Source organism: Strigops habroptila, chromosome 5 (genome assembly GCF_004027225.2).
Source record: "Strigops habroptila isolate Jane chromosome 5, bStrHab1.2.pri, whole genome shotgun sequence".
Lineage (NCBI taxonomy): Eukaryota > Metazoa > Chordata > Aves > Psittaciformes > Psittacidae > Strigops > Strigops habroptila.
This window is the reverse complement of record NC_044281.2, coordinates 5,298,786-5,364,475: the sequence shown is the minus strand read 5'-3', so window position 1 is coordinate 5,364,475 and position 65,690 is coordinate 5,298,786. Positions and strand designations below refer to the sequence as shown.

The 65,690-nt window shown below is 48.2% G+C and overlaps 1 protein-coding gene across 3 annotated transcripts; it reads left to right on the top strand.

Annotated features, from left to right (window-relative positions):
- Positions 1-5,690: 5,690 nt before the first annotated feature.
- Positions 5,691-35,880, top strand: ASB1 (ankyrin repeat and SOCS box containing 1). 3 transcript variants are annotated; one of them, XM_030485569.1, is made up of 9 exons: positions 5,691-6,121; positions 9,857-10,025; positions 13,280-15,719; positions 16,927-17,036; positions 20,088-20,380; positions 22,859-23,005; positions 25,163-25,465; positions 29,657-30,042; positions 31,823-32,256. In XM_030485569.1, exons 5-9 carry the CDS (start codon positions 20,373-20,375, stop codon positions 31,954-31,956), a joined length of 978 nt encoding a protein of 325 aa, XP_030341429.1. In that variant the 5' UTR covers positions 5,691-6,121; positions 9,857-10,025; positions 13,280-15,719; positions 16,927-17,036; positions 20,088-20,372; the 3' UTR covers positions 31,957-32,256. The 3 variants fall into 3 exon arrangements, with proteins under 3 accessions (XP_030341429.1, XP_030341428.1, XP_030341427.1); XM_030485568.1 differs by lacking the exons at positions 5,691-6,121; positions 9,857-10,025; positions 13,280-15,719; positions 16,927-17,036; positions 20,088-20,380 and adding an exon at positions 22,647-22,732 and having other exon boundaries at positions 22,864-23,005; positions 31,823-35,880; XM_030485567.1 differs by lacking the exons at positions 5,691-6,121; positions 9,857-10,025; positions 13,280-15,719; ... (1 more) ...; positions 20,088-20,380; positions 31,823-32,256 and adding exons at positions 22,647-22,732; positions 31,159-31,816 and having other exon boundaries at positions 22,864-23,005.
- The last annotated feature ends 29,810 nt before the right edge of the window (positions 35,881-65,690 follow it).

Here is a 65,690-nt window from a genome sequence, read left to right as displayed (position 1 = left end):
TTTGGAGTGCAGTGCACATTAGAGTCCAGCTTTACTCCTAAATCTGCAAAGCATATTAGTGTAGACACAACTGAATGATGCTATGCTGAGCACAGAAGGCTTTAGTCCAACGCAAGGCTCTTCTCAAGGTGCTTAATGTGGGAGCACGTCTCGTCCTCCCCTGTTGTTTGGATCGGGTATGAAGTGCTAGTGGCCTTTTTTGGTTTTCCTTCTTTGATTGGCATATGTGTGGGGTTTTCTTTTAACTTCTTCATTGCTTTTTATGGGATCTGGACCTTTGAAGAACCTACCATAGAGATCATCACCAAAGAGGGTGAGTATTTGCTATGTGAAATACAGACATTTTAAAGGACGGGATGCTTTGCTGCATGGGGTTTTGGGATGGGGGTGGAAATGAAGTAGGGGATTTGTGAAGGAATAGGAGACATTTTCTGATCTGTTCTTGGCAGCACATAGAATCACAGAGTCACAGACTGGTTTGGGTTGGAAAGGACATTAAAGCTCATCCAGTTCCAACCTCCTGCCACAGGCAGGGACACCTTCCACTAGAGCAGGTTGCTCCAAGCCCCATCCAACCAACATGACACGATGCTCTTTGCATTTTAATTGCCATTTGAATTGTATTATTTCACTATCTGAACTTAAATGGTGAAGCACTATTCTGGGTAGGCTCCAGGGAGGCAGGACTCCTCCTGTGAGCCAGCCCTGCGTTGTCACCCTCTCCTACCATCCATTGCGTTGCAGCCAAGGTTGGAGCCTGTCCACTCCATCCATGAAGGAAAAGGGGTTCAGGATGTCCACCAGAATCCCCAGAGCCCAGAACTGATGGTGAAAGCCTATGTGGTCAATATATAACTTCAGAGCAGTCCGAACACTCTCTTCCTTCACCTTTTACTTGCATCAAAACCTATGGGGTTTGGTGGGATTGCTTAGATGGTGTTAGACCCCGTGAGCCCCTGGTCCCTTGGTGCTAGAAGCCACCCTTTAAAAGCACAGAGAGATTTGTTACCAGTCCCCAGCCTTTGTCACCCATCCCCTGCCCCTTCTGCATGCACAGCCAGGACCAGCATAGTGCTGCTGGAGCACAGGGCTGGCAGGAAAGCAGTCAGAGGAGACCAGCAGCAGGGTGTTTCAGGGATGTTAAGTGATTTCAGCTCTGCCCTGGGTTAAACAGGATGTAAATGATGACTTTTCCTTTCCCTCAGCTACTCCATTTCATGAAGTTCCTTTCACCAGACCCCCCTCTCCTCATCTTCTCATTGCTGATGGGTGCTGTGTGGTGACATGGCCCATGTATTAATCTATCCTTGTGTTAGAAGTGACCATGCCCTGAGTTGGGGTGGAAAGCCTAGGGCTCAGATCAGCCTGGGGCTTGGAGGCACTCATTTGCTTCCTGGGAGACCTTAGGGATGACTTGCATCTTTATGCACCCAATTTCTTATGCTTTCTGCATCTAATATCACTTTAAACAAAAATCAGGTGGTGTCAGGGTTTAATAAGACATCTGATGTCTCCTACAGTCATAGCTGGTGCTCTATCCAGGATTGCTTTGGTGGAACAAAGGTAGTGCCTTGGAGCTTGGGCTTGGTTTCATTTTAAAGGTTGAGGATGCTGCACCAAAAGAACCCCCAAATAAACAACTGTGGTTCCTGAAGGGGGAAAGAAAGTGGGTAGAGAAAAATGCCTGCACGTGTTGTGTCTCTCACACGATGCTTTGCCCATGCCTTGGGCTTGTGTTTCAGCTTGTGGGTGGTTCATTAGCAAGGGGAACGCTGCTGGTGTGGTGGTTTGGGGTTTAGAACTCTTACATTGTCAGGCCTCCTGGCGCTAATGGGGCCTGACAGGTCTGGGAAGCAGGACTTGGATTTCACGACGTGCCTGACATTCCTCTCTGTGCAGGTTGGGAAGTGGCCGCCGGCCCCTCTGGGTCAGGGCTGGGGGAGAGTTCTCAGCTGAAAAGGCAGAGCTGGTGGCAGGATGCACTTGAGACCCCACTTGCAGCACTGTGTGCAGTTCTGGTGTCCATAAGAAGGACATGGAGCTGTTGGAGCAAGTCCAGAGGAGGCCACGAGGATGAGCAGGGGCTGGAGCAGCTCCTGTATGGAGACAGGCTGAGAACATTGGGGCTGTTCAGCGTGGAGAAGAGAAGCTGCGTGGTGACCTCAGAGCAGTCTCTTGCCTATTAGGTTACTTCCCATGAGTGCCTAGTGGAATGTAAAGGGGAAAATACCGACTGCTTTCAAATGCTTTTGAATTCCAAAGCTCTAGATATGTTTTTGTGTCAGTAGAGAAAACCTGGCATTTGTAAGCCAGCCAGTGCTATGTGATGTAGGGGAAGCTGCCCACTGAAAGCTCATGGGAACTGGGCTCTCAGAAACAGGGGTGTTCCAGCACTGGGACCTGTGTATCTTAAATGGTTGGACCCTTTCTCAGCTGAATGTGCACTCTTCCCTCTCCCCAGAGTCTGAATGCACACATGGAGGTGAGTCAGTCTAGTACATGTGATATGTCTAGTACAGAGTCAGGAGCTGCCAACTGCAAAGTGATCTTCAGGTGGAGATCCCACCCCAGGCATGTCCTGCAGTGCCCTGGGTAGCTGCCTGCAGCACCCAGGCCTCTTCCAAAACGCTTCCTGCCGTGTTTTGTGTGAAAAAGTACTAAGAAGTAACATTTCCGTTTTCCAGGGCGGAATTTAATTAGGAGAAATTAAAAGGTGTAGTTTATAGTTTAATTTAATGTGATGAAACAAGGCTCAGCTCCCTTCCCCTCCTGCCCAAATCCCAACCTGAGATGACGGCCTCCAATTGCAGCTGACAGCCACGGAAGGGAAATGCTTACCAAGAAGAAAAGGGAGAGAAATTCCACTCCAGATTTATGACTTGTGAAGCAGAGGTTGCCTGGGTTTAGCCTCATTTTATGTTGTGCTGGGTCCCACAGACTTGACTTTGTTGTGTGCCCAGGAATGGGCCGAAAACTGATGGGTTTGGCTGCTTTTGCACGTCACTTGTGTGTTCAGGTGCTATTTTGGGCCATGGAGGCTCTTGGTTGTATGGACGTGGCAAAGTGTGTGTTTAGACCGTGCTGCGCTTGTCCCGGTGAGGTGGGGGTTTTCCAGGCATGTTTTTGGCTAGTGACAGGGATTGGGAACATCAGGCATCAAAGACAGCAAGCATTGAATTCTTTTAACTTTCTTAATATAACCTGGATGAGAACAAGTTTGGAAAGCACAGTTATTTATTAACTAACACTATTGGGAATAGATTTCTATTGCTGTGTATTTCATACCCCAAAGTTCAAAGAGGTTAATGCAAATGCTCAGATTGTGGTTCAAATAGAAGGAATTCACTGAAAATATGACTTTGACATTATAATGTTGGTGCCATGGGTTAGTGATGGCCATTACCTTGGGGTAATGGTTGGACTTGATGATCTTAAAGGTCTTTTCCAACCCAGTTGATTCTATGGTTTTCCCCCCCTGCCATGAACAAACCTGTTGGGTGGCAAGTTCTGGTACGCAGGAGAAACACTCTGCTTGGTGGGCCCTGCTCCAGCCCTTCTCTGTCATTAGATAGAGATCATTTAGGCTTTCTATAGCAAACATCTGCTGTTCAGGGGAAGAACAGAGATGTGGCTTCTTCCTTCAGGACCTCTCAGCTTTGTGGTGCAGCTTTCCATCCCCTGCCACCCCTAAGAGACTTAATGGCCCTGGGTAGCAGCACAGTTGTGCTGGTTATCTTTGCTCAGAAGCAAGAGGTGGGGATGGGAGCCCTGCTATGAGGTGGCACAGGGAATCCTTCTCCTGTCATCCTGGTCATGCCTTGTTTCTGCACCAGGAGTAAGCTGATCACCAGAGCTGGGACCAGGTTGGAGCTTTGCCTCCTCCATTTGGGAAGCAATGTGGCAGGATCTAAATGGGTTGGCCGGAAGGAACATGAGGCCAGATCAAGTGACCCAGTGATCCTGGAGAGCCTCTAATCCTACTGGAGTATCTACACTTGGTGGAAAATGTGCACCAGTGGCACCCAGGACACATGGGAAGAAGGTGCCTGGGCATTGCCTGGTCTGGGACTTCCCCCAAAGTGCAGCACTAGGAAAGGGACATGCAGTGAAGTGCAGATGCCACCTTTGAACGTGCATCCAGTCCTAGAAGACAGGTACTAAGCCTGCTGCATTATTATAGTCTCACTCTGCCCTGCACTGGATGAAGTGGAGAAGGCAAAGGTGATGTGGAAATGCCATCTTCAGCCTTACAGGGGGAAGCAGCACCTGAACACATCTGGTGACAGCCTTCTCCTTGAAGCCAGGGAGAAAATGGACACGTTGTGCACGACTCTCCTGCTCCAAGGAAAAGGAATGCCTTTTTCCCAGCTTTTGAAGAACTGGACATCTATTTTAATGAAGGATGGGCCTGAGGACCTTGCTGAGCATCACCCTCCTGCAGGATGAGCGGCTGCAGAGGCTCCTGCTCTCTCCTTCCTCCCAGGAGGATGCTGGGGAGGCAAAGACCAATAAGGCTACCCTGAGGGACCTGTGTGCCTGTCTTTCCTGCATGGTCTGTTAAAGGTTAGTAGCATATTCATCTGTTATAATACAACCCAAAACCTGAGGCAAAGAGAAGGAATTTGCTGTTCCTGTGAAGAACAGCAGGTACAGTCTGCATGGCCAGGGTATACCAGGACCTGTCTTTTCTCTGTCTCCTGCCAAACCACATTTAGAGAGGTCTCGTGCTGCAATGCTATGGAAAGGAACAGCCCTTGCTTTCCATTCCAACTGCTTTTGTTTGAACAGGTAAGCATGGATGTGAATTCCTCCCTCCTGAAAAGGCCAGAAGAGCCTGTTCCAGGTGACCAGGATACAAACTGAAAAGGGCTTCTATGGATTTAATGGAAAAGGCATATTTTAACAGAGCTCTTTTTGTTCCAGAAGGCTGACTTGGGCTGCAAGGAAATGGATGGGAAGTGGTACAGGCAAGAGGCATGGATGAGCTGCACAGCATCTCCGAATTCTTGGGCAGCAGCCTAGCCACAGGGGCTGTTTTCTGGCTCACAGCTTTCCATGGGATGAGGTTGGTGGCAAGTGGTGCTTAGTTTCTTCTCCGCTTTCAGGTTTCTCTGCCTTTTGGAACAGCATCTGCTGATGCTGGAGACCAAGTGCTGGCTGTGCTTGGGAGGAGCTGGGAATACTCAGTGTATTGCAGATCTGCCTGGGAAGGAGAAGCTGTTTGGATAAGGAGCAGTTGCTCTGAGCAGGAGGTTCCAACCTGCTCTGGCTTTAACCTCCAGAGAGAGAAAGGAAGTTTTTGTGGCCAATTCAAATAATCCCGGCGGTACTTCCAGTGCACATTCCACAGCTGGAAACTGGAGTCAACCCGAGGTAGGTCCTGGGTCAGCATCAGTGCATGGAGCATAGGGAAGGATGGGGAAGAACCAGGAGTGACACTGATTGTGAATGAGCAGCCAGAACACATTGATGCCGGGCTCAGCCTCATCACAACCATTTGCACAGTGCTTTTGTTTACTGGAGAGGTGGAACTGCAAAGAGAAAGAGTCCAAGATGCTCCTCTCCACAATTCCCAAGTTACTCCATTGACCATCTGTGGTGGGTTGACCCTGGCCAGGTGCCCACCAAAGCCACTCCATCACTCCCCTCCGCAACTGGAGAGGAGAGAATATAATGGGCTGCAGGGGGATATCTGGTCCACATGGACCTCCATGGGCTGCAGGGGAGTTGTGCATTGTCTTTGCAGAGATATGGGAGAAGGATGGGACAGGAGAGGGAAAAATGTCTCCCTTTTACCCAGTTAAGATCTGGAATCCCTTTGCAGCTAATGTGCAGCTCGTCTGTCTCTCACCATGACTCTTGCTGTATTATATTTAGCTGTAAAACCCAACTGTGCTTGGATTTCTCTCTGCAGCTCTTGGAGGAGGGATTTTCTTCCTGTCCTCTGTTCAGCATCCTTTCCAGATCTCACCCTGTTGTGCTCATCTCTTGCAGGCCAGTCTTTTCACTGAGAGTTACACTTGGAGCGGGGAAGGAGAAGAGGACTGCAAGGCCAGATAGGATTGTTTAGGTTGGACAAAGATGCTTAGCCCTTCCTGGGGTGTGTAGCTTGATGTAGCAGGTAGGTTTATTTGTTCTCATCACATTAAGACTTTTATTCATGCTTCTTGGGCAGCTCAGCTGAGGAGCACCTTGAGCTTTGGAGCCAGGAGGAATTCATGGGCCACTGTCGTGGTTTAGCCCTGTGCCCACCAGGTAGCCTAAGAGGAAGGAAGGGCGTTCTCCTCCAGTTTTAATGTTCTCTGGCTCTCAGCTTTTCATTCCTGGCCACACAAGGTGGCCAACCAAGAAAGGTCTGGTTTGGTGTTTAACTGTGTTAGACAGAGGGCTGTAACCTCAGAGCCCACGTTAACTTGTCTTTTGCAGCCAAAGTGGAGGGTGAGAGACCAGGGTGTCTCACAGCTACATACTGTTCTATTGTGCTGTGGTTTAGACCTGCTGGTGGGAGCAACCAGAAGCTGTGTGGGAATGGGTGTTAAATGTGTTCCTGTGTTCAAATGTCACTTTCTCAAGTATCATGTGCTGTATTTGCATGGGGCTTGTGGGCTCTCAGTGTGCAACCACAGAGAGCAGCTGGAGCACAGGACCTCCCGAAGGCATCCAGATGCTTTCAATGCCTTGGGTGACATGGTCTAGTGTGAGGTGTCCCTGCCTGGGGCAGGGGGTTGGAGCTGTGTGAGTTTTAAGGTCCCTTCCAACCCAAACCAGTCTGTGGTTCTATGATTCTATGATGCACTTGCAAGCTTGACTGGAAGCCCATTTTGGTAGAAAAGCTCCCACTGGCTCCAGCAGAGGCTGGGTCACAGCTTGACAATGGGCTTTTGTGATGGAGAACCCACCTTCATAGCACCATTGCTGCTGGATGCACTGTAGGCTAATGGAGCTGCATCAGCCATGTACTACCCACTGCCTGACAGCAAGGGAAGGAGAGGCACCTCGCTTTCAAGTCAAGTCTTTGGGGTGGACCAGGGGTTTCAGCCCATGGCTGGGCTCCAGTTGTCTTCCAAAGGCTCCCAAGCATCCTTTGAGCTCCACAACAAGAAGTGTGGTCAGGGATTATTGTGAACAGGGGAACTTTCTTGCCTGAAGCCACACACAGAAATGTGGGATGGATTTGGACCAACTTTTATTTTTCCTTTTGGAATTTCATTTAAAGAAGAATTAAAATAGTGCCTTGGGCAAGAGCCGGAGCCTGGAAAATCTGATCCCAAAAGGTGGATGTGTTGTGGAACGGTGAGCGTGTGAAAACAGCTGCTTAAACTGAAATCGTTTCACAGATTGAAGTACAGAGGGTGCTCCCAAAAACCTGTTCTAAAACCCGGAGTGAACTCTTCTTGAAAGGCAGAGGTAGGAGACGAGGCCATCAGCAAGTCACCTGAACCACTCCCAAAGCCACAGGTGGCTGCAGAACCCAGAATGAAGCCAAGCACGATGAGAAGAGGCTTTTGGAAAAGTCAGCAAGGAAGACAAGCTCAGACCTGGGCTTTGCTATTAAACTCCATCTCGCAAACTACACCCTCGTGACTGGTAACTGGCTGGGACAATCTGACTTGCAGCACCTGATCCAAAACCTGCTTGAGTCAATGGCAAGCACTCTGTGAGCATCTCCAAGTGTTGGATCAGGGCCCTGAACGTGCAGCCAGAGAGAAAACCATGGTAAGGACTGTGCTGCAGCACGTTGTGCAGTGGAGGAAGGGCTGGTGTGAGGTGAGAGCCAGAACTGCGCTGCCCTGCGCCATGAAAACCAGTGGATGCGCTGCTGAAGGTGGGAATGGGGTCCTGGGGAGAAGGAAGTGATGGCGAGTTGGAGGTCTGCAGCTGGGAGACATCAGGAGGCTTTACAGCTGCTGTCGGTGTCATTACAGCTGAAGGGGCTAATTACAGCAAGGCTTTGATGCACAAGGTGCTGCATTGATCTCATCGTGGGCAGCACAGAAAAGGGGGAGCAGTGCTCTTCAGCTGCCTGGATGGTTTCCAGTAAGCACAACGTGTGGCTGTCATTGTCCTCTTTGTGATGGACTGTGCTCTGCTGGAGCCCAAGGCCTCAAAAGCACATCTTTTAGGTGGATTAAGTTAAAACAAGTAAGAAATTAGATTTTCTTGTTCAATGATCTGTGAGTGAAAGCCTATTTTTAGTGCATGAACGTGCCTACACGTGTGTGCGTGTGCTCTAAAGGATGTTTGACTCCATTTGCTATACTGGCAGGCTATTTTCTTTACAGGTTCATATTGCTTTCCTGTGCACTCAGGAGATCAAAAGCTACCTCATGTTCAGCCCCATCCCACTGAGGTCCTCTCAGAGGACCACTGAAGACAGCAATGGGGGGCAGTGGTGCTTCAGCTCGATGCCTCCTTCCCAGCTTCATTCTTAATGGGCACTGGTGAGCTTTTAGGCTCTGCGGGTCACTAGGAACGAGCTGATTTCTGTTGTGTTACTACAAGGTGTGATTATGAAGTGTTAGGATATACGGGCTGCAGAGTTTTACAGCTGGGTCTTAAAGGGCTCATAACAAGAAAAGAAAGGGGGGGGCTTAAACTGGAAGCCAGGAGCACAGTCAAGTTAAGGAGTACAATGGCAATGCTAATTAAAACCCCTTAGAGACAAGGGGGGAAGGAAATGACCTAACTCCCAGTGCTGTCAGGGGAGAGGCAAGCCAGAGGCTGGAGAGGCTCCCTTGGGTGATGGGAGATAAAGCCTTAACATCTCCTCCCTCCCTTACCTCAGAGCAGGTGGGTGTCCTTGCCTTGTCAGGAGAGCCAGGCTTGGCATACAAGCCATGGAGAACTTAACAGAATCACAGCCTGGTTTGGGTTGAAGGGACCTTAAAGCTCATCCAGTACCAACCCCCTGCCACGGGCAGGGACACCTTCTCCTAGAGCAGGTTGCTCCAAGCCCCTGTGTCCAACCTGGCCTTGAACACTGCCAGGGATGGGGCAGCCACAGCTTCTCTGGGCACTTCATCCTCAGCATTTCCATTATTTCCTGTCACATTAGACGCTAAAGCTTTTCACCATCTATAGAGGAAGTTGCTTAAAAGTGTTCCTCTGTACCTCTTGTGTCCTGAGAGCATGGGTGCAGGCGCTGTGTTCTCCACTTTGGTAAAGAAGAGTGTGTTGGCATCTTCCTTGGAAGTCCAGTGACCGAGAGATGTGGGCTCCATGATGGCCTTCAAGGGCTTCCTCCATCCTGGGCGTAGGTAGTATCTGGGCTGTAAAGTACAGTTTGCTTAGTCAAGCAACAGTGGAAAGAGGGCTTGAGATTCAGGTGCTTCTTCACCCCTTGCCAGAGCACTGTCTCTGCTCCATAGCTGCAGATGTGAGCTTGAAAGGAGCCTTCCTCCAGCACCAACAGTCTCCACCGTGCCCCTGGGCAGGACTCCTTTGGGATAGTCTCCAGCTGTCACTCCTTCCCTGCTCTACAGGGATCTACTGGAGACAAGCTTTCTTATATGATCAGGTCTTTCTCCTTCTGTGTTATTGGCCTCCAGCACTTTGCCTATTTCCTGAGTGTCTTTGGCAGTGTGAAATGCCACAGCACATTTTGTGGCATCAAAATCTTTACCCAAGGTAAGGAATGGACCTTACAGACTCAGTTGTGGTAGTGCTAATGCATTGTCTTCAGTGAACAGGGAAAATATTCTGTCATCACAATAAGTAACTAAGCAGGACAGGGTTTTATAGCTGGCAAAGCTGATCCACCATTCTTTCCTCATGGGAAAGCTAAGTTCTCTGCATTTGATTTTCTTTTTTCTCTATGTTTAAAATGACTCAACTCCTTTCCTCTGTGTTCTGGAAGGATTTTCAACGCGGTGAAACCACAGAGCAGCAAGAGCTGAGTAAGTCCACAGAGAACTGATCACACCTACTTGCAAGAGCCCATGCTATGTTTCCTTCTGGTTCAATGGTGGAGAGGAAAAGGAAGGAAGAGGACATTTGTGACAAGGGACCTGGCAGCACAGCACCAGGTGAGGCTGATCTGAATGCAGTGCCCAATTAGCCCAAGGCAATTGGGACCAAAGATGCAGCATCTTGAAGATACTGTCTTCTCTTAGGTAGCTGAAGGACTATCCTTTATTAGGATCAGAAACTTCCAGCTATGGAGGTTTTCCTTCCAAAACTATGCACAAACCCAGGCTCTTTCCAGCTGAGCATTCTTCTGGAGCCAAGATTCTGGGAAGGACAAGCAGCTCTTCCCTTGTTTAACCTGAGCCTATCTGTATGCTGCCTGCCCCTGTCCCACATCCTAATGCATCTCCTTTGCTGCAGCACTGGGATGTGGGTGCCCACCACAGCCCTTGTTTTAAGCCTCCTAGAAAAAAACCAAGTGCAGAACTTGCATGTGAAGGTTGGAAAGGGTCATGCTTGTTCTGTGCTAGAAACTTCTCACAGGCAAGGGGCCACTCTGGAGTGTCCAGTTCCTTGTCATGACCTAGAGAAAAGCTGCTTTTGCCTTCCTTTGGCTTTCTTAGAAGCTGGGCCTTGATTTCCTCAGGTGAGGAAAGGTGCTCTCCTCTTCATGGTGACATGGTGCAAATCCTCACACTAGCACCCAGTGGATGTAGGACAGAGAAAGGCTTTCCAGTGCTGGTACATCACGGAATCTTTTCACCAGGGTGCTGGGGTATGTCTGCTCTTCCATGATGAGGCATAAGGCAAAATCTAAGCAGGATGAGCTAAGTGCTTCAGAGTAAGTTATTAGGGAAGAAAAAGCTGGTTTTCAGGTTCCAGCAGTTGGGAGCCAACAGCTTTTCCATCACCTTGGCTAATTCCAAACTCCCTAATATCAGGATGGATCTAAAGGTGAAAGGAGAGGTGCAAGCCCAGAAATGAGGAGTTTAAGGGTGACGAAGTGGCCATGGGCTGGAGTTTCCAGCTGTCTTTGTTGATTCCTAGGAGAAAGAAGTATATGCTCAAGGCTGAGCAAAGCCCCTCCTGGAGGATACATTTCCTGGGAACTCTCACTTTGATGGCTGTGAAATCCATAAAGTTGTTCTTCTTGTATCTGGGAAACTGCAGTTGAGCTCCTGTGGGGCTGGTCCTTGCTTAAATAAATGACAGTAAAAATAACTCCCAAATGCAACACCAACATGGGCACGTAAATCAAAGCCTGGAGTGCCCATTAAGGGTAAGTGTCTCCTTCTGCAGGAGCTGCCTGTGGAAGTGCCATCCTGCAAGTGAAATCCAACTGAGAGGGAGGAGGTAATGTCCCATCAAGATAGGACTCACAAATCCATCAGCAGCTTCATTTCAGAAGAGATACAAGGCTTTAACAGGGCTGTCAGCAGCATTCTTCAGGTCACACTGCTGCATAAAAGAGAGTGTTAGAACCTGGGACTTAAACTAAACAGATTTCCTATAGGAAACACACACAAAATTACATTGCTTCTAAAGTTACTTTTATAGACATTTTCCCTGAGAAATATTTCTCCCTGGAAAAATAAATTCACAGGATGTAATTAAAACAGTTCTATGTGTACACTGGACTGGCCCCCTTTAAGTGCTTCACCAAATGCACCACTAAATAAAGGAATGAAAGCCAGCTTTGTTTAAATCTATTAATAACAATATGTATTAATTACAAAATGAGACATTGTCCTGCCTGGTTTATGGTTATGAAAATAGCCTTTAATAAGGCTGAGACTGGAGTACTCAGCTTTGCAGTTGTCTGCACTGTTAAAAGGGCTTTCAAAATCTACCCTCATCTACTTCTTTTACTTGTCAAAGCCTGGCTCGATAAAGGCAATGGGGATCAGATTCCACACCCCATGGATTCTGGCAATAACCAGGTGCTGATGACTGTAATCTTTTCTGCTTTTCTTGCCATTTAGCTTTTGGTTAAACAAAAAGAGGCAACTGCATTGTGTTAGTTTAACTTCCCCACTTTGGGGAACAAAGCCTGAAGAGATTTGTATTGATCTATTTCTGCATTAAGTGCTCCCAAATCTGCTCGGGTAATTAGGGATAATGATTCCTAATCATTATCCCTAATCATTATTCCTAATCATTATCTCCATACCCACACGGCCCAGTCCAACCACTTGTGGCAAATCTACTCACCCAGCTTTCCCAAGTGCCAAGGCTACAACACCCCTTTTCCGCCTGGGAAGGGATCCCTTAGGGTGTGGAGGTGTTGCAGCCTAATGCCAAGCAGGGGATAGGTGTCTCTTCATGTGCTTCCCTGCTTCTGGAGAAGCCTTGGAAAGCATCAGAAGGGAAGGCAGCCTGTTCATGAGGCCCTCAGTGCCATGGGTTAGTGGTGGCCTTGCCAGTGCTGGGGAATGGTTGGACTTGGTGATCTTAAAGGTCTTTTCCAACCTGGTCAATTCTATGGTTGATTCTATTTGTAGCCCAGCTAAAATAATCTTGAGAGGCTATTCTGTGTTTCCTTCCCACTTCTCACACCAGCTCTGTGTAATGAGATACTCCTGACCTGAGGAAGGGATGCTGGTGTTACTAAACATGGGCTGAGGTAGCCTGACACGCTAGAGATGCTTCTCTTGCGATGTTGCCTGTCAGCCCCTTGCAGATTCAGTGCAGAGGGTCACAGCTCTGCCATTTCCAAGGTCCAAGGGAAGTGTTTGCTGGGCTCTAGTGGATGAACATCCCTGTCTGCCCTTCTTCCCTGTACCCTCCTTACACAGGCCATCTCTCACATTGGAGTTTATTACAGCCGGTTGTGTACCTTTTGGCTTTAGTTTGATTAGTTCATTTCACCTTTTATTCTTTCTCAGAAGGGACACAAGCAAAAAGCAAAAATTACACCTTTATACCAGTATTAACATAGCTACAGAATGGGTTTGATTGCTATATTGCTGTCCTGACCTCAGAGCAGCTTCAAGTGTCTGAAAGGGGCTACAGGGATGCTGGAGAGGGACTCTTCATCAGGGACTATAGCGGTAGGGCCAGGGATGATGGGTTTAAACTGAAACAGGGGAAGTTCAGCTTAGGTATAAGGAAGAGGCTCTTCCCTGTGAGGGTGCTGAGGCGCTGGCACAGGGTGTCCAGAGAAGCTGTGGCTGCCCCATCCCTGGCAGTGTTCAAGGCCAGGTTGGATACAGGGGCTTGGAGTAACCTGCTCTAGTGGAAGGTGTCCCTGCCCGTGGCAGGGGGTTAGAACTGGATGAGCTTTAAGGTCCTTTCCAACCCAAACCAGGCTGGGATTCTATGATTTTCATGTCCTTCAGGCACAACTGGCTGGATTTTCTGTCTCTCTCTGCAGCACACAAGGTGATGGTTCTAATGCATCTCCAGCCCAGGACTTCTCTTTTGAGGGGAGAGGTAAGAACTCGGGCTCACTGTTAAAAGAAACGTTGCATTACTGGTAGGAGAGAGATTCTGTAAGAAGAACTATCAGAACAGTCCATGTTATTTCTTTACTGGAAGCTGGTTTTTGGTAACCAAAACATTTTAAAGAGCCTCTCTGGAGCCACTTCCAAACTACGCGAAAGCAGCAGAGTAAAAACGAACAGGGGTTGATCTGAAATACCATGAAAGAAACAGAACCCCGTTTGCTGGGAGTGAGGGGAGGTGGTTAAACGTGTCAAGAGTTCGTTTTCATTCCTTAATTAGCTCTAAACCCTTGTGCCCTGCCCCGGCGAGTGAACGGCAGGCGGGGAGCGCTGCCCTGCGCCGCAGCGGAGCAGGGACATGTTTTATGTTCACACTCCACCTCGGAGGTAGGCCAGCATCCAGAGCATGCTGTAAACCAGGCAGGAATGCCGCTGCCTGGAAACACGCTCGTAATTCTTGTGCCTCTCTTTCCACAGGACACCTTTCTGCATGTAATTGTTCTCAAACCGCAACATGTTCACGTTCCCCTCCGCGGGAATCACATCTGCAAATGACTTTGTAGTTTCTCTCTCTTTTTAACCTTGAGATTGGAGTAAGGGGGGTTAGTTCTTGCTTTGTTTAGTTGCCTTAAATCCCCCCTCACCAGAACAGCCAGGAGGCTTCTTTTCCCCTTTTATTCTCTTAGGGCTCAATTCAATAAATATACATCCGGCTCCTTCGCAGTCCTAGTCTGGCTTAATGAAACTGTGCGAGGCACTTCCAAGAGAAGGATGTTTATTTTTCTCTGCTGATTCAGTTAGGCTGGTCCAGCTCTTGTGTGCCCAGAGAGCTGCTCTATAAAGAGACCCTTGTGATTGCAGCGGGGACGCTGTGTCAGGCGGTAAGTGCCTGCACTCACTCAACACTGGGATTCTCTTACTGCAGGGAAAGGGGTGCGGGCGGACGGCTGGATTTGCTATATACAATGCACGGGGTAAAAAAAGCCTGCTAAGAGCACAGTGTTAAGGTGGGAAAGTCAAGCACTTGCAAGGCAGATAGAGCTAGAACTGTCTGGAGAGCAGGCTTAATTCATCTGTTTATGGGAGCACATTATGAAACATGCTCCTATTTTTGCATAGTCCCCTGCTTGTTTCTTAGTTAATAGCGTTTTCCAGCTTTTGCCAGAACTTGCCACCTTCACAACGTGCTTTCTCCATAGGTAATCCCACACCACGAAGATCCCAATGTCTGCTCCTAGCTGGAAGCAGCAGTGAAGTCAGGCATCTCCAAAAGGAAAGAAGGTGGAGATGTAGACGCTGCCATGGGGGACTTGGTGAGCCTTTTATCACTAATGCAGGCTAAGCTGCTTGGTCAATGCTGGTGAGACCAAGTTTGATGGCAGCAGTCCTATTCCAAGACACCGGGAGTCCCGTAGGCCTGGATCTGGACTGCCTCAAATGTCTCGATGGATTGGACTAGACAGATTTTAAGGGTCCATCCAACCCAAACCATTTTAACTTCTGTGTGGTCAGGAGACGAATGCTGCTTTGGGACATTTTGCCTCCTTGCAGTGAAGTGTGAAAGCCTGGCAATGGGCAGTGGGGGTGAACGGATGCAGAAAAGGCAGATACATTCAGATGCCAGTAGTTCAGGGTGAGTGCTGTCCCCTTTGGGCCTAGCATTGAATGTTCACAGAATAAACCATGTTCTTTGCCTGAGGGACCTTCAGCCAAAGCCACAAGGCAGAGGAAATGTCATGCCAGCATTGTCAGCAATAAGCATTAGGAAATCAGGAGTCAGGTCTCTCCTTACCCTTAGTTCCTGGTCTGAAATTGATTTTGCAAAGCACCAGATTCAAAACAACCCATGTATTTAGTTCTTTCATTTTTGCCTTCCCATTCACAATCTCAGTTTTCTACCCAGTGAGGAAGCCCACAGTGTATTTCTGAATGAAAGCTGAGTGCCTTTCACAGCATCTTTGGCTCTGCTTCCCATGACATGGGATTAGGAAATCTCCATCTTCCCACTGAAGGGGAGGGAGGGCGATGGCTCAGGGAGCATCAGAGACCTGCCAAAAATCACAAAGCGAGGGGCAGGGGTGGGAGCCCAGTTGCTATGAGTGGTAATCTGCTACCTTCCTACTTGTGTTGCCCTCAGCTGCTTTGGGACGAGCTGGTCTTACTGCTTTGAGTTAGATTTGCCTCCCACTTTGCTCCTTATGGCCATATTTGATGGTTATAATAAACCAGAAGGAATTCCTTTCAAATTAGGTTAATTTGCAAAACCCAACCAAGTGTTTCCATTACTACAGCTGCTTCTCCCTAGAAGAGGCAGTATGCTGCAGGCTGGCAACGGTGTCCATCCATCTAAAGATTGCTGTCAGCTCTTGGGTAAGCTGGTGTTAGTTCTCTGGTGGGTACACCTCCGTGTACTGGAGATTCTGCTCTAGAAAGAGACAGGATGAAACTAATTGAGTAACTATAACTTTGAACAAAGATTCTGATCCTGTCTGTTGTTGGTCAAGAGTTTGAAAACAGGAAAGGTTTACAGGTGATACTTGTCTCCTCTGCATTAACGCTCCTCTTGAGGTACAAAGGATCAGCCCCAGGGCTGTACCAGACCTCTCCTTTGCTAGACACAGAGTCTACAGCCTTGCTGTAGTTTATATGAAAGCATTGGAGTGACCTTACGTTTGACATCTTTGCCTAGGAGCTTACATTCCAATGCTGTCAGCAGTGGTGCTAGGAAAGTGAAGGACAAACATTCCAGTATTTTCCAGCAATTTATGTTATAGTCTGTTTTTTCCTCTAACTGGGGATTAATCTCAGTCCTGCTAGAGCCAGCATCTTCTCCAAGCCTAACTGAAATACCTATTATACAAATAGTACAAGTAGTTGGCTTGGTTTATTGAAGGAAATGTATGAAACTTGGTTGGATTTGATGACCTTAAAGGTCTTTTCCAAACGAGTTGATTCTATGATTCTGAACAGGGAAGGATCTCCATTGTCAAGTTAACACAGGGATGCATCTGCTTGGCAAAAGGAATCAGAGCTGTAGGTACAACAGGCGAGGGCAAAACCACCAGAGGCTGGGCATGAGGCACTGGATGGAGCTGGGTCTCCCATCCCACATCACCTCTGCTTATTACTTTAAGCACTAATCCATGCTTCTCACTGCTGATAGCAATTTCCCTGCCCATTTCCATGTGGATATACATTCCATAACTGATTTTCCTCAGATTATTTAACAGCCAGGATACTGCTCCTAATATTCCCTTTGCTTACCTGATGTTCTAAAGGGGGGCTTTAGCTATTTGCTTTGCTCTCCAGCAAAGTGGCATTTTTCATCATTGAGACTAAATGCAAAGAGAGACCCACCTGCCTGAGGGTGAAACCTGCCCCATCTCCTTGCTTGGTGGACCCTGGCTACCTCTTCTGTCCTTTCCAGCCCAAACCACTCTGTGATTCTGTTTACTCTCCTGGGTGCAGGACTGTGATCGGGCTGTTATTATCAAGAGTCTGAGGCAGCATTAGAGACATCTCCAGCATAAGGCAGGGAAGGAAAACTCCAGTGGAGATTTTATCACTCTCTTTTCAGGAGAAATGACCATCTGGAGCCTTCCTCTGATGGCAGATGTGGGAATATCAAAGGAGAAGCAGGCGCCTCCTTCGCCTCAGTCAACAAAAGGAACACCTCCTTGCAGGCAGGTTAGAAAACAACATAAAATCTGCTGAGGACAAGTTTCCATTGACAGCAAAGAGCTGCCCAGAAATGAGTCACGCAGGAACATTTCAGACCTCCCCCTCTCTCACCAGGGGATTTGCAGACTAAAGGGATTTATTCATTTGCTATTTTTTCTTTTCAGAAAATATTCAGATTTTGATGGGAAAATACAACTGGGAAGCTTTTTCCCCCCTTTGTTTTTGTCTTTTGAACAACTTATCTCACCACTTGTGTGGAATTGTCAGAAATACCTCAAGGCAAAGCAAGTGCAGGGAAAAAGAAAGGAGCTGTAAGAGCTTGGGAAGAGAAAAGTTCATTTCATAGATCATAGAATCCCAGGCTGGTTTGGGTTGGAAGGGACCTTAAAGCTCATCCAGTCCCAACCCCCTGCCACTGGCAGGGACACCTTCCACTAGAGCAGGTTGCTCCAAGCCCCTGTGTCCAAGCTGGCCTTGAACACTGCCAGGGATGGGGCATCCAAATACTTGTAAGCATGTTTGCTCCAGGAACTGGGGATGTGTGGCCAAGGTATGTGCTGCCACTGTCTCTCACCCTAACCCACACCTCTCTGAGTACAACCAGGATGAAATACAACCTTTTTTGGGGCCAGTTTTCCTTAATGGTGCCATTGCATGGTGAAGCCAGTGTAACCTTTCCTTTGGGACCACCTTGGGGCTGGCATGCCCCATGCAGGTGAGATGTTCATGACCTGCCAGCACCCCCATCCAGGCTATTGATTTTATCTGTGTTTATTGCGATGGTTCTTTTCTCAGTTTTAACCCTCTTTCCTCACTTGCAGGACTGATTGTGCTACTCTGCTGGGAGCAGCAGGGTTGTTGTTCATCTCTGTCTTATTCTGTGCCATGCTGAAGATGAGAGGTGGGTGGGATTTTCTAGTCTCTGCCTTTCTGTGGCGTTACACTATCATCTCCACTCCATGTCCTCCACTTTCTTATGGTCAGGATTGAAGGAGCAAAGTCCTGGACAGCAGATAGAAGGTCAAAACACAGCTGATGCATCAGTCCTGCCTCTTGCAGCATAATTAACTTACTGGACTTCAAGCAACCTATCTTTCATCATCTTCGTGATTACAGCCCCAGTCCTAATGACGGTCCCGAATGCTGGAATTAAGTTCTCCTCCTATCCCCTTGTTGATGTACATCTTCATGTCCACGTTAGGAACTATACAAATTCCACAGAAAAATGTTAAGCTGTGCTAAAAATGGGGAGGACAGGAATTCCCCCCCCTCCCCTTGCCCCACAGATGCATTTATCACCAGGGCAACTTAACTTGAGAGTTCACTAAAAATTCAAGCTGTTGGCTTAGCTCCAGGAAAGGAGAAGTTTTATAGACTGAGCTAAGCGTGAATTACAGTTCTGGTTACAGCATTCCTTCTTTTATACCTTCTTTCTTTCTTTCTTTTCTTCTTCCCTTCTTTTTTTCTTTTCTTCTTCTGGACCAAGTCCAGAGGAGGCCACGAGGATGAGCAGGAGCTGGAGCAGCTCCCATAGGGAGACAGGCTGAGAACATTGGGGCTGTTCAGCCTGGAGAAGAGAAGCTGCGTGGAGACCTCAGAGCAGCTTCCAGTGTCTGAAGGGGGCTACAAGGATGCTGGGGAGGGACTCTTCATCAGGGACTGGAGCGATAGGACAAGGGGTGATGGGTTCAGACTGAAAGAGGGGAAGTTCTGGTGAGATCTAAGGCAGAAGTTCTTCCCTGTGAGGGTGCTGAGGTGCTGGCACAGGGTGCCCAGAGAAGCTGTGGCTGCCCCATCCCTGGCAGTGTTCAAGGCCAGGTTGGACACAGGGGCTTGGAGTGGAAGGGTCCTTGCCTGTGGGTTGGAACTGGAGGAGCTTTAAGGATCCTTTCCAACCCAAACCATTCTATGATTCTATGCTATGTGTCCCTGACAGGCAGTGGGAAATGTTAGTGAATGTTGACAGGTGCTTGAGGGAGCTGCCCACGGCTGAAGGCTCCTCTGAAGAATCAGAAGGAGGTTTTTGCCTTTATTTATTTATTTTCTTTTACTTGTTTCTTTTTCATTGCTTCAGTGAAGGAGCTGCAGAAATGGTCTGGCCTAATGAGTGAGTCAGTGTGTGTTGGCTGTGTTGGATTACTGGCTATATTTAGATACTGGAAGCTTCTCCTTAGGAGAGTCACAGGCCCCAGTTGCTGGGTGGATGGGTTTTCCAGCAGGCTAGGATCAGGCTAGGATCACTGCAGCAATCCAAAAGGCCACCCACAGATAATGAACTGCTGGCCATGGAGGGAAGAGGAGCCAAGCTTGCTTACCTGCCCTGGCTGCTTCTCCCTCCTGGTGGTGGACCTGGCCAGGGCAGGTTACTAGAGCTAATGTGCTCCAAGACAGCAAGCCAGCAGACCCCGATCCCTCTGGAGCTCTGCTGTCTTGTGCCAGTGGAGGATCTACTTGATGTACCTCAAACAAGCAGCAACTGCTTTTTGCAGTTTTTTGAAGCAGTCCCTGGAGTTAAGCACTGTTCCAGTTACAGGATGCATTGGCTGACTATTATCAGGATTATTGGATAATTCAGGCTGAAAGGAATTCAGACTCAGGAGGCCATCTAGTCCAATGTCCTGGTGGGGCAGGAACAGCAGCTAGGGCTGCCCACAGCCTGTGTTCTCTGCTGGTAAGAGATATGTCTGGTAGGAGCAGTCAGGAATGCTGGACATGTATTTCCTAGATCTTGACCAAAAGTTAACCTGTTTGCAAATGTACATTTTCCCATTGCACTCACCTAGGCTGATGCAGATTTCCATCATAGTATATTTCTCCATGGGATTGCTCTTAAACATCTGTGGATTTCCAGTGCTGGCCATCTCCAAGGCTGAGAGAGCAATCACAGTCACTCCCTTGCCACCATGCCTGTATAAGAACTCATTAGGTCAATTTAGGATGGGTTGTTTCTCAGATGCATTTAAAGAAAACAAACACGCACACAAAAAAAGGAGATAAAGTTCTGCTAGGAAGTATAATGGAATATGGTATGTTAAATCTTTCTGCCTTTTATTGCAGCATGTCTGTGTAAGTACATAAATACGTATCAATTTGTGGAAGAGAGAGAGAAGACTGTGGTTAAAGGGAGGCATCTGTTGCAAGAATCGAATGAACCTCAAATCATGAGTGATGCAGATGCTGGTGTTCCAGCTTCATCTGTCCTGTTTACCCTCACTTTGTTCCTCTCTGCTTTGTCCATGGGGACAAATACCATATTACTAGTAAACACTGCTACATCCTCTGCCGCCCTTTCTTGCCTGTCTGCGCTTTACCCATGGGAGAAGAGAGAAGAGCCAGCTCTGCATGACACAGTGAGTAAACAAATCTATTTTAAAGAAAGATCGTGCTGAGTAGGAGTGGCGTTTTCCTAAGAGCTTTGAAAACTGGCATTGCATTCCTGCTGGGAAAGCACTAAAGTGCAAAGGTTTCTGTCCCTTGCAGTAACTATCCCCTTTTGCACACAGGTATTATGGCTTTTGGTCTGGGGCCATGTGTATGAAAGCCCATGGACTAACATGCCTTTTTGCTCTGGATGAGACCTCACTGCTGGCCAGCAATCCAACACCACACTTTGCAGCTGGAAGAGCTCATTAAATCTAGTCCCATTAAACCTGTGAGGGCTGCAGACAGTGCTCTGGTCTGTCTTGTGCTATATCCTGGCACACCAACAGAGACCTGAGACCTATGTGGCTGCTTCCCTGCCCACGAGCAGATACAGAGAGAGTCACACAGGGGCTCTGTAGCTAAATGCAGTTGTACATAGGAAACCCAACAAAGGAATGCAGAGGAGCACAATGTGGTGGGTCTCCTCTGCCAGGATGCTTGCAAACTCAGCAAAGGCATCTCCCAAAGAGTGGCCAGTCCTGAGCCCATACCAATGCTAGAAAGCCTTTCATAAACACAGGGGAGCCAAGCTGAGGGCTGGAGCTCCACCTCTCCCCCTGTCTGGTTTCCATATCTGGTCCCTTTGACTTAAGGAAGGCCAAATAGACATTGACTCAGGTTTCCAGACCAGCAGCCAATTCATTCCAGGACATGTTTCTTGGCCCCAGGTGCCTCACAGAATGGCATAAGGAGTGCAGGCAGGGGAAGGTGACAGTGTAAAGCCAGCACTGATGACTTCTAAAAAATCCCATCAATTCCATTCCCATTTTCATCTCCCACCAGGTAAGGTGAATGGGTTCGATTTGCAAATCATGCCTCTCTCATCTGAATTGCTTGAGCCCAAATAGTAACAGCTACAGCACACTGTGTTTGCAAGCCAGAGTCTGGTGTCTGTGGCCTGATACCCTGCCATGGAGCAGCAGGAGTGGAGCTGCAGGAAAGCCAGATGCATTACCACTATTCCCCTCGGGCACTGGGGACTCAAAGATACACACCCAGGAGCTGAGGGTGTTTTAAATGCTCAGAGAGCAGCTCTGTGCCAACACGATGAGCTGCTACAGCAGCTTGCCTGTGAGCGTTGCCCTGGGCAGAGGCCGGGTTTGGTGTGAGCCACTTTGCTTGTAGACCTTTTGTGTGTGTTTACATGTTTCCATACACCTTCTCCTCCTTTTGCACTCCCAAAGTGTTGTGCCCCTGTGGGCACCTAACAAATCCTCTACTCCTTTTGGAGGGTGCAGCTTTGGGCGCTGTGTTTGGGGCTGCCTCGTGGGGTGTAAGCAAAGGAGCGTGGTTTTGCTGAGACCCTGCAGGCCTGCCTGATTCTCAGTGGTATTTTAATGATCACCTTGTTATCATGGCGCAGAATCCCCCCGTGTGCTGGGCTGCACCCCCAGAGCGGGAGCAGCAGGGGTCAGGGAGGGGATTCTCCCCCTCTGCTGCGCTCTGGGGAGACCCCCCCTGCAGCCCTGATCCAGCTCTGGGGCGACAGCACAAGAGGGACGTGGAGCTGCTGGAGCGAGGCCAGAGGAGGCCACGGAGCTGCTGCGAGGGCTGGAGCAGCTCTGCTCTGGAGCCAGGCTGAGAGAGCTGGGCTGGGTCAGCCTGAAGAAGAGAAGGCTCCTGAAGGGGAGACCTTAGAGCAGCTCCGAGTGGACGGGGCTTGGAGCAACCTGCTCTAGGGGAAGGTGTCCCTGCCCGTGTCAGGGGGTTGGAACTGGAGGAGCTTTAAGGTCCCTTCCCACCCAAACCATTCTATGACATAAACTCTCCTCTGCAGCTCTTTGCTGTGGCAAGCCTTGTTCACTGTATCTGCTTTCCAGCACTTGCTATCCCTCCTGCAGGTGCTGTGAGGCTGCCCCAGGCTGTGTGGACAAGCGCTGTATATTGTCAGCCCCAATTCTGCCCGTGGCTGGAGGAAGCAGCCCCTTTACCAGCGACCGAGCTCTGCCTGGCTCCCGTTTCTAGGAGCCCCCCGGGCGCTGAGGGGAGAGCCGGGCCGCGCCGCCTCCCTGCCGCTGAGGCGCCGCGGCGGGGCGGCTCTGAGGAGGAATGGCTCCTCCGGTGCTCCCGGCTGCCGGCGAAAACCACCTTAACGCGGAGGCAGGAAGCCGCGGGGCCGGCAGGCACCAATCAGGCCGGCCCGGGGAGGGCGGGCGGCGGCTGAAGGGGGGGACCGGAGGGAGGGCGGGCCGAGCCGTGCCGGCGGCGCTGGGGGCAGATGGCGGAGGGCGGCCTCCCCGGCGGCGGGGACCCGCCCGCTGCCTCGGGCGGGCAGGCAGGTAACGTGGCGGAGCGGCGCCGGGGTAGGGACTCCTTCCGCCCGGTGCCGGGAGGGGACGGGACCCCCGTCGCCGCGGGGGTCCCGGGGCAGGGCTCAGCCTGGCTCCCCCCCGCTCTCTCTCCAGCGCAGGTCGTAACCTGAAGGAGTGGCTGCGGGAGCAGTTCTGCGATCACCCCATCGAGCACTGCGAGGACACGCGGCTGCACGATGCGGCCTACGTGGGGGACCTGCCCACCCTCAAGAGCTTGCTGCAGGAGGAGAGCTTCCAAAGGTGAGGGAGGCGTCCTGCACATAGAAACACACGGGTTGGGTTGGAAGGGACCTTAAAGCTCATCCAGCCCCAACCCCCTGCCACGGGCAGGGACACCTTCCACTAGAGCAGGTTGCTCCAAGCCCCTGTGTCCAACCTGGCCTTGAACACTGCCAGGGATGGGAGGATGCTCTGCTTGCCCCCAAAATCATTCCTCTGTGGTCTCCCAGGGGACAGATCTCGATCCACTTTGTGAGTGTGCGGTGGCTGCGCATGAGCTCTGCTCAAATCAGAGGAATGCCATACATGAGAAATGGGGGCCTATGTATGATGGAAGAAACATGCAAAAGAGATTAAAAACGAATATAAACCTGAAACACCCAATGTTATAAAATCTGTCCAGTACGAAGTCTGGAACCGTGGGGATAGTTAATGAATTTTCCTGCACCATGGAGAAAAAACTGTTTTGACTGCAAAATGTCTCCCAGCCTCAAAAAAGTGTCCTTTCAGCAAAAGTGACAATGAGCCAGTCCCTCTTTCTGCTACTGGGCAGCTGGGGGTGTTTAGAATCCCAGAGTGGTTTGCATTGGAAGAGGCCTTAAAGCTCATTCATCTCCAGCCCCCTGCCATGAGCAGGGACACCTTCCACTAGAGCAGGTTGCTCCAAGCCCCTGTGTCCAACCTGGCCTTGAACACTGCCAGGGATGGGGCAGCCACAGCTTCTCTGGGAAAAGTCTGTGCCAGCGCCTCAGCACCCTCCCAGGGAAGAGCTTCTGCCTAAGAGCTCATCTCAGTCTCCCCTCTGGCAGGTTCAAGCCATTCCCCTTGTCCTGTTCTTACAGGCCCTTTTCCAAAGTGCCTCTCCAGGTTTCTTGCTGACCCAGATTTCCTGTGGACCTTTTGTCTGAGATTTTTGCCTTATTTTGTCCCATGTTATGTGAAAACCCTGTGGCAGCAAGTCCAGGTTGTCCTTCCTTGCAGGAAAAGCAATATTTGGTGGGAGGAGGAGGGCTGGAGGCCGCAGCACCATCACACAGTTGGTGGAGTGAGCAGAGAAATGGCATCTTCGAATTGGTGGGTAGGTGTGGGGTGGTGATCCCCAAACCTCCAAGGTTAAAGGGGAGCACTTTTATCATAAGACTTGAAAGGTGAGGGCTTGACATGGTTAAAAACACCCCAATTGTGGGATTGTTCTCCTGGCAAACTCTGTAAACGCACTGTATAGAAACTGCTTTGTCCTGTACCAGTTACGTGGGCTCATGGAGTGAGCTAGAAGAGCACATCCGCTGCTGTGCTGGCTAAAGAGCATTTTCACCAGCCTACATTGGCCTTAAAGAAATCCCTTCCTTTCTGTTCAAAGGGCACTGGCAGTGATTTGCAGAGAATTTGAGAGCGAGGACTGGATGCTTATGAGACTTTTAGGGCTAAGCTGAGATCTGCATGAACATGAAGGCTAATGCAGGTTATTTCAGAGGGATCTAAGCCACCGCCAGCCAGATCCATCTCTTCCAATAAATTGGAAAAGGCTCTTATGCCAATACGCTTGCCCAGAGAGGATGCTAATGGCCTACTCACTCTGTTCAGTGCAGGATGGCTGCACTTCCCAACTTTGCTGCTTGCTGGCAGGGCTAGGTTTCCCTGGGTTTGTGTTTATGTCATCCTGTGGTGCCTGGCTGAGTGTGGATGTTGCTGGCAGGGTGATATATATATATGCTTGCATTTCCATACGTTGTTTCCTTCCTCCCCGTGTCCTCTTGCTGTTTCCCTGCTGCTTTGATGACTTTGTGTCCCCTTTGGAGCAGCTTGAATTAAATGGTTGTGGTCCCCAGCTTGGTCGCTGGGAGACCAGGACCATTATTACAGGACATTTCCCTGTAAAAAGGGAGTATCTTATTTTATTTATTGGTAATTTTGACTGTGTTTTGGGGCAGGGTTTCCTCTCACTGTCCATATGTGCAGCTGAGCTGCCATAAAGCCCATCTCCCAGGCATTATGCCGTAGCCTCTGATTATCATCAGGAGCTTTTCAGGGCTGCACTAAAGCCCCTAAAATGGGGAGGAAAAGCTTCAAGGGAGCAGTTTGGATTCTCGCAGATCCTCCTCGGGGGTTGGGGGAGGTGGGGTGGTGCAAGGCAGCAGGAGGGCTTCTCTGATGGAATCCTTTCCCCCGCCAATGCAGCCGGATCAACGAGAAGTCGGTGTGGTGCTGCGGCTGGCTGCCCTGCACGCCGCTGCGCATCGCTGCCACTGCCGGCCACGGGCCCTGCGTGGACTTCCTCCTCCGCAAAGGGGCTGAGATCGACTTGGTGGACGTGAAGGGGCAGACAGCCCTCTACGTAGCTGTGGTCAACGGGCACCTCGAGTGTGCCAAGATCCTCCTGGAAGCTGGGGCTGACCCCAACGGCAGCAGGCACCACCGCAGCACCCCTGTCTACCATGCGGCACGTGTGGGCCGGGCAGACATCCTCCAGGAGCTGATCAGGTGAGAGCTCAGGTACATGCTGGACATGGTCCTGGTGTGGAGAGGGGTGGCTCTAGCTCCCTTCTCTTCCCTTGGGATCTTTTTCCCCATGGGCACATACATTCCCTCCTTGCATGGCCAGTGCCTCCACAGGCCTGGAGAAGCTCACTAAGCGATCAACAGGATGAGAGGATGGAGAGGTACCCAAAGGGACATTCTTGTATTCCCCATCGATTGGCCCTGGCAACAGGTCTGTGCCCTGCTGTATGACTCCCATGCCTGTCCTCCTAGGACAAAGCCCAAGAGAGGAATCTCTGTTTCTGAGCCCACCATCCACTATTTAGTCAGATCCAAATCATTCAATGTATCTTCCCTCCGAACTCTATCTTGACTGCCAGCTCCATGCACTGGCTGAATTTGAGTGAGGTGGCTCTCCCAGTGAACAAAGATTGTTTGGAAACACTTCTCTCTTTTGCTTAGCTCTGCTGCTCTGACCATTTTCTGACCTTAGGAGGAGAGATGTTTGTCACTGGCACTGGCTGTTCTTGGCTGCCTGGTGTTTGCCTATCACTATGACGCCCTCCATGGCATCTGGTTCAGTCTCCCCTTGCCAGACATCTGGTGCACAGCTTCATTGATGGGGTGGTATCTCTGGGGTAGGGAGTGATGGCTATCACTATAAGGTGCTGAACAGTAACCTTAGAGCTGGGTGGTGAGTGACTGGTGACCACCCATCCCTCAGGAGACTTCCTCTGCAGCACCAGCAGTGCTGAAGATCTAGCAGCAGGCTGTGTGAACCTGACTTTCCTTCCTCTGTGGTGTGCTGTGATACTTCTTTTCTTCTAAATTGGAAGCTTTTTGTATAAGGGACGAAACGGGCCATTGACACCAAATACTAAGGGAACATCAGGGGAAAATACAGGTTGTAGAAAGAAATAATAGAAGAGAAGAAAGTGTGCTTGGATTCACACAGAAATGCTCTCCAAGAAATCCCTTCAGTGACCACATGCTAGAAAATAACAACCAAAAGGGTTTGAATAGCAACATTTCAAAGTGCTTGGGGATTTTCTCTCCTTTTTGCTCGTGGGGAAGTTAATTTTCATACAAGGGCAGCTTTAAGGAAGCTGGCAAGTAGAAACAAGGAGAAGATGGTCCCCCTTCCTTGCTCCCTTCTCAGCAAGCTAAGAGAAGGATGTCCCCATTGCCATGTGCTTGTCAGTACAGGGTTCAGCTCCCATGCTGCATTCCCAAGAATCCACCCTGATATATCTGCTAAGGCAGAGTGAAATGTAGCAAATGGTGTTTCAGCAGCACAAGGGAGAGCTGATGCATTGATTTATGTGTCTACTCCTTGGGATACCTTGCCAGCAATATTAAAAGCAAGAGTTTGGAACACTTTCAGGCTTAAAAATGAACTGGAGTTTGTCCAATATGTTTTTATTAGACAATGTCTCTCCCAAAGCTGCTAAGCTAATACCAAATTGTCAGATTGCCCACAATTTCAAATATTTTGGAGGATGAATTTCACAGATCTGTTCAGATTTGCTTACTTTCAAATGCAGTCTGTTGTTGCAAAGCTCACTTGGAGATTTGTAAGATGTTGCTCTGAAAGGCTTTGGCAGGGGGAATGCAATGAGGAAGACACTTTTACTGGGATAGAAGGAAATATTTCAGCATATTCCACTCCAGAAACCCTCCTAAGTCCTAAAGAGAAAGCCCAACCCAGCCAGGCTTGCTGCAAGTGTCGAAACATCACCAAGTTCATCTTTTTCTGTGAATCATATGGTAGCACAATCAGGATTCCTGGATACTCCTGTAATTGCTGAACCAGCTACCCAAGCAAGAGGTGAAATTGTATCCCTGCATAGTAAATACACACATAGCTATGGGATGGTGATCTGCTTTGTAAGGTGGCTAGTGGAAGTATTTATGGTTAGATTGCCGAGGTATAGAGATTACTTTCCTAACAGCTTGTGATGTGATCATGCCACAGAGAGATTGGATGCTGTACTTGCAGTATGGTTGAGGGCTGACCTCATTAAGGAAGGATTAAGGATGAGAGGATCCTTTTGCCACACTAAAAGAGTGAAAAAGAGAGCTGACAAATGGCACTGCTAAACTGTAGAACTTTGTATTTGGCTTTGGATTGAGGCTTTCCACTGAGAATTTTGATGACAATAATGGAAAAAAAAGGAGTGAAAGAAGGGGAATATCTGCTGTCTGGTCAGGATCGTGGCCATAGGAAGCAGTGGCCCTACAACAGCCCTATGAAAGTGCCCCAGCAAATGCTCATCTGGGTTTTAAGAGGTTCATCTACAGGTAATACGTGTAGTTGCCTGTGGAGAACAGACCCCTCTTCTTACTTAGCTCTCTGTGTTCCGTGGAAGTCCCCAAAAGATGGGAATGTCCCCTTAGTGTGCAGTGATCCCTGGGCCAACTGCCTGGCCTGGGAAGCGAAGCCCAATGCTGTGGCTGGTGCAAGGACCAGCTCATGGTTTTCCACCACACCAGTCTCCTGAGATCTCAGCCAAGATGTTCATGCTTGGGAGATGTTGCTTGTTGGGGTGAAAATACACTGCATGCCCTTTGCAGCTCTTAGACAAGTTTCCTTGGGCCTTGTTCTGAGCGTGCTTAATTTAATAGACTATTCCCATCTTCAGAATTGAAGCATTTGGTTAAGTGTTTGCACCAGCCCCTCATGGGCTGTGCTTGCCTTAAGGCAGGATTTGTCCTCAGGTGGTTTCCTTATTTGCTTTATTAACTGCAGAAAGGGCTATAATGCTACCTAGGAAGACAGAGAAGTCTAGTTTTGGGAAGGGGACTGGTGGGTGAAGGAGGTTTTTATCCCTCTGTGGGGAGAAGGGACAGGGCTTTGCCTGGTCTCAGTCCTGCAGTTAAAACCAGCTACTCCTGAGGGGATTGTGTGGTCTTCCACCTCCTTCCCATCCACGCTGCATGTGAAGTAGATGGACTTAGTATGCCCGCTGCTTGGGTGTTACCCAGCCTGGGGGAAAGAAATGCTTATTTCTGCTGTCTCTTCTTTCTGCAGCATTGCCATTTTTCAAATTGCTTTGCTAGAGAGCAACACTTGGCCTTTTTGCTCCCATTTATTTGGCCGCATTCTTCACTTCCTACGAAAAGCAAAATGAAAAGAACCAAAGCCAATAAGCCCTGTTTTCTGCTTGTTCACAGCTTAGTGCCATCTGTACTTACTGAAAGGAAGTATGCCACGGGCACTGCTTTTGTTTCTTGATGATGCTCGTGGCCATTGAGCAGGGATTTAAGCCTGCTTGCATGGCATCTTGCAAGCCCGAGCCCGTGGCAAAGATACAGGTTGTGGGTTTCTCTGTGGGGTAGGGCAAGGCAAAAATCTTGGGAGGTTTGGTGCTACATCTCCTGGGGGTCCCCTCTTCAGCTCCTGCAGTGCTGGCGTGTGAGCTGTAATCTCTTGTGTGGTGTCCAGTACAATGTATAACCTGTGAAGGCAGCTGTGCAAGATGGATGGAGACAGCAGAGGGGCTGATGCCATTATTTTGTGTTCTTCCAGTTTTCTGAGCTGAACACTAGGGAAAAGGCCTCTTTTTGGCTCCCTAATGGGATTTCTGATGGGATTCCAAGCACCCTAGCTCCTTCGGGAGCAGGATTTTGACATATATGTGTTGCTGTTGAGCGCAGATTTCTGTTTCCATTTCCCTGCTGCTTGTGACAGTCAGATCGATTGTCTGTATTGCTTCTTGGCCTGTTTTATCTTGGTGGGGAAGTTATTTCACTGCATCTCTTCAACTGAGTAATTTGGAAACATCCCTGCTCCCCAGCCAGCTCACTAGCATCCAGCATTACGTGGTGCTGGCTCAGGGCTGAGCCGTCCCTTGTGCCAAGGCCGTATTTGGCCAGTCCTTCAGGAGGGCAGGGAAAGATGTTCCTCAGCTGCTCCTCCTCTCTCCAAAGCCTGGGCTGTTGTAGGCAGAGAAACAGCTTTGCTTCTTGAAGATCAAACCATGCTGGATATGGCATCCCTGCTCAGAAGCTCCGCCAGGCCCATCTGAGGGTAGGTACGGATGGTACTTGGGTGGTGGGCCCCAGAGATACCAAAGACAGGCAGGGTGCTCACTCTGCGTGTCCTTCAGCCTCACCCCCTGCCATTTTGGGCTGCAGTTGTGGTGCTGTTGCCGTTGTTTCCAAACCTCTGCTCTTCTCTTCTTCCCCAACCAGGTATGGTGCAGATGTGGATGTGAATCACCACCTCCCTTCCCGGATGCCCAGCCTGTCCCTGCGGCCCCTCACCACGCTCGTGGTCTGCCCACTCTACATCAGCGCTGCCTACCACAACCTCCAGTGCTTCCGGCTGCTGCTCCAAGCTGGAGCCAACCCAGATTTTAACTGTTGTGGGCCCATCAACATCCAAGGCTTCTCCCGGGGCTCCCCAGTGTGTGTGATGGACGCTGTCCTGCGGCATGGCTGCGAAGCGGCGTTCGTCCACCTCTTGATTGACTTTGGAGCCAATCTGAACCTGGTGAAAGTGGAGGCCCTGGGAGTCGAACCCACAGGAAGGGTCAAAGTCAACCCTGAGGCTCTGCAGGTGTTCAAAGAAGCAAGGGGTAAGTAGCTTTGGCTTACTGAAGCCTGGTTCTATCTTGCTCTGGATTCAGGAGAGTTCTTTGGAAAGTTTATTTGGGAGTTAGGAGCCGTTCAGGTGTTAGCATCCTCTTTTGGGTCTGTTCAGCAAAAAGATGGTGTAAACAGATTATACCTAACTTAAAAGATAACTGGGCTTTAACAAGCTGTTAAGCAAAGTCTGAATGGCTTCACCACCCCTGATATGGCTTCCCTAGAGCTGTTGCTGGCCAGGCAGGTATCAGGCAGGACAGGACTGTGGGGCTGGCCCCTGTGGCTCCCTGGCACAGATCCTTAGTGTTGCTGAGCTGCTGCTCTGCCAGCATTGATGACTCAACCCAATGGCTTCCCCATGAGCCTCCAGCCAGCTGGTCTTCTCCTGTTGCATTTTGTACAGGCACGTGGTGGTTTCCCTCTTGAGTCCTTCAGCTACCAACAGTGCCTCTCTCAGCACTTTGTAACTTTACTCTATCTTTCTCCCAGCTCTTTTTTTCCATTGCCTAACCATGTCCTCAGCAAGGTTTAGGCAGCATGGGCCTGTCAGAGCTAGGCTTTGGATCTGTAGACCACAGGCAGGTGATGGCATATCCAGTGAGATCCAGTTCTCCAAAGCCATGCAGATGTACCCTCACTGTTCTTGAGTGACCCTGTGCTCTGCATGGGGAGGGACCCAAGAGGTGTATCTGGACAGGCTGCTTGGGCAGTAAAGCCACAAATGGTGGTAGCAAGTGGTAGGAGGAAGCTCAGATGGCGGTGGAGAAAGGTGGAAAACAGCTGGGGTTTGGAATTTAACATCGTCTGGAAAGCAAATAGGTCACAAAAGAAGTAAACCAGAGCCTGAGACGTGATCATGCCTAAGTTTACCTGTTCTCTCTTTCTTTTTATAACAAAAGCAACACCAGTACAGTGTGCACCCTTGTTCCAGCAAGGGCAGCACCTCATAAAACCACCAGGCTCAGGTGGTGAAGGCCAGGGCTTTGCACCAGGTCGGAAGTGGAGTTTCCCTCCCAAACTCCAGAGGAATTTCCAAGGGATTCAGGCTGTGGGATACAAGCCCCCAGCCCCAAGTTACTCAGCTTTGCATGTGCCTGGTTTTTCAAACTGCTTGGACTTCTGCTGGGAGGAGGCACACATGAGCTGCAGCACGTGGTTTCCATTAAGCCTGAGTTTAGGAGGCAAATGGGACTCCTCAGGTAGAGCATGCAGGATAATGGAGTGGTGCCTTGGAGGTCCGGTTCCTGAATCAACATGGACACCACCAACCTCTTGTCCCTGTGCTGGAGGAGCTCTCCATGAACTGAAAAGAAGCCATCAAAAGAATGTTGGTGGAAGGCCTAAGCTGGCCATCAATGCTGTTGTTTCCCAGGGGGGTGATTTAGAGCAGAAATAAATTCCATGTAATTTTAAATCAATCTGAATAGCATAAAGCCTCCCACAGCCTCCCCTGGCGTGGATTTGGCAGTGATCTCTTGAACCCTTTCGTGCAGGGACTGGCTCCATGATCACAACCCCATGCAGCCTCCAGCTTGCCCTTCCACACTGCGTGTGTGGTGGCTCATTGCTCCAAAGCTTTGGCCTCCTCACAGGGGGAATCTGTGCACACACGGCTCACAGCGCTGCCTTCCTGTTGCTGTGCAGGACGTGGCCTCAGCACAGGGAAGGAGTAAATGGCTCCTCAGCTTTCAGCCAGAGCTCAGCACAGTTTACACCCTGTTAGCCCTCTCTCTGAGCCTCAATAGTTGTTCTCTGCTTTCTTCCTTGCAGGCCGCACCCGGAGCCTCTTGTCTCTCTGCCGCATAGCTGTACGAAGGATACTTGGCAAATCCCGGCTGGATCTGATCCATAGCCTTCCAGTCCCAGACCCCATTAAACAATTTCTACTTCATGAACACAGTTAAAGGGCAACTGGCTGCTTTCTGGGGCAGTTTGAGTCGGTAAAGGCATGCGCTGATAAAGCCAGATGCCAATCCCAACCCTTCCCTCACAGTGACATACTGTGGTGCTCATGGAGTGCACATAATTCCCTGCCCCTGTGATTTTCCCCTCCACATTTAGGGTGCAGTGATTTTGTGTGTCTATTCTTAAGCTACTGATTATCTCACTGGTGATCTCTTGTTTGCAACTGGTTGGGCGATGAGGCCGATAAGTGTGTGTGGCTGTTACATGAGCAAATACAATACATCCTGTAGCTGTTAGCATATGTCTGTTTGTTATGACTCTACCTCTGTTCTTAACCTCTGTTACACACACCTTGGGTCTCAGCATGGGGAAAGTGTCTTTCCTCTTCTTATAGTGTACAAGGGAGTTTCTCCTCACCGTGGTGAAGTTTTTACGAGAGCACTGTTCTCTTTCTGCCATCACTACCTGGCCTTTCTTCTTCTGTATGAAGTTTGTGATTGCTGCTGTAAAAATTGGTGTATTTTCTTCTGTCCTCATGGTGTGAAATGCATCATTTCCTGTCCAGTGCTGGGTGTTACTTGGAAAATTGTATCTTGGTGCTGCAAGGTGGCTTTCTTCGTGTAGAAGCTTCATCACACAGGTGGGAGAGTAGCAGAATATGTAATCCTACCCTGTCTGAGTCATTTCTACAGAGCACCAGAGCTGCTGTGGCAGCTTGGCTCTCCCTCCAGCACTGTAATGGACAAGGCAGGGGCTGGCTGGTCTCATCCTGGGACTGGGTCAAGTCTTGTGACTGCTGCCATAGCATGAGTGAGCAGATGTGAAGATAAGAGAAAAAGGTAGTTTCACCTCTGGAAACTCATAGCTCCACAGCCTGTTGTGGGGATGGGATCCCTACTGCAGCGGTTGTGGGGCAAGGACTGTGGCACTCAGATGAAGCCAGCATGTAAACCTGAGAGATTGCTAGACTACGTTATGGAAAAGCAGTGCCTAAACTCATCTTCTCTTCCCTGTAAAATGGGTTTGAATGTTTGAGAGTGACCAAGAGCAACAGTTCAGGGAGAGGCTGCTGAATTAAATGGTTATATTGCTGTTCTGGATGGTAGTTGATGCAATGCCTGTGAATATATCTGTATGATTATGAAGAAAAAGACACCAAAAGACTGCCTGATGGCAATGCTGCACTGATGATGATGTTACTGAAGGCCCAGTAAAGTAGCTGACAATGCACAGCACATAGAAATAGAAGATCCTACCTATCTTTTACTCTATATCCCACCGTGTCAGTATGACCTCCCAGATCCACTTCACAGGTATTTGTGTTTGCATACTGCTCCTACCAGCATTATGGAAAAGGGAGAAGAAAGGACTTTTTGTCTTTTATTGAAGAGTTAGGAGTTTATGTGCTTCTAAATGCAGCCTTGCACCCAGCAGCCTGGGCTCCTTTGATTTCCATTGTTTGCCTTCATGTCACAAGCTCACAGGATAGGCTCACTCTGCAGTGATTTGACAGCCTTTCCTAGGGATCTCAGGGTCAGCTCCTTGTATAGGAGACATTGTCAAAATAGCAACTTTAGAAGGACAAAGATGATGGTCCCTCAGGATCTGGGGTAAAAGCTCAGGTGATAATTGGTATTTGCTTTTACTTCACTGATTCGAGTGCTTTCTGGTTGAGTTTTTGGATAATTTTCTCTTTGCCAGATGTTCTTCCCATGCTTATGCAGTTGGCAGGGCTCTTTTTCCAGATGTGATCTTAAAGATGATGGGGATTTATTTATTGTATGGTATTAGTGCCTAGGGACCTGTTGTTGAGAGCTGAGTTAAGCATGGGATGGCAGGAACAGTAAGACATCCTCTCTTGGGAATGGACTTGGTCTGATCACTTTTCTCCTTGCACTATGTATCAGCCTTTGGCTGATACTAGAGGAGCAGATCCTCAAGACTTGCCCCATAGGTCTTGACACTATTAGTTAGAAAATGTTCTTTTTTTCTTTTCCAGAGGTATAAATGAACACAAAATCAGTTCAGTTTCCTGTCCTCCCACGATGAGATGCATTAAGGATAGAGTTTGATAAGCAATGAAGGACTTCCTTGTATGTTTTATTATCTGCTGAAGAACACGTGCCTTTTGAAGCTGCTTTCAGAGGAGGAGGAAGGGCAAGTCCCTGCTTGTTTCCTGTTACTCCAATTCCATGGCCAGGCCTGGAGGATCCAGCTTGCCCCTTACATTGCTTGACTCCCTGATTTTGGGGTAAGGTGGCAAAATCTGTGCTAAAGCGTGATGGTTACATTCAGTGCTTAGATGCCAAAGCAAATGGTACTTTGAAATCCCTCCTCAGGTGAGATATAATGGCAAGGCTGTGTGGCTGTAGGCATGCTCTCAAGGTGAGAAGGCAGCAGTTTTGCACTGTTTCCTTTTCAGGCTTGCAGATGGTTTAGGTTTTCACCATGCTGGAGGCCAGGGCAGCCCATGAGCATGTTGCCTGTGAGAGTTGTGCGCTTGCTTTATAGAAGTGTTAACATGCCTGAAAGATGCAAACAGGTTGTAAAGCCTCTTGTCACCTTACTGGAAGAACCATAATGTTTTGCAGGAGCACAGGCCGAACATACTTTCCAGCTCCAGTGTATAGAGGCAGAAAAGGAGGTAGGTTGTCTTGAGAAAGTGCCATGGTTAATTCTTTTTCCCCTTTGATTTTTTACTTAGTTTTGTACCTATTAGTGCCTTTTGGGTGAAGGTGGCAGGATGGGGAGAGCTGGCTCCGCCTGGAATGAGATATGGTGTGAATGGTAGAAGGTGGCCCAGGGAAATTCAGAGAATTTAGTTAACTCAGTGCCTGATGTAACTGAAAGCCAGGGCTCTGCAGATGAGCTGTTACAGTTTTAATTCTAGATGCTTCACTATTAGGTTTGCTGACTGTTGTGCCCTTGCCTGATGCTGTCCTGCAGTGTGCTTATGGAGAGCCAGCCATTGCATCCTGACCAGTTTAGCAACAGTGCTCCCTTCCACAACACTAACTCCATGTGAGTGAAATTGTGAAGAGCTTCCTCTTCCCATGCACAGAGTCAATGCCTGGTACTGCCAGGATTCCTCTGTAGGCCCTACTTGTAAAGTGAAGCCATGCTGGAGGTGGAGACTTTGGCCTCTGGGTAATTCTTTTGACCTCAAGCTTGAAAAGACTACATGAATTTTTAAATCCATCTGATGTGGAGTCATGATCATGGATATCTCTGATCCACAGTCAAAAGATGGTTCTCCCAACCCCCTAGCAAACAAGCTTGAAGTTCATCAATCCCTTAGACATCTGCAGAGTCAAAGCTTTGAAGGGCAGGAGGCATTTTACCTGGACCCATCCAACTGCCATCTTACTGAGGCACTGTGCCTCCTGCATAGGTCTCTATGTTAAACTTGGAGGGTCTTTCAGTCTTGAGGGCCTGAAGGGAGTCCGACTCAACGGGACAACTCACATAATGTTAAGCCATAAGTGCAAAGACAAATGTTATTAGAGTAAGTCCCTGTGGATGTTGGTTGCTGAGGCTACATAAACCCAGCTTTGCCTAAGTGAAATGGTTTAATGCACAGACTTAGATCTGGAATTTTCATTGTAGGGAGATAATAATGAACCCCACAGACCTGCATGTCCTGTCTTGTAGGGCCAAAACCTACATGCTCTGGCTGTCCCTGTACTTTTAAGCTGAAGAAACAAGTCTTCCAATATGATATGTGAGTAATATGTGCATATTATATGTCTTTGCACTATATAAACAGCATTTATTTTTGCCTTAACTTGGACTTCACCGTTTTCTCCTATGTGTTCTCTTTTGTAAAGATGTTCTTTTCCATGTTGTCAGATAACATGAGTAACAAATGAGTATCCTGAAGTCATGGGTGGGAAATTAAACTGTTTGTGTGCACATCCCCTAAACTGAAGAATGCCTGTTATGTTTGTGTGTAAGATTCAAAGCATGCACTGTGTGTAAGCTTGGGTGGGATGGGAATGGCAAGATTTGGCATATGCTTATAGAACCAAACCAGATCTGGAATAAGCAAAGCAGATCCAAAGCAGTCTTCTTTTAGGTGGGCTTTCTTCTTGTCTTTGTTGCTATGGGGGATTTCCAGAGCACGAGATGCTGGGAACTGGTACCCAAATATAATGTCCTACTCATTGAGAGCTTTGCAAAAGGCAGAGGAGTAGCATCCGTTGGGTTGAGCTTTCTTTATCCCATCCCAGAGTCATAGAATCATAGACTGGTTTGGGTTGGAAAGGACCTTAAGATCATGCAGTTCCAAGCCCCTGCCACGGGCAGGGACACCTTCCACTAGAGCAGGTTGCTCCAAGCCGCTGTGTCCAACCTGGCCTTGAACACTGCCAGGGATGGGGCAGCCACAGCTTCTCTGGGCACCCTGTGCCAGCACCTCCGCACCCTCACAAAGGCTCAAGTAAAGCAGTTTTGACACTCAAACTGGCCTTTGAGGTACATCACCTTTTTGGTCCTACCTGTTCCACTGAGGAGAGCAGCCCCGGACAGAACAGAGGTGACAGGGTCCCACTTCAAGGAGTGCTAATCAGTGCTCTGTTGGTGTTGCCCTGGGTAAAATGACTCTGCACAGCAGCAAGATCACATCTGAGAGTAGATAGGTGGTATCTATGGTGGGCCTGGACCCCTGGGTAGCTGGATAATGATGTTCCAGTGCGGGAGCGTGGCTCTCTGCCCGGGGGAGGAGTCGTCCAGCTTTATGCAGCAAAGAACATGGACTGGATGTGCAAAATCCTGCGTCCTGCTGGCCTTGGAGGCTCTCACTGCTCCTCTGCATGTCTTGTCACCACTGGAGGGGGCCGGAGAACCGTGCTGCCTTGCAAGGGGGTTACGGGCAGGCAGGGGCTGGGCACTGGGTTGCTGCACCATCGCTAACTCCTGCCTTGCCTCCCCTGGGTGATTTTCAGCAGGATTCTTATAACAGTTTTTCTTTTTCCCTGGCATTTTCATTGGAAAACTCTCTCCAAGCGCAAGCTGAAGCGTTTCTGATGGCTGCTCTTCCTTAGGGGTCAGCAGATGTGCAGGCTCCATCTGCAGCACCCAGACCCTGTGTTCTTAAGTGCAGGTGGTAAAAAGCATTTCAGGTACCTAAGGATGAAGTCCCTGTAGCTATCTAAGGCTGGATTCCTGCTATTTTTAGGCTTCCTGCTCTTTTCACTTGGGAAATGTTTGTCCGAGTTGGTGCCAGCATTTCCTCTAAAGACAAAGAGAGAGCTTATCCTAAACTGGAAGAAAACCATCAAATGGGTTGGAATTATGGTGATTACAAGCAAAGCAAAACAAGCAAAACATCTCCAGCCTTGACATTCCTTGAGCTTGGAAGCGTCTCCCTCCTGCCTCCATCTCCCCTCAGGCTTGTGCAGTAGCCACACCGAGTTGGTACCCAGGACCTTGCTGGGTAGTGGGTCAGCAATAGCATCTCTGTGCTGCAGCTTAGAAAGAACTAAGAGATTGACTGTCCACTGGGAGAGATCTGTGTGTCTGAGCTGCAGAACTCAGGAAGATAAACAGTTGTTTAAAGGGCTACTAGACTCCAGCCATGATTTTGCATGCTGTTAACTTGTCCTCTTCTTGGTTATTTCTCTTGGAGTAGAAAGCTTGGGGTTTCTGGTCACCTCTCCCTGAGTTTCATGTATGGCTGGGGGGGAAAAGAGCTCGTAGGTGAGTCTGCCCGTGGTTTACATAATGGCATTGCAACGTTTTCCTTCTTACTCACACTCGTTAATCTTATCTTAACATCTAATGCGGAGTTCCTTTCCCTGCAGCAGCAAGGAAGAGGAGAAGCTTTGGCTTGCACTGTCTGATGCTCAACTATTTGCTCTGGGCTATGAGAACCCACCAAAGCTGCAGTAAATCTCAGGCAGTCTCAAAGCATTTCCTCTTGCATGCTTTACTCCTACTCCCCCAGCCACTGCTGGGGAAGCCCCTACTTGTTTAACTTCTTTTTGGTTCCCTATCAGCTCCTTCAGGCTTCTCTTCGCTCTTCCCTCCCAGATGAGCTCTCTGTCCCCTGCAAATTGCAACCTGGAAGGAAAAGAAGAGGTCCATGGCTTGCTTGCGTTGTGTCTGAGACAAGGCAGCACGCACAGGGTCCCACACCAGCCCTGCACAGGGAAAAGAAGGCTGCAGCCCTCCCAGAGCACAGTTGCACTGCAGAGCTCACTAAGCTAGCTCCAGGTACACGCATTTCCTGCCGCTTTCAGCACATTCCACCCCCCAAAACCTGATTTGTACTGTTCTGTTTTGCACTTTTTTCACTATTCTTTTTTTGTGGTGTTTATGCTTCGGAGACAAATGAAATCTGCTTTTGTTTACTGGAAAGTATGCTTTATTTTCCCAGCATTGAGCATCTGGTGTTTGTAAAAGGCATGATGAATCCTTCCAACAGAAAATGGGCCAGCCTGAGTGTGCCTGACCAGGAGCTCACGTGGGCCACGACCTTTCTCCTTTAAAGGTACTAAAAAGTCCAAGAAAAGCACCAAGAAAAGCCAAACCCTCTGCACAATGGTGAAAATCACAGAATCATAGAATTAAGAATGGTTTGGGTTGGAAGGGACCTTAAAGCTCATCCAGTTCCAACCCCTGCCACGGGCAGGGACACCTTCCACTAGAGCAGGTTGCTCCAAGCCCCTGTGTCCAGCCTGGCCTTGAACACTGCCAGGGATGGGGCAGCCACAGCTTCTCTGGGCAAAATCTACAGGTGAAACGCTGGAAATTCACATTTTCCATCAAATGTATATTCAGTGAAGGCTGTGAGTTACCACAAGTAAAATTGGCCGAAAGCTTCATGCGAGAAGGGAAGGCAGGTAGTGCGTACCTGTGAGCCCCAGGAACAAGCATCCCCAAATACTCCCATAGGATGCTTTTGGCATTAGGAAATCAGAGAGAAAAATAAAGCCAAGATGGGCAAGATGGAGCAGGACAACCATGGTGGTTTGATTCATGTCTTCAGCCATCCCCCAGAAGGTAGCAGGATGATGTACGATCTGTACACAGTCCCCTCCCCATGGCACAGGCTTTCTCTAACCTTTCCAAACATACCAGGGTGAGGTGATTTTCTCAGATGGCATCTTGCCACAACCATCTGAAAGCTGCTGAGGGAATTTTGGGAGCTGGTTTCCAGCCATGATTCTCTTGGCCAACTCTGCACTTGCCTTTAATTCTAATAATTTGGCGACATCCATTTATTTAACATTTTGCAAAGCAGGGTCTGCGTTTCCTCAGAGCAAATGAGAGTTGAAGGATGGGAAAATGCCTTCATAAATTGGAAGTTAAATGAAGGAATTGCTTTAAAAGCACTGAGGGCTCTTAGCTCCATGGCATGGTGTCGCTTACAGCATCACGAGCTGTGGTACTCTTTGGAGGCACGGAAGATTCAGGAGGCACAGGGAGTGGGGTGATGGCTTTTGTGGCTATTGCTGGGTTTGTGTGGGTATTTCTGGCCTTTCTTTGCCTGCTTTTGTTTGCAAGTTGGAATGTGATGATAGAATCATCCCTTATTTCATTCCCCACATTATTCTATGACATTATCTATAGTGGAAAGTCTCATGATGCAGTAAATGCAGTATTTGATTTGGTTTTTCAAGTTAGATTTTCAAATGACTAATGGTAGCTGCAGCTTGGTCTTGAATGGAACATACATCAAATGAATATGTTTAAATCATTCTTTTCTTTCAAATGAGAGTTCTTGCTTTGTTCCCCTTTCTTCACCCTTTGTCTTAGGATGAGGTTAAAGGCTGGGTGCTGGAGTAGATCCCAAGCATGTTTTCAGAGGTTTCTTGGACATCACCAAGATTCGTGGGTAGATGCTCTGAAGAGCAGTCCAGGGCATGTTAGCATGGTGCCGTCCTGCACAGATGACTAATGAAGCCTTGGTGATGTGCTGGTGGCATCTCTAAGCAGCACTTCATTGTTGAGTAGGACAAAGCCTCTGGGGCATGGAAAGCCTGGCTCTGTCTTGAGATGGTGCAGTCTTTAAACCTTTGTGGCTGTCTAACAGTGATTTTCCTCACATCTCAACACTAACACTTGGATATGCACCTCCTGATACTTCTTGTTGAGCTGGAAAGGAATTTTGCTTCCATATTGTAAGATTTTCTTCTTGTTTAGAGGTGTTTGAGTCCTTACCTTCCTCAAAGCAACCCATAAAGCCTCCTATAAATACTACTTAGGAAAGCAGAAGTTTCCAATTACCCTAGCTCCACTACTATTATCAGTACTTATAATTACCAACCTCCACTAGTGCAAACTTTCTTAAAGCCAAAGCATCAAAGCAGAAGTTCTTTACCTTAGTTGATGGCTGCCACCAGCCTGGAGGTGGGTCACCTTGGACTTGATGGGCTTGGCAGTGTTAGTTTCATGGTTGGACTCAGTGATCTTAGAAGTCTTTTCCAACCTAAATGATTCTGTGATTCTCTCTGTGCCTTCATGTGCTCTTTCCCTGCCTGCTGCAGCACCCACCTCCATGGCCTTCATGGCACAATACCACAGTGTCCTGTCCACATCACTCCTCATTCAGAGCTATAGCCTAAAGGCCAGCTGTGAAATCTTGAAGTTAAGAATGACTTTTAACTCAGTAGCCTGAGATAGTGTCTGGTCCCTCTTGCTGGGAGTTGTTCTTGCTGGGTGTTCAGTGAACTTTGGGTTTAGTCCATAAACTTTCAGTGTAGTGATAACCCTACATATTTAATGCATTGTAGACTGGAAATGGTGCCAAAATGTCAGCAAAGCCCATTGTGCCAATGCAAACAACACTAGGAAGTTTTACTGTTCTCATTGCTGGTGCATGAACTTTATTCCTCTTCACTCTGTGTGTGTATCTGCACATCGAGAGAGGCCAAAGGAAATGAGGTGCAGGTAAATATGAATCTCATAATCCTGTGCTATCAAGAGACAAAAAAGTAGGACAGTTAGAAGTTATTTGTGCATTTAGGCTTGCATAACACTGAAAGGAGCTCTGTGCTGGTGTCAACTGCTGCATGTTTGTGTTTGCTTCCTAGCCGAGAGCATTTAAAATGCTACAGAACCATGGTGAGTATGCATCGCTCCACTCCAAACCAGCACAGATTGGCTGGGCAGCCTTGGTTGGATGTACTTTCATATGTGATCCTCTTCAGGATCCAGTAGGAATTTGGACAACACCATCCTGCTGTTTGAAAGGAAGGAGTTGGCGATGCATTCGTTGCCAAGGTCAGTGAAGCTGGTAACTGGGCAGGCAAACAGGACATCAATGGATGTCCACTGTAAATTTGGCTCTCCTGATGTTCCTTTTCTCTGGTATGAAAAATGATTCACCCAGCTTTGAAGTACCCAGTCTTGTTAGCATGGGTCAGATGTTTAAACATAACTAAGGCTATTATATGGGCTAATCAAATCAAGGCATCTGGCGTGCATATCATCCTGCAGATAGGTTTCCATGGAAAACAGTTTATATGCCATGAATGTCATTAGAAGATTAGATTACGTATCAGATGGATCTTGTGTTCTTCCAGAGACCACCTCTCTTTAAAATGAGGTTTAGGCTACTAGATGGAGCTAGCTAAACAGCCCTGGCTGCTTGAGTGCCTGTTTGGCCTCTGAGCAGTTGGCATTTCATGTCTACAGCCCCACTCCTGCCTGCAGCATCTGCTGCTTGCAAGAAGATAATCCTGATGTTTCTTACAATCAGAGTGGTTTGTGTTGGAAGGGACCTTAAAACTCATCCAGTCCCAACCCCCTGCCACAGGCAGGGACACCTTCCACTAGAGCAGGTTGCTCCAAGCCCCTGTGTCCAACCTGCCCTTGAACACTGCCAGGGATGGGGCAGCCACAGCTTCTCTGGGCACCCTGTGCCAGCGCCTCAGCACCCTCACAGGGAAGAGCTTCTGCCTAAGAGCTCATCTCAATCTCCCCTCTGGCAGGTTCAAGCCATTCCCCTTGTCCTGTCCCTACAGGCCCCTGTCCAAAGCCCCTCTCCAGGTTTCTCGACGGCCTCCTTAAGGTATTGAAAGGCCATGATAAGGTGCATCAGTGCATTGGCATTTTGTCTTTGAAGTGTCTAAAGCTGCCTATTTTCCTTCTCTATAGCCAACAACAAGAAAGTGGATAGAGCAGCGAGCTCTCTGGCTTAACGTGGCTCAGGCATGTGCAGCGCTTAGGTCCCATGAGCCTGGGAGCCTCCAGACCTGTTTTCTCAGTGACTCAGGTTTTTCCTTTCACGTCACTTTTGCCCCCTCTCTGCCCAGACTTCCCCAGGTCCAGGCTGGATCGCTGTGGGCAAGTGCCATGTCTGTTGTGTGTGATTCACTGCTGGCAGGAATGCGTGATGCAGGGATGCAGGAAGTCCAAGACCAGCGATTCATTTCCCGAAGCACTGACGTTGGTTTATCCCCAGTGGGGAAGGGAGAAAGGATTTTTTTACCAAACTACCCCAAAATGTTGAAGTCCTGACATGTTTCAGCCATTACTCACCCTATCTTCAAACAGAAGTAGCCCCTGAAAGGATGGGTCAGAGCCTCCCTTCGTGCATGTGGTCCAGTGGAGGAGCAAAACCAGTTTGTACCAGAAGATCTTAATTACTTTAGGAATTTAAAAGCCCAGCGGAAAACTGGGCTTGGGCAAACAATTTGATTTCAGTGCCTGGGCCAGGACTGCGCCTTTCACTCTTGTTTCTTGCTCCCTTATTCACCTTCAGATTTGATAAGGGGCTGGGAATCATGGGCCCTTCAAGTTCACAGTGGTCTGGATGATGCTGTCTGTTGTGGGAGTGCACCAAATCCCCCTCTGCAACACAATGCCACGGGACAGAGAGCTGTCATTCTGGGGGATTTTGGATCTCCTGACAGATAGGAAGCACACAGCATTTGCTTTTTGGTTGTCTTGTGGCTTATGGGACTTTTGCCAGGCTGCGATTCAGCAGGAGCTGGTGTCAACTGGTGCTGCCAAGATCCAGGAGTTAATTCTTATTCCATGAGAAGGCCAGAGCTTGCATCCAGCCAGTTCCCTGGGGTGCAGAGAAAGAAACTCTCTGAGAAATAAACACAGACACAAACAAATACCAGACTTGGCACACGGCTTCGCAGGCAATGGGAATATCTTTTAGATTGCTGCCGAGGTAATTGGGCTGCAAGGAAGCTTCCCTGCTCTGCCCTTTGGCTCCTGAGGAGGGGCTGCTTGCCAAAATGCTTTGTGCTCCCCTGGGCCATGCCTGGGCTGGAGCCTGTGCTCCTGCCCAGTCCATCCCACCCCAGCCTGCGCACTTACTGCGTTCCTCATCTAACCTATTCCCAGGGATGTGCGTTGAACCTCCTCCCCAGTAAACCCACCCTCTTCTCATGCCTTTTACTCCAATTCTTGGTGTTCCTCAGGAGAAAGCTTCCCTAAATCCCTTACATCATCTTACACCTACTGAGCTCGTCCTTTCCACAGGGTCTTTCCCATAGCTGGGGGGAGATCCAGACCTGGCTTGCAGGTACCACTGTGTGAAATGATGGCTTTCTTCTCCTGAGCCTTTGCATCTTTGCATTGTTCCACACCTTTCTTGAAATGCAAAACCCAACCCCAGATCTTACCTGCACTAAATAATACTCCAGAACCTGAATGCTTTCTCCCACAATGACATTACTCTGCAAGGTAAGCATGGCAACGTTTCCCAGGCTTTCAGAAATCATAGGAATATGGAAGAACCCACACCTTACAAACCCTCTCTTTTCTGTTGTGTGTCTCTCCCTCTACCCCCCGCCTTCCCCTTTCCTTTTGGTTCCTGAAGCTTTGCAACGAATTTGCAAGCTTTAAGATGCTTTGCTATATTTTCTCCTCGATAAGAAGGGAGAGGAACTTTGTTCCTCAACCCCCAAATTGCAGCATCTCAGGAGGTGAAACTCAGCATTCTTGGCGTGTGGTGGGTTGGGTGGTCTGATAACACTCCCTTAGAGGAAAGCAGAGGCAGCACTTAATGTGGGCAGCCAGATTTCAGTGTGATTGATAGTGAGTTTGTTCTGATTTTATCCTATGTCTCACACAAAATGAGCCAGGCTAACAGTTCTCTGTAATTCTGTGGTTTCCTTTGGGTTTGGTAGTGATGAAGCTTATTTCAAAACCCAATTTCAAGTATAAATGGAAGCCTATCCCTGCATGGGGTAAGAAAAATGGATTTGTAAGTGGGAGTAAAAAGGATTTAACTGCACAGAATCTAATAAATACTCACTTTGGGAAACAAATGGCTGGTTTGCAGCTTAGGCTGGAGATGCCTTTAAAAAACACATCATTCACCAGTTTATTTCTCACGGATCCTTCTTCAGGCAGAAACAGTGTCCTAGAAGCTCAAACACGCTTCACGCCAAGCGAGGAGAGTTACACCCTATGGTTTTTGAATTACAAATGGGAAAACCATCCTGGTTTGGAATAAACAGCACTGGCCATTAGGCAGCCTGTTTGGTTACTATTTGGTTACAACTGCATAAGGAACAGCTCTAGTGGAAAAAAAAAAAGAAGCAGCAGTAACAGTCAATCGTCACTTCTTTTTTTTCCCCCTGCCTGGAAAACTTGGAGTTTTATGGCCTATGAAGCACAAATTAGAATTGCAGGCAACAGATAAAGCTTCTCTATAAATCCAGCTAATGCCAATGCTGTCAAAATGCCCCTTTGGCAGGTATAGCCTGAATGAGATCTTTCTGACCAGTCAGGATGGGTCTGGAACATTTTAGAAAGATGGAGCATCCCTGGTGCAACAGCCACCCCAGCAGGAAGCCCTGTCCCCTGGGTAGGGACAAGCAAAGCCACTGCTGCTCCTGCAGTCAGCATCTACTGTCCCACTAAGTCTTGAAGGGCTCCTGCAGCATTTCTCCCAACATCCATTTTCTCCAGGGAACCCCAAACCCATCCTGAGTTAGGCTTCTAAGTCTCCCACTGCTGCTCCGGAAGGGTACGGGACCTCTGTCACATCAGTCAGTGCTGCTGTCTTGGGTAACACAAAGGAGCTCCATGCGTGATGCTCCCACGTTTAGGAAGGAACTCAAAAGGTCTCGTTGCCTTGGATGTTTCAATGCCCACCCATGATTTTTGTTCACAGCTTGGGTGGCTTCCAACAGGAAACAGCAACAGCCTCAGGCAGCAGCTGCGCCTCCAGGAACCAAGAGGGTGGTAGGAAGCACCATACCACTGTTAGACATGTCTGAGACATCATCTCTGGGACCTGGTCTTGGTCTGATCCAGTCCAAGGCCACTATTTGACAGGCCACAGTTTTGACTTGTGTATTCCTGCTTGGATAGGCGTTTTCAGCAGTACTTCAGTGTCTTACGTGTCAGGGGAATGTGTGTCCCTAAATCACTGATGGACATTGACAAAATCTGTCACCTCCTAAAGCAACACGACTATTGTCTAAGCTGGTACATTTGTGGTTGAAGATGTCTGATGTGTGGAGTGCTGTTGGCTTGTCTCTGCTGCTTGAGCAGACAATGCAAGATCTTACCAATAGGAAGTGTTGATTTTATCCTCGCCAATAAGGGAAAGCTCACAACCTTTTTCTTTTTATCCATGAAATTGTTCTTGGTGACCAGAGGAGATGTGCAGAGCAGTGTGAGACCTTTTCCCAGCTGGGGAGTCTGCAGAATAGTTTTCCTTGGATATTCACAGACAAGGCTGCAGAGGGGGGAGCATTAAGGGAAGCTTGAGTCCTTGTATCCTGCTTTGGACTTGTCAAGGCACAAGTTTTGTTGCTCACAAACATACTTGGGCTTCCTGAGATCTCTTTCAGATCGAAGGCAGAACTTCAAAGCTGTACAGAGCCATTTCAGAGCATCCAGGATCGTTCTTTTATGTAGGTATTAAAGAAAATGAGAAAGAAATGTGCTTTTTTCTTGGCTCTCCATGCCAACAGCAGGGCAATGTATTTCATAATCCTCCAGCTCCACACAAGGCCCATAGCGATAAGACCGTGGTCGACTTGGGAACTAATGCAGGAGGCAGACACTGGATGTCAGTTCTACACATTGCTTCCTTTTCTTTCCTATTAACCATCACCGTTAGCAACAAACAACTGAGTAAGCACATTTAAATAGTGGAGGTTTTTCTGTCCCTTCAACCATGCATAATTACAAACTAATCACCAAAGTCTGGTTTCACTCGGCAAATGTTTCCAGGTTTTGTTTTCTTTTTAAAGAATCCTGGATTCCAGCAGTTGTGTGTGTGTGTGTGTGTGTGTGTGTGTGTGTGTGTGTGTGTGTGTGTGTGTGTGTGTCCCCAGTCCCTGCTTTTCTTTCTTGGATGCAGTTTCAGCTGGTCACATTTACTGCTGCCTGGCACAGCGTGAGCAGAAAGCATGTGAGCTTCTTTAATGCATTTCATCTTTAGAGCGAACCTTTTCCCTGCCTTTGCTAATAGCCTGAGCACGCAACTTCTCCAAGCATATGTGGCCCCAGACTACACCCTGCTGCACAAGTGGCAACATCTGCTGGCAACACAAGTTTATCCTCTCTATTAAAATGCAGGCAGGACTTAACCAGGCCCTGAAAAGGCAAAAATCCTTTAATTGAGCTAATTGCATGTGGTTGAAACCATGTTGAAGCTCAGTTCCAAGTTCAGTGTTAGGCACTATAAATTCTCTCCATTTGTTCTCTACTACTACATGGGTACTAGAACTTCTAGTGGTCAACACAAAGTATGTCCTATCCACTGGCATGTCTTGAGGCAACATGGCTGGAGCCTTGGTTGTTCTGTTATTGTGTTACTGGAACAGGCTGCCCAGGCCAGTGCTGGAGTCACTGTCCCTGCAAGTGTTCACACCCCGTGTAGCCGAGGCCTCAGTGCCATGGGTTAGTGGTGGCCTTGGCAGTGCTGGGAATGGTTGGGCTTGATGAGCTTAAAGGTCTTTTCCAACCTACTTGATTCTGTGATTCTATGATTTCTGTGCTACAGGCTGGTGTGGAGAGGGTCTTGGATGAGTGAAGGTGAGTGGTTTGTGTTCAGGAAAGAACCCACTTGTTTTCATTTCAGCTTATCTGGTTTCCCTCTCTGCCTTCTCCTCACCTCCCCATGTTTTCCTTTGTACTTTGGTTTCACCCTAAAGAAGAGCCCAAAGTTTGTTTAAACACAAATGGGAAACAACTGAAATTCATCTGACTTTCACCCAATGCTATAAATACCTTGGGCTGCACGGTGCAGACCTACAGAGGGCAAAGAAACCTTTCAATAGAGCAGACAGGAATAGCAGATTCAGGTTCTTAATGCAGCCTCCCAGTGATGCCTTTATATGGATGCAAGAGCTTTCCTTTTGCTTTCAACATGCCTTGTGTTGGACCCCAGGTGTCCAAAATGAAGGTTTCCCTTGGTTTGCTATTGGAAAACTGAGTGGTGCCTTAACATATCATCAGGAAAGGTGCAGGGAGGGGGGTGCCTGAGGCAAGATGTGATATTTCCTTGTTTTTATTGTGCAGTGTTGTGTAATCCTGTGGGAAAAGCCACTAAGGCAGATTCTTTGGGAAGTTTTCGTATGGGTCCCCATCAGCTACCTTCTCTAATAGCATCCCTTGCTTCCCCCTGCTCCGAAGTACTCCCCTGTTGGGAATAACACATCACTTTCCTCGTTTGGTACTTTTTTCACTTGGCAAGTATCTTATTTTTCCATTCAGAGAAGTGGCTCAAGGTTTAGAAGGGAAGATGGTGAGTTCTGGTGATTGGGGAGAGGAATGTACGTTGGGAGGGTTGCACAGCCTCTGTGAGAGCTGTCCCCTTGAGGCTGAAGGGGAGGAGACAGAGTAATGCTATCTTACAAGAAGAAAGGTTTATTTATGTCCTAAATAAAGTTATTTAGGAACTAGTGAAGATTAAGATTATCTAGTTTTGAACTAGATGATCTTAAGGTCCTTTCCAACCCTAACCACTCTATCAGTTGGTTGGTCGAAGTTTAGAGGTGGTCTGGGAGACTGTTATGTCATGTCATACTGAGGTTTTTTGCCTTGCAAACCCTGGTTTTCTAGAACATGTGCCATGAGGATGAGACAAAAGGTTCAGTTTGTGTGCACACCCCACCTTCACAGAGGCAACAAGGCAGAGCAATCAACCTTTTCCTTTAGCTAATGCAATCTGGTATATGCACCTTTTCACTCCTTCACAGCATGGCTTATTGTACTCATTCGCTCTTTCACATTTTGTAGGAGTCTGGGTGGTGAACATCAGGTTTAGATTCTGCAAAGCATTTCCTTGGAGACACCAACAGTTTCAAGGCTGCCGAAGCACTGGCTATAAGCAACCAACGGTGTATGTTTATCTTCAGTAGTCTTCTGTATCTCCAATCTGCCTGTGTCTCCACTTAACTGGGAGAATAGTTGTGATTGGCAACGTGTACAATTTGCTCTCACCCTGCCCAGCTGTGGAATTTCCCATTGCTTGTTAGAGCACATGGAAGAATTTGGTTGTACTTGACTTGAAAAGAGTGTTGCATTTGCCTTCAGAAATCTCTTTCCCTCACTTCTTCCTTTGTGCAGGTCCTTTCTCTCTCGGAGTGGGGTTTCTAGCCAGCTGCAGCCTAAGGTTTACTTAGGTGGGACTCAGAACTTCCCTTTCCGTCTCTCTACTGCACTCTATTTTGTCCATACAAGGGCCAGCAGCAATGTCCTCCCTGCTCCATGCATATCAGCTTCTGACCCAAGTTATCTACTGGCAAACTGGCACTGAAGTCAGGGTGAGTGCAGACATCCGTGCAAACATTTCCTCATGCAGTGGAGGGACTGAGTGTCATTGTCCTGAGAGAGCCTCGTGGGGTTTGGATGGAGCCTGAGCACTAAGTACAGCAGGGGCCTGAGGGCAGGAGGAACCTCATCATCACATTGTAAGGCACAGGGAGACCAAATTAGACACCCTTCATTGCAACTAAGCCTGCTGTTTCTTAGGTGTTACTTATTTGCTAACAGTAGAAGACAGTCGATTTTGACATGACGCATTTTCTGGGCAATGTTGAGTTCAATCCCAAAGGAGAAAAGAAAGGAATCTGGAGTATTTGTCAAGCTCAGGAAAACCTATTTCTTCTTCTAGCCTTTTCTTATCTTCTCGTGTTCTGGTAGGCACATCCCTTCTTGTTCTTTCCTTGCTGGGACCTTCAGACTTCCCTTGGTTCCTGAGGCTGCAGAGGTAAATCCTTGGCTGGTCCAAAATAGGGGAGACTTGTTCAGATCAGGAGATCCCTTCTGCTCTAACATCGCTATCCCACTGCAGGAGGCTGCCAGATCCCAACTTTCCAGGGAGAAAAATTGGGTTTTTAGCCTTCTGAGTTTCTGGGGATCGGCCTGTGTCCTATCAGGCACATGTTATGGGGGACCTTCTGTTTCATGGAAGAGGGAGAGAAAGCATTTATGGTACGAAGCATACACAGGGATGTATTTGAAGGTGCTTTCCATAAGTCAAAACTCCTCCAAGTTTGTATTTTCCATGAATTTGCAGCACTACTAGGGCAGTGTTATGAGAAGGTGCTCCTGGAAGAGGGGAAGATTGAATTAAATGGCTATTGGTGTTGAAGCCTACAGCCAGCATGGGAATGAGTCCAGTGACTGGAAGGAAAATATGAATACTTAGAAGAAGAAGATGGCCAAAATCAGAAACATATTCTGGAATCCTCCAAAACTAGCACATAAAAGATGCCAAACCTACCAAGCGAAGTAAAGCTCTCAGGGCAGGGTAATATGCCAAGGGAAATTCAAACAGCCAGAGGAGTTTCAGACAGGACGTCACAGAGGGTGACACTGTGACCTCCTGAGTTTGACTATTTTCTGAACTCAGAAGGTAACTCTGGTCTGCAGGAGTATTTAATGATGATTGGAGTCCTCCAGCACGTCCTGCTTTGCTGCATCAGTTCCTGCCAATAAAATAAGCAATAGCGAATGAAGGCTGCTGAGATTCGGACTCATCAGCTCCAAAGTGGAGACTGAGATGGGGATTTTCACAGTAGGCGGAAAAAAGGTGATGCCTGTACTCTGCTCTTCTCTGAACAGTGGCTTAAATACTAACAACACCTGCTGATCAAAAGCCCCAGGCAGTCAGAAGCTAATAGGAGAGCTTGGAAGAGATGGAGACACGTGCCCAGTATCAGATGTTTCTCCTGAAATGGCAGTCCCCAGTCCTGTGTGCAAGAGATCATAGAACGGTTTGGGTGGGAAAGGACCTTAAAGCTCATCCAGTTCCAACCCCCTGCCATGGGCAGGGACACCTTCCACTAGAGCAGGTTGCTCCAAGCCCCTGTGTCCAACCTGGCCTTGAACACTGCCAGGGATGGGGCAGCCACAGCTTCTCTGGGCACCCTGTGCCAGCACCTCAGCACCCTCACAGGGAAGAGCTTCTGCCTAAGATCTAACCTGAACTTCCCCTGTTTCAATTTAAACCCATCACCCCTTGTCCTGTTACTACAGTCCCTGATAAAGAGATGATGGATGGGGTGACAAACCCTGCATTCCTGTGGCATGATAACTTGCCTCTGTCCTGCTTTTGCTAGCCTGGGGTAGGCTGGGGTGATCTGGTTGCCTTTTTCAGCTGTAGAAAGTATAGACTGCTGGGACAGGCATTAAATACTAATATAAAATGGACTGTATTGATTAGTGCTGGTGCACCAGGTGGTTGCAGCACTGCATTCCCCACTTCCCATTTTGCTTCCTTCTGGTGCATTTTGAGTTCCTCAGCTGTGCTCTCTGTAATCCCTTGCTCTGGGAGGGAAGGCAGCACCTTGACCACACACAGGCTGGGGGCTGCCCTGGTGAGCCCCCAGGAGCACCCCAGGCAGTAAGGAACCAGCACCGCTTAAGCCCACCAACCGCTCCGAGCAGCCGGGGTCAGCGACAGTCAGCTGTGCAAACAGATGCACACGTGTGCTGGGATGGTGGAGGGAGACCCAACAGAACCCAACAGGAGAGCTCCTTGGCTCCAGAGGCAGCTCAGTGGCTCTCTGAACCTGCCCTTCTCCTTTCATCTTCGCCCTACCTTCCTCTGCTGCTACGCTTCGCCCCCTGGTTTGTTTTCTTCCTCTTCTTTCCCTAGGTGGTTCTGATCTCTGATCAAGCACCACCTCAGGAACACTGCTTTGGCCTTTCAAAGGCATCCAAGAACATGTCCTTCCTCCAGAATTAACTCAGCTTTCACTGAGGGGGTGTCCTGTTCTCCTGTTCCCCATCTGAATGCTTCAGCCCACCTCAGGGGACCAAGCTAGGAGGCAGAGGCAATAGGCAAACACCTCTTTTCTTGCATTTTGTATGTTTTCAGCTATGTTTTCTCACTCTTCCGTATAGGAATCATGTCTTACTTCAAGGACCCCTGTCCTTTGCTGGGGTAATTCCATTTCCCAGCTAAAAGGCATCTCCCTCAAAAAAATCGAATGGGAGTTAGCTGCTCGTTCTTGCTTTAGTCAGACATGCTGGAACATTCACACTCCGCATCCATTCATCCCATCTTATACATTTGTTTCTAGTTTAGATCTATTCAAAACAAGACCCAGTGTGGACATTTGTCTTATTATCCAACAGTAGGTTAAAAACAATAAACTCCGCTGGCTCTGTGGGAGGGACACAGATAAATGGCAGCTGGATGCAAGAAGTGAACTTCCAGAAGCTTTCATCCATGAGCAAGGTAATGAGACTCAGTGCAAAGAAAGTCTACCTCTTGCCCTTGCATCTGCCAGAGCGGTGGAGGAGTTGGACACAAGGTAGCTGTCACCAAGATTTGCACCATAGATGTGCTCAGACAGAGACCAGGCTGGACCCCTGGCTGTGTTCCAATGTGGTCCATCCCTTTGCCTTGTGTGGGGCTGCTGGTGGACCCTGTTGCCAGCACCCTGCTCTGCACCCCATGCTGTTAGTGTGGGACACACCTGCACCAAGGTCCCCCTTGGTTCCCAGCTTGTCGACCTGCTTGGGGCAGACCCCTTCTTGCAGCTTGCCAACAGTCTGGTGGTAGGCAGGAGGTGCTTGAACAGATACTGGTTGACTAAATGTGGTTTAATTCTGATGCTGATGACTTTAATGTGATTTTGGAAACAGAAAATCAGACATTTTTAAAACTTCACACTGGAAGACATTGACATCAGTTCTTTCATTTCTTTTCTCCTACAGGCAATCAGCATAAAACTGATGTATTCCTGAACTCTTCCTCCCTTGGCTTTGACAAATGGCCATGTCTATTTGGGAGGCTGATTATGTTCCTTGGGACAACCAAGACCAGTGGCTTCTCCAAGGCTTCTCTAGGCATTGGCTGGAAAGAGCAATTTAGCATGGAATACGTAATGAATTGGTTCCTCTTCATTTCCTTAATTGAACACGAGCTCAACTTTATAATGGGAATCCTTCACCCTTTGGCACAGGTTTTGTGTGTACTCTGCTCCCCTTAACACTCTGAGGTATGTGCATTGGATGGGGATGGAAGGAGAGGACGGCTTAGCATGGGGATATAATGGTGAAGCTGAGTGGTTTCTTACCCTCCTCTATTTTTCTTTTCTTTCATCCATCATTTATGTCTGCTACATCTGTTCTCCTTTACACCATGCCAGAACTATGACAGAAGGAAAGGGCAGGGAAGGGGTGGAGGAGAGAAAAAAAGAAATCCCTTAGTAAAGTTTCTCTTTTGGAGAAAAAATGGGACTTTATCAAAGGATGAGCAGAGCCAGCTGGTGCTGTTAGCACAGCTCCTTCTGGGTGAGAGTTTCCCATTTCCTCATGCCATTTTCCTTCTTCTGGGCTGCACATGGCCTTTTCCAAAGCGTGAAGGTTTTCACCACCAAGGTTAATCTGCTCTTCTCGTCTAGTTTGGGTGCTGTTTCTAAAGCTCTGCAGTGTGCATAAAAATGCAATGTCCATTTGAAAGCTGGGTTGCTCTGGGGGACCAAGTCCCATCCATACACGTTGGATAACGAGAGATGCAGGGTCATGAGGGCTGAAAATGTGTTGTGCAGACGCTCATTAATTAAACAGTGTTGCTGGAGATCCTGTGTCCCAATAGCTGGTTCGCAAAGGCAGCAGTGCTAGGCTGGGGCTGACTCCCAAGGTGTTGAGGGGTCTGGACACAAATGCTCTGCACCTTTGCAAGAGATGCTGCAGTGTCCTGGCCTCCAGCCGGGTGCTGGGCTTTTGCAGAGGTGAGGAAAGTATTGCTCAGTCATAAATACGTGTTTTTAGGGATATTATTCCTGAATATAAAGTAGAACCAGCTTTTAGAGGCAGAGGATAAAGATTTGGCTGGGAACCTCTGAGCTGGAGGACCAATAACTTGGGAATTGCACTGAAGTGTTTGATCTGTCTTGGGCCAGCAAATGCTGAGCCAGCGCCGGCCGTTAAGTGGAAGTTATTTTCTGCATCCACCAGAGTCCTATAAAACCATTTCCTCTGGGACCTACAGGGACAGCCACGGCTGCTTTTGGTTTTTTTCCCCCAACAATATCAATACGTGAGTGCGAAGGGAAGGAGGACGTGTTGTATGACAGATTTAGGGGTAGCCTTGGGGCTCTGTTGCCTCTCTCCAAGCAGTTTTGCCAGAGTGTTGGAATTGCCTCCTATTCATCTGGAGAGAAGGCTGGTTTGGTGCTTAACAGGCAGAGTTGTGCTTATGAAGCCTGGTCCTACACACACCTCTGCTGCAGGCTCCTTCTGTCAGTGCGAGGAAACCATGTAGCCATGCCATGACAGGGGAAAGGGCTGTCTTAAGGTCCCTTCCAACCCAAACCATTCTGTGATTCAATGATCTCTGTAGCTACGCTGCCCTTTGTTTGAATCAGCTCAGTTTATGTGTGTGATCAGGGGAACAGACTTTGCAAAGATAGCACAGACCAAGCTTCCTTCAAGTATTTCTGTGGATGCCTTGAATTTTCAGAGATGAGCTCCCTGTGCATCCCCCTTCCTCATGTCATCCCTTCCTCCTCACATTTGCTTCTTGGAAACCTTCCTCTGCCTTTTGAAGCATAACTGTACTTACTCAGCATCCTTCAGTTCCTCTGGGCTTCCCAATCCTATCTTGAAGCATATTCAAGCCTGAAAGGCACAAGCATAAGGGTTGTGCTCAAAAGGTGCCACCATCTTCCATTTACAGCAGCTGAAAGAGAGAAAACCAACCTTCTCCCTGGCTCTGCCCCACCACCTAAGTGCTAAAGCAGACCCCGTGAGGTGAAGCACCAGGAGGTGTAAGTGGAAGAAGCTCTGGCAGGAGATCTTGTTCTCCGGTTGTGCCTGGGGGCTTTTCCCGTCAGAGCCCCTGGAAGGCCAGCAGGGAAATGATTCCAATTCCAGGCTTTCCAACTTCCACGCTCATTTAACCCGAACCGTTCCCTACTCTTGGAGAGGGAAGCAGGGATGAGGTTTGCAGATTCATAATGGGGGGAGGAACTGAAAATGATATCAGCAGTTTTACAGCCATTTCTTTTCTTGGCAGGACATGAGGCAGAATATCTCCCTGCCTCTAGGACGGAAGGTGGAGGAATGCAAATGCTGAAACAGTTTTCAGTTTGCCCTGATTATCTTTCCTCCCCCAGCAGCTTTATTAAGGGTCATAAATTCATCCTCAGAGCACATATTCCCCCCATGCCTTTTAACCCTCTATGGCCTGGGAGTTCCCTCATCCTGAGAGATTGCTGGCTGTCCAAGAAAAGCCACCCTTCCCATCAGTGCTGACTCCGAAGGCTGTTGCAAGCAACCACATGGTGTTGTCTCCATCTAGAGAGAACAGAAATCACTGAGAAAAAGTGAGTCTGAGGCAGATGTATACACTTGAGTTGTCTTTGTTTAGCTCATCTGGCTCTCATCTCCTAGCGTGCTCCTGTGCAAACACCTTGCTTAAGCTAAGCCCACTGAGCAGAGGCAGCTAGTAAGGAGCCCAGAGGCAATACTGCAAGGCCGTGGTTGTCAAACACTTCCCACTGGAGAGTGCTATCCCATCCACCAGTAGTAGGGCTCATCCAGTTCCAAGCCCCTGCCACAGGCAGGGACACCTTCCACTAGAGCAGGTTGCTCCAAGCCGCTGTGTCCAGCCTGGCCTTGAACACTGCCAGGGATGGGGCAGCCACAGCTTCTCTGGGCACCCTGTGCCAGCACCTCAGCACCCTCACAGGGAAAAGCTTCTGCCTAAGAGCTCATCTCAATCTCCCCTCTGGCAGGTTCAAGCCATTCCCCTTGTCCTGTCCCTACAGGCCCTTGTCCTAAGCCCCTCAACAGGTTTCTTGACAGCCCCTTTAGCTATTAGAAGACTGTTAGAAGGTTGTAAGGTTTTCCTGGCAATCAACTTGGATAGGTTGGTTGGTTTGTTTTCCACAACAGGCAGGCAATAGGAACTGAAGATTTGTAAAGCATTAAAACCATACCTGGATTAAAAACTGCTCCCAGTTTGGCTGTTTCAAAGGGACAGGAGTAATTTCTACATGGAGAAAGCAGAAGCAATGGGTGCGTTATTACTTGCTGTTTGCTGCAAGGGAGGAAAGAGGCAGGGAAGCACAGTGGTAAGTTATGTTGCTTTGGAACAAAATATTTACATTTGATTCCACATTTCCCATAAGGCATTAGCACTTTTCCAAATGTGAACATAGGAGAAGCAAATGCTCAGTGGTCTGCGGATCTAATGTTTGCTTAAGTGCCATGACATATGTGCATATGTGTACACACACACATGAGATATTTTAGTTCTACTATTTAAATTCAGGGTGGGATACCCTTCAGCACTGCATTTCTCAGCATATGTGTTCTTATACTCACTTCTTCTTTGTTTCTGCCAATGCCTAAATTGGCAATACTAAACAGCCACAAATATGCAGCTAGCGGAGATGCAGGAGTTCATTTGGAGGGAGTGAATTTTGATCTCAACTTGATATGTTTACAAGGGAAAGAGTCGCTGTATTTGCAGGAGAGGAGATTTCTGTTGTGGTATCTGTCTGTAATGTGTATCATGGCCTTGTTTTCGCAAGTGCCTTGGGGGCAAAACTGAAGCTTTTCAACAGAAAACAGCAAATTGTTGCAGTGCCACGGCAGGGCTGTATGTATGTGTCTATGTGCACTTATGTATGGATAGGAAACACCTGCTTGCACATTGTTGACACTGAGTTTAGTTGCTTTACACCACTGTGGTGACCCCAAAATGCCCAGGAGAAGGTAGGTGGTGGGTGCCTGGGAGGATGGAGCAGCCCCATGTGCAGTCCCTTGCCCTCCAGGCGAAGGGAAGCTCCTGCAGGGATGTGGAGGTGGCCAAAGAGTGCTCTGATGTGCAGAGGACTCCCTGTGCAGCCCCTCGGCACGTGTGAAGTGTGCCTGTCGTCACCCTGAGTGGTGCCACAATGAGCAATGAGGTGATGGTGGCTGGGAGCAGGGCGGGAGGAGGAAGGGAGGGCTGGGGCATAGCAGGCAGCCGGGTGGGTGCTGGGGAGCAGAGGAAAGGGAAATTCAACACAAACTCAAGTGTTTTACCTTCTAAATCATCTTAGTGCTTTGCAGCCAAAATGCTGCTCTGACTTGGGTTTCACAGAACCATAGGGTTGGAAGGGACCTTAAAGCTCATCCTCTGCCACACTGGTGTGCAGGCTGCCTGGGCCACCTGCGGCCAGCAAGGATGCCCAGATGTGCAGGCATGGGGCATTCCCACTACCTGGAAGCGGTGTGGCTGGCCACGAGAGGGGAATGGCAGCTGGCCTGTGCCAGGATCTCTGCTGGCACATCTGGATTGTATTAAGGGGCTCAGACAGAGTTAATGGAGCTAGGTTTTGGAGAAGTGCTTGGTTAGCTGCTGCTGCTTCGAACCCCTTTGCAGCCAAGGGGCATCGCACTGTAGCATCCATCACTTGGCAAATCAGCAGCGTTATCCCAGGGTGCGACCCCTCTTTAGGCAAGAAATGGAGCTCAAGGAGCATGGCTAGAGAGGTAGGAAGCATGGCAGTGGAGAAGCTGCAGGCAGAACTGAAGCCCTTTTGCCTCCTGAGACCTGTACCAGCACCACTTGTAATAGCAGACACGTAGGTCACTTGTGCAGCCATCACAGCCAGGCTCTGAATGTTTCTTCACTGCAAACTCTCAGCAGGATGCAGGGACTGGGCAAATACTTGATGCGATTTGCTTTGGTCACAAACATCAATTTCCACCCCTCCCATCCCCATAGGTTTTTAAAACCACCAATTTTTGCCTTTGTCATCTTCTTTGGCATTAAAAGCATCAAGACATGAGTCCTTTCAGCACTATTGCCAGCCTGAAGTTGTTGAGTGAGTCTCTGAAGGCAAGCTAAGCTGTGCTGTGAGAGCTTTCTTATGTCACCCACCACAGCAATAAAACCTTGGCAGGAAAGGAGAAAGAAGATATTCATGAGTCTTGAACTGGACATTGACTCTCTAGCTGTAATATTGCTTCCTTTGCTCCAGGAATGAGTCCCATTGATAGTATAATTTCATTTTCCTTGTATAGTTTTGCATGAAAAAGATCTATTTTTTATGTCTTTAGTGGAGAGAGGGTGGGTTTCAAGGTGTTAGTCGATCTAAGACACTATGGGGCGATGCAGCCCATTGATCATGCAGTGAATTATAACAGAGACACTGCTCTGGGCATGACTCAGCTGCCTTTGAAAGGGAATCCCATCTCTTTTGGGGATGCCTGGAGGTCAGGCATCCCTCCGGTAGCGAGTGATTCATATGTCACCGTGCTTACACTGCTATATATAGCACATTCCACTGCCTTTAGTGCTACAGTGTTCAACCCTTAGTACAGTAAAAAGGAAAGTCCAGGGCGATCAGATGTCCCTGAAGCAGGAGAGATTTCTTTAGAGTGGAGGAAAGGCAGGCAGTGGCTAAGGACTGCTGTCTTCTGCACTGCCAGCTGCCCCCATGGCTCGAGATGGTCTTGCTATCAGGTCGTGCATCCCGCTTCAGCTCAAAGCTATGTGCCAGAAGGGAAAAATCCTTCCCACTCCACACAAGATCCATTCCAACTCACAGCTTTGTGCTGAATCCTCAGGCATGTGCCCTCCAGCCCTCCTTCTGCCCAGCTATGCCCACCCTTCCTTCCCATCTCCCTTCCCTCTTTGCATTCTCCCTGCCCTGCTGCCTACCTCTTCCCACTGCCATACCCCCACCTCACTCCCTGTTTCGCACCTCACCTTTTGGGTGGATTTCCCTCCCATCCATAGGAAGGACAAGGGGAAGCAAGGGGGCAAAGCCCCATGGGCTTGGAGGGGGCATCCACAGCCCCGTGTGCCTCCCCCTGCTTCCCCAGGCAGCTGTTACAGGAGATCAAAGAGTGCGGCAAAAATAGTAGAAGGGGAAGAGCTTGTGGCTTTGACATCTGGAGGCCAGAAGCAGCTCCTGCTTTGGAGTAGGCAAGAGGTGAAGGAGGAAGGGGAAAAGCAGGTTTACAGCCGCTTGTTTTTTCTTTAATGGGATTAAAAACATTTGATAAAAGGTTACAGGGTTTGCTGTTACCTGAGAGGGCGCTGCCTTAGTCCTCTGCAAGGCCCTCATTTCAGAAGCAGGGATGCTAACAGCACTTACAAAGAAGGAGGTGGGTGTTTTCTGCTAGGTAAAATACCGATTTATCTGTGCTGCATCATCCAACAGCCTTAGTTTCATTCCAAGGCATGTTAAGAGGCACCTGGGAAATGTCTGTGTTGGATAAAACAGGTGCTATTTCCTTTTGGGCTGGAGGTTTTCAATGCTAAGGGCTCAGAAACCATCCCAAACCCAAGGGAATGACCAAGTCAGAGCCCGTTTCTTTCAAAGCCTTTCCATTCTAAGATGTCTGTCTCCAATCCTTTTGCAAAATCCAGCCTCTGGACAATACATGTGATTAAACATCCTGGCACCAAAGCAGGGTGAGGCTTAAAAAATGAAGTTATTGGACTGTGTGGTAGTGTCAAAGTGCATTGTAATATCAGCTTCACTCTGGAAGGGGAGTTGAGTGGGCAAAATACACGTAATTTATGGAAATAGGTGGATCTGGGTGGGATGAGACAACATAGCATGACATTTTGTGATGAAACCATTTACCACAAAAAATGCAACTCACAGGGATGATTTGCATCCGTATGATGAATAATTTTGGCCAGAGAAAAACGTTGGGGAATGGGGAAGGTGAGAATGGAAAAGTACAGTTTGGTTTGATTTTCTTTTAACAGGAGAAACCCATGAAATAAACAGAAAACGTCATTTTTGAGGAGACAAAATGAACCAGGTTACAGTTTCCTTTTCCTTTTTTGTATTTAGTCCCTTAGCTGTTCCATCTGTTGAAGGAACATGTTTGGTGGCCATGGCATGTGAAGGTGTTAGACTCTCTATGGTCCTTTCTAAACTTCACCACCATAGAATCGTAGAATCCCAGCCTGGTTTGGGTTGGAAGGGACCTTAAAGCTCACCCAGTCCCAACCCCCTGCCATGGGCAGGAACACCTTCCACTAGAGCAGGTTGCTCCAAGCCCCTGTGTCCAACCTGGCCTTGAACACTGCCAGGGAGGGGGCAGCCACAGCTTCTCTGGGCCTTTATGTAGGGCCAGTGACCATCTCCTTCTCCTTGATCTCATGCTGAGATAGGTTTTTTCCTCTTCCAGTCACTGAAATGGAAAACATCTCTCATTTGCACTGGCTTGACATGTGTTGCTGGTGGTTTTCTCCACCTCAACGCAGGGTTGCTGCTCCCAGCCCCAGTGCACAGTACTAGACACTTGGCTGATGGTGATGCAAAACCCAACCAGGTTGCATGTTTTAAGTGCATGCACTGTGTCGCTTTCATTAGCATGATGATTAACCATCTCCTCATGCTCTCATGAATTCCAGTTGCTCATTACCCATTGTGTATAGCAGGAAGTCCCAGAATTGGGACTGGTCTGGTCAACGTTCACCAGAAAAAGAAGGGGAAAAAAGAGTGGACAAGTGCTGGAGGCTGGAATGAGGGCAGGTTGCTTCGTTTTTTCAGTGTTTGAGGGCAGACGGGACAATAACTGCCTTCATGTGAAACTGAAGCTCCATCCAGGAATGGTATTTATATGCACGGATGTAGCTTTCAATCAGGATGATGTAAACACTGCTGCAGAAGTTTTTGACCAGGCTGTTTGGGAAACGTGATGGATTAAATCTGACAAACAAGATTCCTGGACGTTTATTTATCCGCCTTTTCATTTGTGCCAGTTTCATGTTAGGCAAAGCTCTGGCTACCAGACCAATGCTAAGCCTTGGGGGCAGGCAAGGCTAGGGGAGGGGAGGGAGCCACAAAGAGAGTGTTTTCCGAGCCTCATCTAATTTAAAGCATCTTTTGCTGAGTGGTGCAGCGAAGAGGATGTGGCTAACACAAATAAAAAAATCATAAAGGGATCAAAGTGTGTGTGCAAATTCGTTCCTTGTGGCAGGAATTCTGCCAGTTCGCTTGCTTGCTTCCCTAAAAAAACCCACCCTGGTTTTCTCCCAGGCCCCCCCCCCGCCATGGATGGAGTGAGCAAATCGCATGTCAGAATCTCTTCTGGATTTCATAATGCTTTCAGCAGTGATGGATGGCCGGGATGACACCAGAGCCTGTACATTGTGCCTGAGATCTGAGCTGCTTCCCCTCGCTCCCATGGTTGCACATGAAACAGCCGCATGAGTGCGATCTATTTATAAGCAGTTCAAAGGCACCACAAATGTGGGTGGGTGCTGGCTTGAAGCTCCAGGCCACCAGGAAGCTCTTATAGCACTTGTAGGAACCTGAAGTTACCCCAGAGCCTGAGTGCTTCCTGGTGGGGTTAAAGATGAGGAAAGCCTGTCTTAACAGTCACCCTTCAGAGCTAGGGTGAAACCATTTGGCTGAGTGGGGATTCTTATAAAGATCCCCAGGTCAAAGAACTAAGTGGATAGAGCTAATGCTGGGACTGTTCAGCCTGGGGAAGAGATGCTGCGTGGAGACCTGAGAGCAGCTTCCAGTGTCTGAAGGGGGCTACAAAGATGCTGGAGAGGGACTCTTCATCAGCGACTGTAGTGGTAGGACAAGGGGTGATGGGTTCAAACTGAAACAGGGAAAGTTCAGGTTAGATCTAAGGCAGAAGCTCTTCCCTGTGAGGGTGCTGGGGCGCTGGCACAGGTTGCCCAGAGAAGCTGTGGCTGCCCCATCCCTGGCAGTGTTCGAGGCCAGGTTGGACACAGGGGCTTGGAGCAACCTGCTCTAGTGGAAGGTGTCCCTGCCTGTGGCCGGGGGTTGGAACCGGATGAGCTTTAAGCTCCCTTCTAACCCAAACCAGTCTGGGATTCTACGATTCTATGATTTCTATGACTGTAAATCTCATGTCAAAGGTGTCTCTGGTGCTGGAATAGAAGCTGAATATCACATCAGACAGGAGAAAATCTGCAGGTTTCAGGTTAGAAACCTCTGCTGCGGTGAATATTGCTGTCTGCGTGCAGGCTGTGCTGGGGATTCCACATGGAGGTTCTGCCAGCAACGGGCAGGAAGAGAGCTAATGCCACCCCTACTTTAACATCTCCCTGGTTTGCTGTGCAAGCATCAGAGCCAGGGCTAAGCCCGATGACAACAGGGTGGTTGTGGACCTGCCCTAGCACCTCCATGTGATTCGGTGATTCTATGATTATGGCTTTTCCACACAAAAACACCTCTGCTTCTTTAATGCCCTTATTTTGTTTTGCTTCAGTTTTTGAATGCAGTTTTCACTTGCTCCAAACAGCAAGGCAGTGTTTCTCTCTTAAGTTGAACCCAAATGGTTCACTCTGCCTGGGATTGCTCTCATTTTGGGTTGGTTTGATGAAGGATGATTGCTAGTGAATCAGAAACCATTCATTTGGGCAGCTGGCTTCTGCATATACACTCTTAGCAACTTGCAGTGCAGGGGCCATGGCTGTCATGGAAGAGTAGATAAGAACATCTACTCAGTACTTTGATTGCTTCAAAAAAAAAAAGGGAACAACTTCCCTGGAGGAGTTTCTGGATTTAAAATAATAAGAGGAGATGATTTGTCTTAAACTTACTGAAAACTGCACCTCACTAGAAAACAGTTTCTCTTTGGAAATGATTTAAAACAGCATTTTTGAGGGCCATGAAACTTCCATGAACAAGAAATACTCACATAGCACATAGACATTCTGTGGGATTTTCATTTGCATTCCCAACATGTAACGAAATATCCCACTTTTTTCATGTCACTAAGGAAAACTGACTCTTTTCAGGTTGGTTTTCAGCTTTAAGCCAGGTTGTAGCTGCTCAGGTTGGAGTTTTCTTTTGAGCATTATTGTGTCACTGATTAAACTAATCTAAAATGAAAAATCAGATTCAAACCAAAACCAAACCAAAGCCACAGACGTAAACCCATTTGATTTGAAATCACACTTCTTTTGGAATCGAGTTCTTCAGGATGGAAACCACAGAAATCTGTGCAGAAGCTGACCTTGGACACAGGAACCACCATGGTGGTTGTGCTGGGTAATGTCCTTCATTTAGAGTGAGAAACTGCTGTCCCAGGGAATAGCTGATCATCATTTATACGAGCCTTTTGTTCTTTACAAGTGGGTTTTAATGCACAGATGTGGTGGTGCAAATCACACCTTTGGTGAATACTTCGCTATGCCCCAGCATAGCCATTTGAACACCACACCTGCAGCAACTCTTAATGGGACAACATGAGATATTTGTGAGCAAAAGATCCCACTTTTTCTTCCTGCCTTTGCAGTATTCTCCTGGATGATCCTGTTCCACCAGCAGGAGCTCTCCCAAACCTCCCTAAAGGCAGGAGGTGGAGGGGGCTGGTACCAAAGATACCCACACCAATGTCCCGGTGGAAAATGACTGTGGAAATACACTGTGGTTTCACCACCCCCTACAATGCTGGTGCAACAGTTAGCACCTGAGTGCAGGGATACCCAAGGTCTCCCCAAATTAAGGCAGCTCGGGGCCTCCAGCTCCCAGAGCTCAGTGCAAACTCATCGCCTCAAGTTCTTGTCAGTCTCTGGTGTCTTGACAGAGTAAATTAGGCAGTGTTAAGCTCCATGGCTAGACTTGAGTGCGTTTAAAGCCAGAGCAAATATGTCCACGCGCAGAAACCCTGTAGTAGTGCCTTTTGATGGAAAGAACTCAAGACCCATATAGAGCTGGGCTATGTGATACACTCAGCACCTTCCCCACTGCCAAAACAAGGGTGAAAAGCTATTAGAATAAACAAAGGTGAAGGTTTCTGTGTTTAATTCCCTCAAGATGCTGAACGGAAGCACTTTTTAGAACAGCCACGCACCACACAAGGCTGAGCACAGCCCCGCTTGCAAAGTTGAGCTTCGTACCAGCCTGCTGGGATTTCTCACCAGGAAAACATCCACCTCGTTAGGGTTATTTCTTCCTATGTCTGTTCTGCTCACCCATCCTAGAATCATGGAATAGTTAGGGTTGGAAAGGACCTTGAGATCATTTAGTTCCAGCCCCCTGCCATGTCCTTTTCTTCTCCAACTTTGCACACCCTGACCATTATCTTACCTCTACCAGCAACTCCAATCAAAAAGGCTTCCCCAACAAATTACCACCCATGTTAGAAATGTGGGAAGAGGACACCTGAGAAGGAAAGTTCCCATCCTGAAGAACCTGGTTGTGTCACGCTTGGCTGTTCTTGTCATACCTGCGATGCTGGAACTAGATGATCTTAAGATCCTTTCCAAGCCTAACTATTCTATGATTCTATGCTGTCACCTGCCTGAAAAGATTCAAAGCAATCTTAGGTCTAGCCCACTGAAGGATCACACAACTCGACTGAGCCAGTCCTATTTTAAAGTGGTAATTACATTCTTCATGCCACAAATTAAGGAACACAGCCTCTATAAAGGTTTCTTTACCTTGTAGCACTGTTTAGGTGGTAATTTGTAGTATCAGCTTGTGTTTTGGGGGGGGTTTGGGTGGATTTTATCTTGCTCTATTCCCAGCTCTTCTCCTGGACAACCATTTCACTTCCTGGCTCATATTGCAAGAACATTTTTTATAATGGTCTTTCATCTGATTTGAGAAATGCTTTGATCAAAACCTCCCTTCTGCAAAGTGAATGTGGTTTGAATCATCCAGCCGTGGCTATTGCTAATAAAAGGAAAGAACTGACTTTTAATGACTTTGTTGGTGTTTGTGTGATCCAAAAAAGAAATCCCTCGGAATATACCTGCAAGAACCAGAGGCCCCTTAGTGCTCATTTGGGGTGAATTGGTTTTCTGGGCTTTTTTTGGTTTTCCCAATGCTGCTGCAGTGGGAATTTTTAGGGACTCATCCAAGCAGCTTGGTTTGGTTTTATTTTGAAAGAATACAAATTTGATTGACTTTTGCTTTCTTTTCTCTAGGGATCTCTTGTGTGAAATTAAGGTTTTCACTGCAGAAAAACATGTTCCTCACATTTTGAAGCAGCTCCAGAGAGGTAAATGCGCAGTGATACTTGCTAAAGAGCATCTTCAACTTTCAGCCTATGAGTATCCCCTTTTCTCTCACCAAAACATACGTGCCAGAGATCATTACAAGGCCTCTCATCCACACAATACCCCCCTTTGGTGGTGGGACCATCCCAAGATGCTTTTATTCCCATAGAAAAGAGCAAGCCAAGGCAAGTCTAGGTGCAACATGAATCCCACCATAGCAAAGGCAGCGGGCTGCCCCTTTCTGACATGCTTACCCCAAAGCCAGGGCTGGAAACTGAGAACCAGAGTCCTCCAAGGCCGAGGGCAATCTGCTTTGTGTTTTCTTGTGTGGTGGAAGTGCATGGGCATCTGCTCTTCATTAAAAGCAGCTATTTTGGCTAGATACAGGTAGTATGTTTTCACTCGGTAGCTCTGGCGTTAAAATCTTATCTCATGATTTACTCATTTCAGGGGATAGAATGTCAAATCTTTGTAGATGTCCTGTGTTGAAGAACCCACCAAACCTGGCTGAGAGCTTCACTGTCTTTGGATATCTCACCTGCAGCCTGAGCTGGGTATGCATCGACAGCTAGATCTCTTTATGCCTCTGCCTTCTCAACCAGAGAGTTTTCTGCTGTCGGAAGCACTCCTGACCTAAGACATTGTAGAGCACCCTCTTAGTCACCTCCAAATACACAGTTTGGTTCCTAATCTCAGGTTGTCCCCATCTCTTTACTGCACTTCTGACATCTTTGCTTCCCAGAGCCACCCCTGTCCATCTGTTCCACTGCTCTCCTAGACCTTATCAAAGCACCATCTCTGGAGCTAGTCATGAGGGAAAAGGTATTATTTTATGCCTTTTTTTCTTCTTAAAACACCATCTCCTACACTCAGTTCTGTAGCCTTCCAACCACTTGGTCCTGCCCTTGAACAATACTGCAATTAACGGAGTGTGGGAATGACGATGTGGCTCATTTGAGCTTTTGTTTCCACTCAGATGAGAGTTAATCTCCCCTGCGAGTTTGAACGTTTCTTTTCCTGATGACTTGTTTATTTTTTGATTCTGGTTGATTTCTAAGAATAGCAGTTTGGGTTCCATAAAAATTGACTCTGGTGCTTTGATTCATTGCACTTAAAGGCGCTGTTGTCATTCTCCGAAGTGTTGGCATGCAATATTTGACAATCTTCAATGGAGAGAATTCCTAGAATATAAGAACAAGACCTTGTGCTTTGACTTCATTTTCTTTCCCATTCTCTGCAGATGCAAAATGGATGTTTATTTTTCATTAGCAATGCCACAGGATTTTTGAAGGCATTTTCCCTTTGCTTTTTAGACTCTTTTTTTCCAGCATTAAGATTTGCCCAGGCTTTTAGCCTTTGTTCTTTGCAGATGTTATTCTAGCGGGATAATGC

Coding starts and splice junctions, on each gene's coding strand:
- ASB1 (XM_030485567.1), top strand. CDS start 22,672: ATGGCGGAGGGCGGCCTCCCCGGCGGCGGGGACCCGCCCGCTGCCTCG. Junction 23,006..25,162: donor CAGGAGGAGAGCTTCCAAAG/GTGAGGGAGGCG, acceptor CCGCCAATGCAG/CCGGATCAACGAGAAGTCGG. Junction 30,043..31,158: donor GGTGTTCAAAGAAGCAAGGG/GTAAGTAGCTTT, acceptor CTGGTTTTTCAA/ACTGCTTGGACTTCTGCTGG.